The sequence below is a fragment of the Medicago truncatula genome, chromosome 3 (assembly GCF_003473485.1).
Source record: "Medicago truncatula cultivar Jemalong A17 chromosome 3, MtrunA17r5.0-ANR, whole genome shotgun sequence".
Taxonomy (NCBI): domain Eukaryota; kingdom Viridiplantae; phylum Streptophyta; class Magnoliopsida; order Fabales; family Fabaceae; genus Medicago; species Medicago truncatula.
Genome location: NC_053044.1, coordinates 51438 through 123526, shown reverse-complemented (window position 1 = coordinate 123526; position 72089 = coordinate 51438). Strand labels below are relative to the sequence as shown.

The 72089-nt window shown below is 33.8% G+C and overlaps 6 protein-coding genes across 9 annotated transcripts; all 6 read right to left on the bottom strand.

The window, feature by feature from the left end:
- Positions 1-1311: 1311 nt before the first annotated feature.
- Positions 1312-2454, bottom strand: LOC11419388 (uncharacterized). The gene has a single exon (XM_024777768.2). It carries the CDS (start codon positions 1885-1887, stop codon positions 1459-1461), a length of 429 nt encoding a protein of 142 aa, XP_024633536.1. The 5' UTR covers positions 1888-2454; the 3' UTR covers positions 1312-1458.
- Positions 2455-2823: 369 nt separating this feature from the next.
- LOC11414132 (phenylacetaldehyde reductase) lies at positions 2824-5666 on the bottom strand. Its single transcript, XM_003597959.3, has 5 exons — positions 5508-5666; positions 4951-5312; positions 4505-4667; positions 4062-4248; positions 2824-3226 (listed from the first exon to the last, which is right to left on the bottom strand). Exons 1-5 carry the CDS (start codon positions 5617-5619, stop codon positions 3082-3084), a joined length of 969 nt encoding a protein of 322 aa, XP_003598007.1. The 5' UTR covers positions 5620-5666; the 3' UTR covers positions 2824-3081.
- A 16017-nt stretch (positions 5667-21683) lies between these two features.
- LOC11427940 (phenylacetaldehyde reductase) lies at positions 21684-25079 on the bottom strand. Its single transcript, NM_001424900.1, has 5 exons — positions 24874-25079; positions 24311-24672; positions 23996-24158; positions 23164-23350; positions 21684-22019 (listed from the first exon to the last, which is right to left on the bottom strand). The coding sequence occupies exons 1-5, from the start codon at positions 24995-24997 to the stop codon at positions 21875-21877; spliced, it is 981 nt and encodes a 326-aa protein (NP_001411829.1). The 5' UTR covers positions 24998-25079; the 3' UTR covers positions 21684-21874.
- A 6056-nt stretch (positions 25080-31135) lies between these two features.
- LOC11416264 (UPF0301 protein MAB_4928c) lies at positions 31136-33809 on the bottom strand. Its single transcript, XM_003597951.4, is given in 5 exon segments — positions 31136-31527; positions 31530-32154; positions 32989-33116; positions 33281-33505; positions 33651-33809. Coding segments are annotated over 4 exon segments (1002 nt in total). The 5' UTR covers positions 33480-33505; positions 33651-33809; the 3' UTR covers positions 31136-31477.
- A 13635-nt stretch (positions 33810-47444) lies between these two features.
- LOC11406935 (protein TRIGALACTOSYLDIACYLGLYCEROL 1, chloroplastic) lies at positions 47445-51088 on the bottom strand. 3 transcript variants are annotated; one of them, XM_003597949.4, is made up of 4 exons: positions 50879-51087; positions 49508-49576; positions 48690-48760; positions 47445-48610 (listed from the first exon to the last, which is right to left on the bottom strand). In XM_003597949.4, the coding sequence occupies exons 3-4, from the start codon at positions 48734-48736 to the stop codon at positions 47590-47592; spliced, it is 1068 nt and encodes a 355-aa protein (XP_003597997.1). In that variant the 5' UTR covers positions 48737-48760; positions 49508-49576; positions 50879-51087; the 3' UTR covers positions 47445-47589. The 3 variants fall into 3 exon arrangements, with proteins under 3 accessions (XP_003597997.1, XP_024635888.1, XP_039688198.1); XM_024780120.2 differs by lacking the exon at positions 49508-49576 and having other exon boundaries at positions 50879-51088; XM_039832264.1 differs by lacking the exons at positions 49508-49576; positions 50879-51087 and adding an exon at positions 48938-49383.
- A 13402-nt stretch (positions 51089-64490) lies between these two features.
- LOC11427223 (DNA replication complex GINS protein PSF1) lies at positions 64491-69016 on the bottom strand. Of its 2 annotated transcripts, none has more exons than XM_003597948.4 (8): positions 68774-69016; positions 68353-68421; positions 66714-66832; positions 66241-66308; positions 65885-65998; positions 65642-65804; positions 64624-64776; positions 64491-64538 (listed from the first exon to the last, which is right to left on the bottom strand). In XM_003597948.4, the coding sequence occupies exons 3-8, from the start codon at positions 66786-66788 to the stop codon at positions 64512-64514; spliced, it is 600 nt and encodes a 199-aa protein (XP_003597996.1). In that variant the 5' UTR covers positions 66789-66832; positions 68353-68421; positions 68774-69016; the 3' UTR covers positions 64491-64511. The 2 variants fall into 2 exon arrangements, with proteins under 2 accessions (XP_003597996.1, XP_039687152.1); XM_039831218.1 differs by lacking the exon at positions 68774-69016 and adding an exon at positions 68508-68761 and having other exon boundaries at positions 68353-68399.
- Between the last annotated feature and the right edge of the window lie 3073 nt (positions 69017-72089).

The following is a 72089-nucleotide window of genomic DNA, read 5'->3' as shown; positions in this document are numbered from 1 at the left end:
CTTTTATTAGAATAATTTTTTGTGATGTTCCTGTTGTTTCAGTATTTCGGATTTGTTTTCGCCCTTTTTTTCTTCTTTTCATACTTCTGCCCAGAAATGTATAACATCGTTGATTAAGTTATTTATTTTATCCCCATATTGTTGTTTCCTTGTACCAAAAGGACTTCTCTAACTTTCTGATCGACAATATTCAATTAGATAGAAATGTTATTTAACATCTTAGCCATTATGCAGGGACTTGTGGACAAGTTTTGCATACTAAAGAAAAAAGGTATACAAGGTTGAACTTGAATGCACCTTCATGAAAGCACTAATGAGATGTTTGCTAAAGAAAAGAAGAAAACACATATGGAGACGGGCGGAGGAATCTGATTGGTAGCTATGGACATAATCACTCAACCTTTTCTAGTGCACTTTGACCCAACTGTTGTCCACCATTTTTTTTATCAAGCTGTCACTGTGTCATGTAAAGTGTTGTGTGCTTGACAATGAAACCATGTACTTTATTGTCTTGCCAACTATTTAGAATCACTTTGTAAATATAAAAGTGTACGTATACTTTTAAATTGTTTTTGGGTTGTGAAATTCAAAGTAATATACTTTTCAATTGTATTGATTGCATTCTGATGCATTTACCATTTGTTTTAATATCATAACCTTACCTGATATTTTTATAGATAACAAGACTTTTATTAATTTCTTTGAATCAACTAATTGTAGTAAAACAACACATTTCAAGTCCTTGAAAGGATAAAAAGGTTTGCAACCACAGTGAACAAAAACTCCATGATGCAACTCACCTCCCACCCCATAATGGAAAATCAATCTCTCACACTTTAGCTAACAAATTACTAAACAATCAAACCAAAATGAAGCAGGTACCAAAACAAAGAGGGAAAACAGACCACAAAAAACTGCAGACTTATAACAATTGCCACAGCCGCAGGTAGTGCCAAAACTAATTCCTCAATACAGTGATTAAACAAACAGCAACAAGCAAAATTCAAGAGGACAAGCAAAACTCACAAGGTGCTAGCAATTTAACAAAGATATTACATCAAATACGCACCACAAAGCAAGCTTATACACCTTTACGATATATGTTTATAAATAGTATCCCAGTTGATGATATATCAACATTATTTCTCGTGGCAACAATAATATTCACCAAACAGCCGCTCCTTATAATCTCCCAGATTTTACAAAAACACTTGCATCACCGAAGGAATTATAAGCATCATCACCACATAAAGACACAAAATAATCCACTGTCATAACTATTCAAGAATAACATAAAATTAAGATTTATATGAAACCAAATCCATTGATGGAAACAAATTTGAAAACCAGAACAAGTGTTTTAGAGTTACATATAAATCTTAAATAAGTACAAAGTATCATTAGATTGACTACAAATATTAAAATAAGCTAAAAAACAATAATAGGATATCCTATAATCTAAAGAAAAGCCAAGTAGCCAATGTGAGGTAACTTCCATTGCATCATGACTGTGATCTTGTTGAAAATCGCTATTATTCTCCGATAATTTCCTGCGCACAGTTGTAACAATCCCTCCTTTGAACAAACAATCTCTTGACCAATTACCATACCATTTGTTCTTGATTTACCCATGCGAAAGCTAAAACCTTTACTCTTGGCATATCTTACGTAGTAATTCTTTACATCTTCAATTGATGCAAAGTCCATTCCTTCAAAGGGCTCTGAGGGGATCTCTGATGATAGTCTATCATTGAGAGGATCTGCATCGAGAGCACTTTCAAGGATATCGTCGTCACAGCCAGGCATAGTGGTATTTTCATGCATATCTGTCATCTCTTGATCTGCTAGCAGCACACACAATCCTGTTATGTGAAAGTGTGATGACATCAGAATTGTTACCTACCAACATATCTATAATTAAAATAGCGGTTTCACTTGAAAAGAGAGAAAATAAAAACCACATAATATGCCATTATAAATGTGTATTATACTTGCACAGAATAACAATCACGCCACATGTTATAAACAAGAAAAATATTCTACTTAAATAACTGTATAACTAAGAAAAACCAGTAGAATAGAGTTGCAAAGAATTGATAAGACTTTGTACATAAACAATTCTAACTTGAATCGCTTCAAATATCTAAAAGCTTCCCGAAAAGGCGGAAACCCGTAGAATAAAGGTGCAGAGAATTGCCGAGCCTTTTGGAGTAAAGTCCTTAATGATCGTGAATAGATCAGAGACCGATAATACAAAGGTGAAGAAATTGCAGTTGCCAAATAAAGATCATAACCGTAACTGTAGAGGAAGGGCGTGTGGGATGATGTTAAGCAACAACCAGGGACGTGATAAAGATGATTTTTCAGGTTTTATTTTATTTTTTATTCAATTAATTTCATTAAACTGATGTGGCAGAATGCTGCAATACTATTGGATGAGTGTGTAAAGAGCCTTTACACTGTCGGTGCACCAAAATTAAACTCTTACATATTGTTACATGGTATCTGAGCATGTTCTGATTTTGTTACATTTTCTCCGTGCTTCACTGTTGTTGACTTGTTTCGACAACATTTTCCGCCGGCAGCACCACCTATTAGTAGTATTCGGTTCCTAAGGATCTTGTATATTTTTCAGTAGTTGTTTATCACTGTAGGTCCCTTTGTGCCACATTTTTAGGTGTTTTCTATCATTCATAGACAGATCCCACATATGATTATTAACGGTGCTTTCTCTTCCAATTTGAGGAGGGGTGTTAAGTTAAAAATCTTTAGATATTACTTTAATTGTACAACTTTCTAGATTGATTGTTATTACTTCTCGCGTATACAACTTTCTAAGCTAGTGCTTATTCCTTAAACATTTAATACATTTACAGTAATACCATTATAAATACAAGGGGTGTGATTTCATTATCGACACACAAATTTACATATTTTGCAGCATTTTCCACTTTCTTTTTCCCTTTTTTCATATCACACTCCAAGGTTATCTTTTGTAGAAGGGTTTTGAACATGATCGTCACATACTAAGTTTCTTCACAAGCATAGGCATCAAAAACCTAAACAAGGAGATATCACAAATTAAAAGTTGACGAACTTCTTTTCTTTCAAACTTTCAACAGTTTCCTTGATGCTCACTTCCAAAGGAGTATATTCAATTCCCAAACTCGTTGCCTTTTCTTTGGAAAACTGATATGTAGGCACATATGGCTTATCGTCCGCACACCTGGTAACATAGTTAACAAAGTGAAGACGATATTAGAAAAATGTAAATACAGAAATGGACAGAATGATGAATCATTTTATAGTAACCATTAACCTATGATTTCGGATATTAAACAACATTTGTAGGACTAGCCACATTTAAAGTTGCTGCTATACTTGGCCTTATTTTAGAAACACTTGATTCAGTAATGAGTTTCAATTTCAAACGAAAAATTCAGTACAAATTGGCAATTTTGCATAACAATTAATCTACAGAAGACATAAAAATAGAGGAAGGTGCAAAGTCATCATGCCATTCAAGTTACCCAGTAGCAAAACATCTCTGAAACCATGTTTTGCATATTGGGTCCAGAAGCCGAATATATGTTAAAAAGTGCAAAAGTAATAAAAGTTATACTGAAGTTAACCTCTAAATTGTTGAAATTTTTCTGCATTTTTCTCTTAATTACCTTTTTCTGTATGTATTAAATAAACAACCCTGAATCAAATATTAGTGATGACTGAATCCTTTCATTTTTAGCACTGAATTGAGTTTCAAACAGGTAAAGAAAGCTTTAAAGAATGACGCACACCAGATAAGAATCTGCATTCATTTAGGAACATAATTATATGCAATCTTTCAGTTATCGAAAGAGTAGTGATATTTGAACAACTATTTCATACAACTTTTGGTGACAACTTTTTTTTCTCTTTTTCATTGGATAAAAACAATGGAGAGAGAGAAAGGAAGAGAGAGAATAAGAGGATAATGTGAGTATGAGAGAGAAAGTTGTCAAAAAATTGTCACAAAGTGGTTGTACAAATATCATTTCTCTTATCGAAATTATTAATCTTACTTCTCTGGGAGTTGCAACGAAGGGTACAGTTCACGTAAAATCTTCACAATTTCTGAGTAGTGCGCTACACTCTCAACCAAACAATGTCTTCCACTAGCTGAAGCATTCTCGTACGCCAGAATATGGGCATTTGCAACATCTTTCACATACACCCATCCCAAAGTAGAATTTGGAAATGTTTGTGTACCTGTATGTATCAAGGAAGTGAGAGAGCTATTATCTGCAGAAGGACAAAATCTTGTCCTCTTGAACACAAACATATTTGAAGCACATAGAAACTGCTAATATTCATTGAAATAGCAACAGAATACAATTCAATAATCAACAATGGATGTTGGGGAAAAATCGATGTCATATCGAACGAAAATAACAGGAAATATACTCTCATCTAGCTCAACAATAACTGTTACCATTACAATAAAACAAAAATGGTAATTAATTACCATTAATCAGGTTTAGAATTGCAGCAGCACTTGTGTTTAGGACTGGTTGCAAGAGAGGCCCTATGACCATTGCTGGGTTAATAGTAACCATATCAATGTTGTTTTCTTTAACAAATTTCCATGCAGCTTCTTCAGCCAATGTTTTCGAAACCGCATACCACAGCTGAAACAGTCAATAGGATATAGAAAGAATTCAAAGAGCATGATAGCATAATTTATTACATGATTAATCATGGCATTGGCATGGCACACACTTTGCCGACATTGGAACAAAACCATTAGAATTTTATGGACTAGCGCATTGGCTGAAGAAGATACATTTAAGATTGAAACACCAACTTCAAAAACAATTTAGTCCTTGCTAATGAAGATGTTATGGACTAAATTGACAAATTTTTATGTACTTTATGATTAAATTGTGTGATTTTGTAAGTTTAGGGAGATACGTTTAATTTGGCACAGAAATCAGCATCAGTAAACCAAGTTTCATCAACAACAACATCAGGAGTTCGAGGCTTTTCATTGTACGCAACAGCAGCAGCAGAAGAGGTTAAGACAACACGTTTGAGTAATGGCGATTTGGCACATGATTTGAGAACATTGAGAGTCCCGTTGAGTGCAGGATCAATCAACTCAGCCTGAGGGTCTTTGACATGATGATAGAAGGGAGATGCAGTGTGAAACACACCATGACAGCCTTGAACAGCAGAATCAAAAGCTCCCTGTTCAAGTAGATTTGCCTTAAACAGTTGTAATCTCTCCTTAGCACCTTCAAGCTTAACCAAGTGGTTGATCTTCTTCGGATCACCTACAGGCAGCCATAATAATCAAATCAAACATAGGGTCAAAACGTATGAAGCACGAACATAGACACATACACATTAACTTTAAACAATGACTTAATTAATTAAGTGTAATTATACGTGTCTGTGTCTGACACTAGAAATATCTTTGATCACAAGTGTTTGTGTTATAAAGATCAAAAGAGAAGAGAATGAATTACTTGGGTCGCGAACGGTGGCTTTAACAGTGTAACCACGATGGAGAAGGTAACGAACGAGCCATGAAGCTATGTAACCTGAAGCTCCAGTTACACACACAACGTTGCTGTTCATGTCTGATCAGTTATTAGGGGGGAAAATTTCATAGTGCTTTTTGAGATGAAGGTCTCCAACAAAGTAGTACACTCTTTTCTGCGGGACCCACCATTATTTTTCCTTAAAATATCTCTTGTCACCTATCATGTGGGACCCACTTGCTATGACATGCATAGGCACATAAAATAGAAACTAATCAAACAAACGTTAATTTATCATTTCAAATAATTTGTAATTATTAGAACTTGGCAATATTAATTTTAATTATTTTTTTGAATTGTTAAAAAAGTCGTACAAATAATTTCGCGATTTATAATTTAATAATAAAATAGATAATTATGATTTAATCAATAATAAATTATCGTTGAAATGTAGTAATATATAATTATTGATGAGATCAATTTAAATTATTTTTTTTAAAGGTGGGAATCATTAAATGTTTATTAAGTACTATTATTAAAAAATTATTAATGAGTCATGTATACACATAAGATCATCTTAGGTATCAAAAAATGGATATCTTCATTGTGGATGCTTTAGAAGGAAGTGAACTCATACAATCCAACAAAAAATAACACATATTTGCAAAACGTTAAAGCAATAGAAAATCTACTATCTCTTTCTCTCTTTTTCTCCTTCTCAAACCCTAGCCGTAAGCTCTCTCTTCTTTTTGTCTACCGAAGAGGGGTGATTTAGGGTCAATTTCGATCCAAAATCACCCCCATCGGGTTGTTTTTCATTCTACCCTAATTAAATAAGTGATTTTCACATATTTTTAGTTTTCTTTCGTTTGTTTTTGTGATTTTGTCGTCTCTGCACGACTCTGTTTATTTTGATTTTCCGTCTTTGTGCGATGTGTTTTTTATTTCCCGTCTTAGTGTCGTGTTTATTTGATTCAGGTTGAAAGATTAGCTTTGAGCAAGTGCAAATCCGATCAATGACTTTTGTGTCGTCAACGTTGCAGATTCGGAGACATGAGTATTCCGGAAACTTCAATTATATAGTCATATTTGTAGGCATAGGTACTTTGTCGTTTTATGCTATTAACATGGATGATGTGAGTTTGTTCGGAGATTCATCCTTTTTGTTCTTAGTGACTTTGATTTGTATTGTATCAATGTACTCTATCAATTTGAATGAATGAATATTGTTTATTTTTGTCAAAAATAATAATAATAACACATGATACATATAAAGCGGAAAGATTTCTATAATTTGGGGAACGTTGAAATGTAGTAATATGTAATTATTGATGAGATCTATTTAATTTTTTTTAAAAGGTGGGAAACATTAAATGTTTATTAAGTACTATTATTTTATTTTTTTTGAAGGAAGTACTATTATTAAAAAATTATTTCCTCCGGTCACTTTTATAAGCAAAAGTTGACTTTTTAGGTTCATTCAATACATTATGTATGTGGTCTATATATGGTTCACATACATCATTTATTCAATGAATCTAAAAAGTGAATTTTTGTTTACAATAGTGACCGGATGGAGTATTAATGAGTCATGTATACACACGAGATCATCTTAAGTATCAAAAAATGAATATCACCATTGTGGATGCTTTAGAAGGATCCAATATAACTGAACTCATACAATCTAACAAACAATAACACATCTCTCTAATTTTGGGAACTAAAAGAAAAATTGTATTGGACGAGGAGTTTGAAGGGTTTTAGGTAAGTTTTTCAATCCAATCTATGTTGCTATAATACTTTCAAAGTTAAAAATGCATTAATCATAAGTATTTATTTATCATTCTCTACAAAACCACTCTCACCATTTTTGAAAGATTTATCTATTTTTTTTCTTTAATCTCATCCTCTAAAACCCTCTATTCCCCTCCAAACCCCCAAACAGAGCCTTGTGATTTGTTTGGTTCATGTTTTTTTTTTTTTTGTGGGGAGGGGAAGGGAGTGGAAGGAATATTTTTAATTTGACATGTTTGGTTCAATTTTTAGAAGGGGAGAGGAAGGAAGAGGAGGGGAGCAAAATTTCTCATAGACTCATTTATTGTTTCCCCTCAAATTGGAGTATTTTTTTTGGAGGAGAGGGAAGATGTGCAATTAATATCATTATTACATTGACAAAATTATCCTTAAATTTTAAGGGTAAAAAAGTAAAATAATTTTAAAATCTCTCCTCCTTATGAACCAAACATGTTTTTAATCAAAATACTTCATTTCCCTCCCATCCACTAAAATCCATCCACTCTCATCTGATCAATTGAAACAAACGGACCCTTAGGAAACGTGCCATATAAATTGAAGAAAGTCTTGTGTCAAAATATATATATATATATATATATATATAGGGCATTTCAAATGAGAGGGTGAGAGGAGTAAATAACAGCTCTTAGATCAAATTAATGAATCAGATTAAATTAATTTTAAAATGTGTTGCCATATCTCATCATCTCTCTTCTTTATTCCGCATTGTTTCTCTCTTCTCTCACTCTTTTTCTTCGTTCCTCTTTTCTTCTTGTTTGTATCAATTCAGTGATTATGCCTTGAATTACCATGTGCCTCTCTCAATCTTGTCATCCAAACACCCTCCCATTTTATTATCATCACTGGATAAATTCATACATATGAGAAAAACGTAATTAAAAATAAAATTATATGTATAAAATGCTAAAATGGAGATAAAATTTTAAAAATTGATTCTTTATATGCTTCACGTACTTTGATTCTACTCTAACTAATTGTGGGTGGCTTGGTCATATTGAATCATATATTTGTTGTGATCGTGAATTTCAGTGTGTTGCAGATAATTAAAACAATTGCCCCAAATGTAAAGGTATAGTTTGTAATGGGTCACAACACAACCTTGAAGGAATATTGATAGCCCTTGAAAGCAACATATCTCCAGAAAGGGTAGAAATCGGCTTAAATGATGTGGGTTGGGTTGGATCTGTGATGGTTCTGTCAAAACTCAAAATGGAAGAGAAGACAACTCTGAGAAACCAAAGGTCATACGGCGGAAAGAGAGATGATTGAGATATGGCAGCACACTTTAAAATTAATTTAATCTGATCCATTAATTTGATCTAAGGACTGTTATTTACTCCTCCCACCCTCTTATTTTAAAAGTCCTCTCATTTGAAATGCCATATATATATATATATATATATATATATATATATATATATATATATATATATATATATATATATATTAATTATTATACATGTGGACCGTCATAATATTCCTAAGGACTTAAAGACCTCCAAAAGGGCTTCTTAGACCTCTCAAGAAAGCCTTAGCACCCTTGAAAAGAGCCATGAGGCCCAAGGCGCGCTCTACCCATAGCACCGCCATAATGATCTCTAGAAACCGCCCTAAATACATAAATACCCCTATTACTTGGAGACTAAGCAACCAAAACCCAAGCCCATGGAAGGCTATAAATACCATCCTTGAGAACACTCTCAAGTATCTAATAATCAGTCTAAAAACCCTAATATACGATTCTTAACCCTAGAATCCTTATTGTACTTTTATGCAAGTACAGTTGGCGCCGTCTGTAGGAAGAGGTAAAACTAACCTTGACCACGATTCTTTGGATCGAAAGCTCGATACAGAGAAACACTGAGTCGTAGTCCTCTCTGCGATTCGGAACCCTAACCCTTACTCAAACCTAAATCGCACCTCACGTACGATTTAGAGAAAGACTGATATGGCAACACCAGAAGAAGGAGAAACGATGAAGAGTCAGATCGCCCAGTTGCTGGAACAGAACGAAGCCCTGCTCGCTTCAGTGGAAACCATTCAGCAACAGCAGCAACAAGAGAAGGCAGACTCTCATCACGGCGAGATGGATGAACCGGAACCCCAGCCGTTCTCAACTGAAATATGGAACGCTCTTGTTCCGGATAACTTCAAACCGCCACACTTGCCCACTTTCGACAGGAGAGGAGATCCATCTGAACATGTAACTGTTTTCAACACCAGAATGTCCGTGTACGGAGTTGCTGACTCCCTTAAGTGCAAATTGTTGGCGGGCACTTTTGCTGATGCAGCTTTACGCTGGTACATGAGCCTTCCTCGCTTTTCTGTTGTTGGTTATCAGGATATGATAAAGAAGTTCACCCAACAATTCTCTGGAAGTCGCCATCGTAAAGTATTGTCAACTAGCTTGTTCAACGTTCGACAGGGCCAGAACGAATCGCTGAGAGAGTATCTTGCCCGTTTCAACGATTCAACAATCAAGGTTTCTAATCCCAATCAGGAAGTTTTCGTTGGAGCTTTTCAGAATGGTTTACGCGCCGGGCAATTTAATGAGTCGCTAGCGCAGAAACCCGCTGATTCAATGGAAGAAATAATTGCTCGGGCCGAATGCTATGTGAAAGGAGAGGAGTCTAATGCAGAGAAAAGAGCTAGGGATGCCAAAGAAAAAGGAAACTCAGGAGCAGAGCGGAGGAATCCTTATTTTCCACCTAACAGGGATAGGGGGACCTTCAAAAAGCCTCACGATAGGGGTCCTCATCGATATTCGCATGATCACTTCATCCCCCTGAACACCCGCCCTGAGAAAATTCTCAGGGAGGTTCTCGAGTCAAGAATAATCCCGCCAGCTGCGGAACCCCGCGTCAAGTACATGGGTCTCAACAAAGATGCTTGGTGTAAGTATCATCAGGTACTAGGCCACGACACGGATGAGTGCATTCACTTGAAGAGGGAAATTGAGAAGCTTATTCAGAGCGGGAAATTAAGAGGATATACCAAAAACAACGAAGATAGGCGTCGGCCGGAGGCAACCCTTGATAAACCCGCTGCAGAGCCCAAACATACGCTTCATACCATCTCAGGTGGTTTCGTCGGAGGCGGGGAGTCTGGTAAGTCACGAAAGAAGTATGCTCGCCAAGTGATGCTTCAGAAAAAATCTCAACTATTTCTTTTTCTCAGGAGGATTTCAGACAGGTAATCCCTCATGATGATGATCCTTTGGTTGTTTCTTTCCAACTTCTTAACTGGGAAATCAAAAGGGTGCTTGTGGATACCGGTAGTTCTGCAAATGTTCTTTATTATGACGCTTTCAGCAAGATGGGTTTAAGCGAAGAACAGCTTCAACCTTTCAAGGGAACCCTGTCAGGTTTCACAGGAGATAGGGTACACGTTCGTGGTTATGTCACTCTAAAAACCACTTTCGGCACAAGAGATCAACAAAAATCCATCAAGATCAGATATTTAGTGTTCAACGCGCCTAGCTCATACAACGCTATCATTGGGCGTCCTTCCATCAATCTCTTAGACGCCTTCGTCTCCACTAAACACTTGATGATGAAATATCCCCTGGACAATGGGCGAGTTGGGATAGTAAGGGGCGATTAGAAGATTGCACGAGAATATTATCACGCCAGCCTCAAACTCAACGTGAAAAGCAGTGAAATACTCGGTGTAAATCTCATTGACCTTGATCCACGGGAAGATTACCAGCAGGAGCGGATAGAACCTGTCGAAGATTTGAAAGATATCATGATTGGGACAGGTCCTAACCAGACCATTAAGATCGGAACCTCACTCGAAAGAGCTGAAGAGAAAAACTTGATTCAACTTTTACAAGAAAATGCCGACCTTTTTGCGTGGTCTCCTTCTGATATGCCCGGAATTGATATTAAAGTAGCTTGTCATCATCTGGCAATTAACCCTTCAGTGAAACCGGTAGTACAGAAGAAGCGGAAGATGGGCGAGGAAAAGCGAAAGGCAGTAGATGAGGAAGTAAGAAAGTTAAAGGAAGCACGTTTCATCAGCGAGATCAAATATCCTACGTGGCTCGCAAATACTGTTCTAGTGAAAAAGTCTTCAGGAAAGTGGAGAATGTGCGTGGATTACACAGATTTGAATATGGCGTGTCCTAAAGATCCCTACCCCTTACCAAATATTGATCACCTGATAGATAACGCCGCCGGGTACAAAACCCTGAGTTTTATGGACGCCTATTCCGACTACAACCAAATGAAAATGGATCTTTTGGACGCCCCTAAAATTGTGTTCATGACAAATCAGAAAAATTATCACTATGAGGTAATGTCATTTGGTTTGCGAAATGCTGGAGCAACTTTTCAACGCTCCATGGATACTATTTTTAGCGCTCAGATTGGAAGGAACCTGGAGGTATATGTGGACGATCTCGTGGTAAAGACATCGGCCGAAGGTCAACACTCAGAAGACTTAAAAGAAATTTTTCAGCAAGTGCGAAAGGCAAACATGCGCCTTAACCCCGCTAAATGCACGTTTGGAGTACATGCGGAAAATTTCTGGGTTTTTTGTTAACCAGTGAGGGTATTGAAGCTAACCCGGATAAATGTCAAGCCATCATCAACATGAGAAGTCCATGCAACGTTAAAGAAGTTCAACAGTTAACGGGAAGATTGACAGCACTATCCAGATTCCTTTCTTGCACAGGGGACAAAGCTTTCTCTTTCTTTGCCACAATAAAGAAAAAGGAAAAATTTGAATGGACTCCGGAATGTGACGAAGCTTTTCAGAAAATCAAGATTTTTCTCACCACGCCACCTATTCTTCATCGCCCAACACGGGGGGCGGTCTTGTCTCTATACCTTTCAGTTTCAGAGAACGCTCTGAGCTCCGTCCTCGTCGAGAACTCAGAAGAGAAGGAGAAACCAGTATATTTCGTCAGCAGAGTCTTCAAAGGAGCGGAATTGCGGTACCAGAAGATTGAAAAGCTAGCGTTGGCAGTGGTAGCAACCGCCAGGAAGTTACGCCTTTATTTTCAAAGCCACAGAGTAATCGTCAGAACCAATTACCCAATAAAACAGATTCTCAGCAAGCCGGATTTGGCGGGAAGAATGGTATCCTGGGCAGTTGAGCTTTCAGAGTATGACATCCTATTCGCTCCCCGAAACAGCATCAAATCTCAGGTACTAGCTGATTTTATGGTTGAATTTGCTTCCCCCATCCAGACTACCACCCCTTTCGTTTGGACATTATCAGTGGATGGATCGTCAAACTTGAAGGGAAGCGGGGCGGGTATCATCCTAGAAGGACCTGGCGATCTACTCATCGAACAATCGTTAAGGTTTGAATTCAAGGCCAGTAACAATCAAGCAGAATATGAGGCTTTAATAGCTGGAATGACTCTAGCTCGAGAGATGGGTGTAGAAAACCTCAGATCGGAGTGATTCTCAGTTGATGACCAATCAAATCTCCGGAGAATATCAAACTAAGGATTCGCAGCTTTCTAAATATCTCTCAAGCGTGCGGAATTTAGCTGCGTTTTTTAACTTCTTCGAGGTCATCTATGTACCTAGAGAACAAAATGTGCGAGCAGATTTGCTGGCAAAACTAGCCAGCACTAAGCGACCAGGCAATAATCGAACAGTGATTCAAGAAGTGGTATCTGCGCCAAATTGTGAAGCAAAGGAAGTTCTCTCCACGACTCAAGAGACAGAAGGGTGGATGGCGCCAATCTTGAAATATCTGACGGGCTCTTTTGATCCCGTGAGCGAGGAAGAAAAGCAGTTAGTTAGAAAGAGAGCCGCTAAGTTTACCATTGTGGCGGGGAAACTCTACAAACGAGGGACAGTCACGCCTTTATTGAGATGTCTGGGAGAAGAAGAGACAAAGCTGGTTCTTTTAGAGGTACACGAAGGAGTATGTGGAAGTCATATCAGCGGGCGATCTCTTGTAGCTAAGCTTTTGCGAGCAGGTTATTATTGGCCTAGGATGACCCAAGATTGTTGCGAATTTGTTAAAAAATGTGACAAATGCCAACGATTTTCTGATAAGAAAACCGCCCCGGCTAATGAATTGACTTCTGTATTTTCTCCTTGGCCGTTTCACAAGTCAGGGGTTGACATTGTGGGACCTTTTCCCCCAGCCCCATGACAGTTGAAATTCCTCATCGTCGAGTAGATTACTTCACAAAATGGGTTGAAGCAGAAGCGGTATCTAAAATAACAGCAGAACGAGTAATAAAATTCTACTGGAAGAAAATCATTTGTCGTTTCGGACTTCCTCGGAACATCGTAACAGATAATGGGACTCAGTTCGCCAGTTCAAGAGTCGTCGACTTCTGCAAACAATTGGGAATTGAAACAAAGTTCGTATCAGTAACTCACCCTCAAGCAAATGGACAGCCAGAAGCCGCCAACAAAGTAATTCTGAATGGTATAAAAAAGAAGCTTGAGGCAGCCAAAGGACTCTGGGCAGAGCAGCTTTATGAGGTAAAACTTAGGTGTTTTTTGTTTCAAACAAATATCTTTACCAAAAAAAAAAAAAAAGTTTTCAATTTCTTATTCTCGACTAATGAATGGACCAAAGATAAAGGTTTTCTGTTTGAAAAATTCATAAGTACAGGTTTTATGGTCATATCACACAACACCACATTCTACTACCGGAGAAACACCATTTACTATGGTTTACGGAGCTGATGCAATGCTTCCGGTGGAGATTGATACCCCAACATGGCGACGAGAAAATTTCAATGAGGAAGCCAACGAGGTAGGAATTCAGTGTACAATGGATATGATTGACGAAATACGAGAATCTGCACACATCTGAGAGTTTGCTGCCAAACAAAGGGCCGCCCGGCGATATAATTCAAAAGTCATTCCTCGAAGTATGAAAGAAGGCGACCTTGTTTTGAAGCAAGGTGTCGCCCCAACCAGAATTGGGAAGCTGTTGCCGAGTTGGGAGGGACCATACCGAGTTAAGGAAAAACTTCAGCATGGTGCTTACAAATTGGAAGAATTGAATGGAACTACGGTACCAAGAACTTGGAATGCAGTCAACTTGCGTCATTATTATAGTTGAACGCTAAGTTTTATTTTTTCTTTTCTTTTAGCATATGTAGACTACTTTATGTTTTTTCCTTCAATAAAATGAATGAAAGGATTGGGGGAGCACTCTTTTTCCCTGCAAGGGCAGGGTTTTTAACGAGGCACCCCAACTTCTTAAAAAATGTGTGATCTTTGTTTAGAGCGCCATCAACCTTATTAAAGACTCTGCACTAGGTGACCCGGTAAAAAAATCCGAGAGAGCGCCATCAACCTTATTAAAGGCTCTTCGGGAAATTATTAGCATTGATCAGTTACGAAAACTAAAAAGAACGTTTTCAAGCATCATTATTAATAACAAGGAATTATTAAGCATTGATTAAATGCGAAAAACCGATGATTATAAGCAATATTTATATTCTGAACAAGTTGCTCGTGAAATTTAAGATTCACTAACTCATTGATATTCCTCTGATGATGGATTCTATAAAGAAAGGATTGTTTCCAAGAAACTATTATAAATTAAAAGCATAAGTTAATTCATCAGAATAGATAAGTTTTCGCCTACGGAAACAGGCATTACAAAGCGCCCAAAAATAAACAAAAAACGCCAAAACAAATAGGCGATCCAAAAAATTTAAACACCGCCAAAAACATTCAAGGCTCTTCTATTAGCTCGCCATCCTGAACAAACTTCAGTGAGTCAAGACCTGACAAATCCAGGTCTGGATAGAAATGAGCAACTTGTGATTTTGCTCTTTGGAAACCGTCTTCAAAAAATCCGGCCAGAGCCATCTTACCATCTTCAACCTCAGCCTAAGATTTGTTCAGGTCGCCTTTCAGTTTGGCATTTTGAGTTTCAAGGTTACTCTTCTCCGCTTGCCAGTCAGTTTTTTCTTTTTCCGCATCAGCGGCCGCCTTTTCAAGCGCGGCTTTATCCTTCAAGAGTCCTTCCACCCTCTCTTCGAAAGCTGAAGCTTTATGTTTAAACTTCTCCACATCCTTTACGGAATCTTGATACTCCTTTTCCAGAGCTTCATGCTTCTTTTCCATGGATTGAATATACAGCAGGGTTCGAAGAGCGCTGGTCCCCGCGTCTTGCACCAATTCGTCAAATTTACCATGGAAAGCAGCATCTTTATCTACTGCTGAAAAAGGAACGTGATTTTCCATATAATGGCGGTAATTGAAGTCTCGATGCCAGAATGAGACTTCAAAAGCAGCATCCGCCTCTACCATCAGCGTCTTCCCGCCTGCTTTCTTCCCTATTTTGGTTTTCTTCGGAGGGGGCGAGTGAGTCAGATCATTCACCTCGCCTACTGTTATCTCGCCTTCAATGACTTTCTCCTGGGCGCTTTCCACATCGCCTCCGGCAGATTCAGCATTAGCAACAAGCTCTCGTTTCTTCGTCCCCTTGCGGAGGATCACGCCAGTAGGATCGCTTGCAATGTGTTCTCTGGATGCGTGTTTTTCTTTAAGGGCTTCGAGGTACTTCCTCCTTTCTTTCTCAGATAAAGGCAGCATTGGCACTGTACAGCAGGAAAGATAAATCATGTCAGTTAGAGAAATGTAAAAACATAAAATAAGGGAAAGAAGTGTAAATCGTCAAAACTCACGAAGGTATAATTCAAGGTCCTCCGAATCCCCTTCTTTGTTTAAAAGTTTTCGGATGTCCGTGTGAAGCATCCGATCTAAAAAGCCAACTACACCTTGTTCATAAGGAGTCTTTTTTTTTTATAGTTATAGCCTGAGACAGCCAAAGGATTAGCGGTCCATCCTAAGGGAAACCTAACCTCGCCCGCAACACTAGCAACACTCACTGAGGAATCTTTTGATCCTTGGACTCTCAAAATCTCTTTGTCCAATCCCTTTTAAAATTAGAAGCAAAGGGAGGAAAGAGCTGTTTCCCAGGATGTGCACTAATGGGTACCCAGGAACCTTTATCCACTCCTTTCGTTCCGTAAAAGTGGAAAAAGACTCCGGCAAAGGGAATCATATCTAAAGCGTCGCAAAGAATCTCGAAACCACGAATGAACGCCCAGCTGTTAGGATGAATCTGAGTAGGGGCAACATTAAGCAAGCGTAGAATGTCCATTTCGAACAGGGTAAAAGGGATTTTTACCCCGAACTCCTCCAATACGGCGCCATACATATGAAAAATCTCCTTTACTCCCTTGGGGCGCATAGTGCACACTTTCTCGCCGGCAGGGCAAGGCGCCAAGACAATATCTTCCTCTCTTTTAGTGGACGAAACTGAGAGCTTACTCCTAAAAAAGTTTACCTTCGCCTGATCGTTATACGCGGACTCATACCGTTGCACGTCATCTGAAAAACATTCGGTGTCGGATTCCTGACATGCAAGCTGGACACTCTTTCCACGAACCATATTCAAAGAGGAGATATCGACGATTTCTTTTCCAAAATTATCTCCTGAGGTTGAATATAATAAAACACAATCACTATCATCAGATTCGCTACAGTCACTCTCGCTAGATATATCGGAGAAATTCATATGACTAAAATAAGTAGAATCATACACTTTCCAATCGATTAAACCATTTTTTCGAGTGGCATGCTTCAAACATTGTAATCTCAGTTTTTGCCTATCTAAAGGATCTGAAGGAGGTAGTTCTCTCCCCCTCTCATCACACTCCCTAACTACTACCATGGGTATACAAAAAATATAAAAGAGGAAAGGAACGAGCAAATTACCTGAGTTTTTGCAAACGAACAATCAAAGGCGGAAAAAAGAGTTTTTTCTTCGCGAGGAAACGGAAACGACGAAATGAAATGGGAAGGGAAGGGGTTTCCGTCTCTTTTAAAGGGAAAGAAACTTTGATTTCTCGGAAAAAGCGCAGATACAGCAGATCGTAGACACGTGTGAGGAATCGAGCGAGATAATGACACGCCATCAGAACAACAAAGGTCGCGATATGTGAACCGTTAGATGAAAAAGGCATCATAATTAGAAAACTTCTCGCCCTCATAATTAGAAAACGTCTCGCCGAAAGGCAAAAATTCATAAGAACTCTTCAGCTTTAAAAGCACCACGCCTTGTACCAAGACTTGTGCTTGGGGGCTGTGGACCGTCATTATATTCTTCAAAGCTTAGAGACCCTCGGGAAGGTCCTAAACGCCTTACGAAGGGACTTAAAGGTTCTCCAAAAAGGATTGTTGGGTTTAGGCGCGTTCTCCTTAAGGGCGTCGCCTTCCTGGATCCTCAGAACTTGCCTGAATCTATTATTAAGAACTCTTCAGCTTTAAAAGCACCACGCCTTGTACCAAGATTTGTGCTTGGGGGCTGTGGACCGTCATAATATTCCTAAGGACTTAAAGACCTCCAAAAGGGCTTCTTAGACCTCTCAAGAAGGCCTTAGCACCCTTGAAAAGAGCCATGAGGCCCAAGGCGCGCTCTACCCATAGCGCCGCCATAATGATCTCTAGAATCTTCTAGAAACCGCCCTAAATACATAAATACCCCTATTACTTGGAGACTAAGCAACCAAAACCCAAGCCCATGGAAGACTATAAATACCATCCTTGAGAACACTCTCAAGTATCTAATAATCAGTCTAAAAACCCTAATATACGATTCTTAACCCTAGAATCCTTATTGTACTTTTATGCAAGTACAACATGTGACATAGCACCAAAGATGGGATGTCATTTAGTAAAAAGGGAATGCTACAATACATTCAAACCAAAATTAAAATAAAGAGATAAAAATTTCAATTGAGTCTTCTATCCACTATTCCACTTTTAAACTCAAAAAAAAAAAATTTAGATATTTTTATAGCACCCGTTAACATTCTCCTATTTATTGAAAATGTTATGTGTGCATTGCAACAAAGCTCAATGAAATGATAAAAAAGAAGTTCGTGTAATATAGCCTGAGCGGTTTACTTTGATTTAAGCGGTACCCGATGTGGGCTGTATTTGAAAGGCAGAAAACAAATGAAGCGATTGTAGTAAACTGCAAAAAAACAGGTTAACCCTCTTCTCTAACTCTTAAACCCTTCATTACAGTTAAAGTTTAATTTAGTTTAGCGAGTTGAACACAAAAGAGAGAGATTAGAAAACTAACAAAGGTAGGTATGTATGTCCATATCTTCATTTCTTCAAATGCACCTGATTACTTTTTCCTTATATCATTTGGACATGGACAACCAACTCCTGCATCTCATCCAATAACACGTTTCTACTTTTCTATTTCTCAATAGCGTAAAAGAACATCATTTCTTAATGTGAAACAAGCCTTCTTTGCCGGGGCGAAGCCAGAGATTTAAAGTAGTAGGGGCAATATTTACATATAAATTTCTAAAATAAAAATGGAATAAAATAAGTGTTACAAAAATATATTGACAAGAACATTTTCTTTTAGAAAGAAAGAAGTATTATAATTGTTATTATTATTTCAAATAATAAATAAATCATATATAGGTATATAATATTGGGGACTGCTAATTTACACCCACCTAAATACACTAATATGTAAATTACACAATTTCTTAACTATCTTAAGTAAGATCCTTAAAAAAAGAAACAAAAAAACAATGACATACTTAAGGTATAAAACATGTAATAGAGACAAACTTTTAAGGAAACAATATTTAGAATGAGATGAAAGTGATCAGTGTAAATTAGTAAGATGGTTGTAAATAATTTGATAAAATTTATAAAAATGAGTGTAGATAATCAAGTGGGTGTAGGTTGCTAACTTACACCTTAGTATTTTTAGGTGGGTGTAGCTTGCTAATTTACACCTTAGTGATTTAGGTGGGTGTAAATTAGTAGCACCTAGAAGTAATGTTACCGAAAAATGAAGCTAAAAAAAAGAAACAACATAGAGAAGAGGTGCATGTATTATTTATAATATGCAATCTAGTTATCATACTCTATCATCATATTTATAATACTATGTGTATCTATGATGTAGTATTATATAGGATGGATATGAAAATTTCAAAATTAGTGGGGGCACTTGCTTGCACAAGAGCCAACATGGCTCCGCCCCTGCTTCTTTGTGTCCTCAAGTGTCACAATTCTCCCATTTGGTATCCTCAGTCAGGTGGGGTTAAGTGAATGATCTAACTTCGTCAAATTTCAGTTTGAATGCCACATGACCAAATTGCTCCAGAATCTTGTAAGGTGGATGTTCATATGGGAGAGCCTAAAACTTTCCCACGATGGGAAAGTTTATATTGACCTTTAGATCAAATCAAGAACACACTTTTACAATACTCTCTCCACACTAAATTTTTTTACACACTTCCACACCAGTGTTCTTTCTCCTCCGTTCTTCATTTTATTCTTTCCTATATTTCTCCCCATCACATAATTTTGTAAACCTGCAACTCACCTACCACCACCTATTACTTTAACCTCATTCTCTTCAACTTAATATCTTCAACCTCCATGAAACTACAACAAGTACATTTCCATCTTCATCATTTGTTCTTAAAAAATCTTGAAAAATAAAAAGAAACAAAAAAATTAAAATTAAAGAACAATTCAAAAACAATCTCCATGTGTTGCAATTGAAAAACCATGGTGTTTATGGAACTCACAATTAAAAACAATATTCTAGCTTCAATCTAATTAAAGAACCTAATCCTCTGTTTAGGTTTGTTTTTGTAGCATGATAGTTTCTCCATTTATATGGGTTTCATAGATTCCTTCTGATTGTAGCTCACCAGTATTCTGTTATTTTGATTAATAGCACGTTTTTGTTGATAAAATGAAATTGGTTAGGCATACTAGATCTATTATTACCAAAATTAAGGTAATAGTTCCAGATCTCAAATTCTATATCAGAGTTTTAGATGAATGGGAGAGAAATGATGAAAGGGAGAATATGAAGTTGTTGGATAAACAATTTTACCCAAATTCATGAGTTGTGATTTTTGTGTTCTTTTATGAATTGAAAATGAAGACCAAGATGGAGAGATGAAGGAAAGGAATACGGTTGTGGTGGTGAGTGTAGGAGAGAGAATGGTAGTGGATGATATAGTGTGGACTTACCATAGTAAAAACTATGTTCATATTTAATCTAATGGCAAAGATAAACTTTCCTATGGTAGGAAGATTTTAGACTTTCCCATGTGAAATGCACCCATCTTGTAAAGACCATAAAATTGTTTAGAAAGCTTGTTGTAAGGAGCATCAACAAGAGTTGTCTATGTGGGAAAACACTTTACTTTGACAAAATCACCAATGTTGTAAGTGATTGGCCCGCGTTTTTCATTGTGATCATTTCACACAAATTAACAATTGTAGTTAATATTGTATGGGAAAAACAAATTTTACAAAAGGGAAGAAAAAAAAGGTAATAAATAGTTGATGGTGTAGTAAGAAAAATATCACTTAATTGGTATTGTAAAATGATAGCACATTAAATTTAAGGAGGCACCAAAGAGCAATTATCAAGCCAATGTGGTGTTGGGCCTTTTATCTTATCCTCTTGTATTTCTTGTTGGGTCAAAGCCCATTATCTGTATTAGGTCTAAAGACCCTGCCTATTTATAGAGGCATTGTTTCCCCTTGAGGAGATAGAAAATATTCTGCCGTTTTATTATTCTTCTTTATGTTATTTTGTTTTGTTTTCTTTTCCTTGGCATAACCTAGAATTCTGATAATCTCCATACGTGAATCTATCATAAAACGACTTATAATAATTTATGACATATTTTTTTCTCCAAAACAACTTATAATTTGGGAGTAAAAGAATGTTTATATAACGGTGCCTCGAGAACACAACAACCTGGTAAAATATATTTCGTCTTAGAGAAATTTGTGACCTGGATAAGCTTCATATTCAACTCCATACTTTCTTTTGTAGTCTTTAGCAATCAACCTTGCTTTAAATTTTCCTTGTTTGAAAAGATAAGTTATTTTGGGACATCAATTCCACAATTTAAACTATAAATAGTTAATGTTGCATTAAAAATTGAAAATATTCGTTATTTTGAGACATTTTTTCTTTTTGCAAATAGTTAGTTAATTAATTTAGGATGGAGAGGGTATGAATAGTTTTTGAGAGAACAGCCCATCTTCCAAGAGGTCACTAGAGTTTCTCTATTCAACCTCGAGGTACTGGACATTAAGGATAGTTTTCCAGAAATCCTTTTTTTTTTTTTTTTTTGAGTTTTTCCAAGTTATTAGGAACTAAAACAAAGTGGAAGCCTGTTCCACTTTCTTTTTCCCTTTCACAAGCGAAGCATATCTTGGAGAAGGGTTTTGAACATTATGACTCAACCTTGGTCACGTGGTGTTTCCTCGTTGTGCGCTCGCTAGAGAGCTCTTTCTAGCAATTCTGAAAAGGGGAACCCTAAAATAATAACCAAAACACAGATTACCTTAACTCATTCACTGTTCCATCACGAGTACAAACCAAACCATGAAGAATGACTTATTTCAGTGCTTAGTACCAATCTAGATCTAATTTAAACCTTATTTCACATACTGAGTTTTTTCACAAGCATAGGCATCAAAAGCCATGTCATCAACTAAACAAGGAGATACCACAAATTAAAGGTTGGCGAACTTCTTTTCTTTCAAACTTTCAACAGTCTCCTTGATGCTCACTTCCAAAGGAGTATATTCAAGTCCCAAGCTTTTCGCCTTTTCTTTGGAAACCTGATATATAGGCACATATGGCTTATCGTCCGCACACCTGGTAACATAGTTGACAAAGTGAAAACGATATTAGAAAAATCTAAACAGATTAAACTAGAAATATTTAAATTATTATATAAATGTAAATACAGAAACGGACAGAATGATGAATCATGTAGGGCTCATCTTATAGTAACCATTAACCTATGAATTTCGAGTATAAAACAAAATTTCTAGGACTTTGCATATTTAAAGTTGCTATACTTGGCCGTATTTTAAAAACACTTAATTCAGCAATGAATCCCAAAATGAAAAATTCAGTACAAATTAGCAATTTTGCATAACAATTAATCTACAGAAGACACAAAAATAGAGGAAGGTGCAAGTCATCATGACATTCAAGTTACCCAATATGATAGAAGGTGTTATATTATTGAAAAAGAAATTAGCAAAACCTCAGTGAAACCATGTGTTACGTACTGGGGTCCAGAGGCTGAATATGTGTTAAAAGGTACAGAAATAATAAAAGTTATACTGAAGTAAAGCTAATTAACATGAGCTATAAATCGAAAGGTGATCAAGTCTGAGGAGAAGGTCATCAGGTAACATAAAGCAACATCCCAATTCATCCACATCAATGTGCTCGGTCACAAGCAAGCACATAGAAAACAACTCAAATGAATCAATTCATCCACAAACACTTGGTACCCTTACTTTAACTATATGATAGTCTGATAGAGAACATATCAACTAGGGGACAAATAGATATGAAGTTGCATTCACCAAACCTCTATGGGGATGTCAGATTGATTATACAGACCAAGTTGGATGCATAGAATATATATGCTCCCACTAGAAGGTGATTACAGTCACAATTAGAATTCATCTCTTTGTTTATTACCATTAATATACTTTCCCTAATTTTTTACTTTCCCTTATTTTGAGATATTCTCTCTTGTATATAAACCTTTACAATCTTGTTATGTAAAGCAAGGCATTTATTCTAAATCATTCAAAGACCTCTAACTTGTTGAAATTTTTCGGCATTTAGCGATGACTGAATCCTTTCATTTTAGCATTGAATTGAGTTTCAAACAAGTAAATAAAGCTTTAATGAATGTGGCACATCAGATGAGAATTAACATTCATATAGGAACATAAATTATATGCTATCATTCAGTTATCGAAATTATTAATCTTACTTCTCTGGGAGTTGCAACGAAGGGTACAGTTCACGTAAAATCCTCACAACTTCGGAGTAGTGTGCTACTCTCTCAACTAAACAATGTCTTCCACTCGCTGAAGCATTCTCGTACGCCAGAATATGGGCATTTGCAACATCTTTCACATTGACCCATCCAAAACTAGCATTTGGAAATGTCTGTGCACCTGTATCAAGGAAGTGAAAGAGCTTCTATTATCTACAGAAGGACAAAATCTTGTCCTCTTGAACACAAACATATTTGAAGTACATAAAAACTGCTAATATTCATTAAAATAACAACAAAAGAGAACACAATAAGCAACGATGAAGCAATTGAGGGAAAAATCAATGTCATATATGAAATGAAAATAAATAAAAGATTAAACAACAATGAAGCTAGAAATAACAGGAAATAGACTCTCATCCAGCTCAACAATAACTGCTACGATTACAATTAAACAACTATCAACAAAAAGCCAGAAATAAAAGGAAATAGACTCATATCATCCAGATCAGCAATAGTTTTTACGATTATAATGCACATATCTTGTACTTATCTAACCCTACTTTTAGTAGCTTTCAAATTATTTTTATATCTTTCTTTCCATATTGCTAGATGCAGAAAAGGTGCCCTCATGAGCTTATCTCAGTTGGTAGGACAATACATAATATATGCAAAGTCCGGGGTTCAAACCTCGGTCACCACAAAAAAAAAAAAAAAAAAAAAAAAATAGATGCAGAAAGGTAGCTGACAAGAAAAATAATATGCAAGATGCCGACAGAGAAAGATAATAAGAGTATTTGCTGCATTTAGAATTGTAATTAATTACCATTAATCAGGTTTAGAATTGCAGCAGCACTTGTGTTTAGGACTGGTTGCAAGAGAGGCCCTATGACCATTGCTGGGTTAATAGTAACCATATCGATGTTGTTTTCTTTAACAAATTTCCAGGCAGCTTCTTCAGCCAATGTCTTTGAAACCACATACCACAGCTGAAACAATGAATAGGAAATAGGAAGAAGTCAAAGAACATGATAGCATAATTCATTACATGATTAATCATGACACACACTTTGCTGACATTGTAACAAAAAATAAAAAAGATAATTGATAATAAAATGTCATATTCCATCTACCCATATACATTTGATTTAGCACAGAAATCAGCATCTGTAAACCAAGTCTCATCAACAACAACATCAGGAGTTCGAGGCTTCCCATTATAAGCAACAGCAGCAATAGAAGAAGTTAAAACAACACGTTTGAGTGATGGGGATTTAGCACATGAGTTGAGAACATTGAGAGTCCCTTTGAGAGCAGGATCAATCAATTCAGCCTGAGGATCCTTGACATCATGATAAAAGGGAGATGCAGTGTGAAAGACACCATGACAGCCTTGAACAACAGAATCAAAGGCACCTTCTTCAAGTAGATTTGCCTTGAACAGTTGCAATCTCTCCTTAGCACCATCAAGCTTAACCAAGTGGTCAACCTTCTTGGGATCATCTACAGGAAGACAGAGAGAGGGTCAGAACATACGAATAATAATTTCAATAGAGGATATAATTATGTGTCCAGCCATGCCTTGAATCAGAAGTGTACGTGTAAATAAAGAGATCCGATCAACATCGGCACTTCGGACTGAAGGGTGTCTGACACATGTGAATTAAACAATTGAAATTCAGAAAAAAGAAAAAAGACAAATACTTGGATCGCGAACGGTGGCTTTAACAGTGTAGCCACGATGAAGAAGCAATCGGACGAGCCATGAAGCGATGTAACCTGAAGCGCCAGTCACACACACAACATTTCCCAAGTTGCTGCTGCTCATTTTCTCTTCTCAGTTCTCTCTCTCTTTTTGCTTACACGCGTCTGTTTATATATACTACTACAACAAGAAGACTAAACAATTTTGATCTTCTCTAATCTCTATGGCTGCGATGCCAAGAGAAAAACATACTCCTATTTGGTACTACCGTGGCACTGTTTAATCTATGTCAGTCCAATAACAACACTCCTCTTTTTTTTTGGGTTACACACCAACTCCTTTTTTTCCCGTAAACATTATACTATACTATATTCGTAGTATTTAATAATTAGTATGGTCCCCACTAATAATATTTGTCCCATTCTTAAAAATAAAAATAAATTGTCCCATCTTTTTTGAAATTAATAATAAGGTTTTGGGGACATTTTTATTCGTAAAGAACCATAGATAAAAGTGTTTTAACACTCTTTCAAACACTCTATCTAACACTATTTTTTTTTATTAGGTGAAAACTATATGAGAATCATACATTGAAAATGAATCTTACATAAAGTGGTGAGACTCACATGAGTTTGACTCGATAGGAAAGTGGGTGTTAGAGAGAATGCTATAAAGAAAATGTCCATAGTTTTTCTCTATAGAGATAAATTATAGGCTTAATAGGAGTTTTCGTCCCCTAACTTTCATGAAGTTGCGATTTTGGCCCCCTAAGAAAAAAAATATACAAAACCGCCTCCTAAGTTTTGCAACTGTAGCAGTTTTGGTCCCCCAAGGCCAAAAAAAATAACACGTGGCACCTCACTTAGGGTCCCATGTCAGCGTAGATCGAGTCAAAATTGGTCTTGGGGGCCAAAACTGCTACAAGTGCAAAACTTAGGGCGCAGTTTTATAGTTTTTTCTTAGTAGACCAAAATAGCAACTTTTAAAAAGTTAGGGGGCTAAAATTGCTATTAAACCTAAATTATAAATATTCTTACTCACCGGAAAGAAAGAACAAACAATACTTAATAAATGGATTGAGTCATCCGTTTAAATGAGGCAAGATTTGCAAGACAATATAAGATAGAAAATCACATGATAAACTTTTAAGGTATTTAACAACTTTTTATGTAGCACGATGTTTCTGGATGATATTATTTTAATATTTTAAACAATTTATACATGGGATAACAATTTTTTTCTAAGAACTTGGGATAACAAATTAAGATGTGGTTAAATAAGAGACAAGAATTTAAGTTGTTATCCCCTGCCCCAATTTAAAAGTACAATTAAGTTTTATCCTTAAAAAATTGTCACTCCTTAAACTAGAATCCTCGCTACGCCACTAACACAACATATATGTGTGGGGATATGCCATACCATCCATTAGAGACCTACAACTTAGTCTATTTAAAGTTTAATTGGCTCAACTTGTTTAATAAAAAGATCAAACTCAACTTTTTTATAAAAAATAAATTTGGAAGAGTATTACAAAATCTTAAGAGTTTGTGTGAGATTGTTGGATGAGTGTATTTTAACTAAAAAGTCTCACACAATCCATTACACAAATGAATCCAGTAAAATCCGTCTAATTTTCAATACCACGAGACATTTTATAAGTTCTTAAAAATCTTAATTGAATACCAACGGATTTTGATGTCTTGAAAAAAAAAATCTTAATTGTCTTGATTGAATATCACAAGATTTATTTAGATTCCATAAAAATCTTGATTCGATACATAAAGATATTCTTTTCATAAAAAAAAATCTATTAAAATCCTTTAAAATATCAATTCAATAGACCCCCTTATTCTCACCTCTAATCATAAAGCCTGAGCCTGACCCTGACCCATTTTCATCCTACCAACATACATAAATAAACACAAGAGAAAATGAGGTGATACATCCAACTTCATCCAAATTGATCTCCATTTGTTGTTGTTAATTCCTCCAATAACAGTCACATCGCCCCTTTCTTTAATGAACAACTGCCTCACTTAGTCCCTTACAAAATGACCTCACGATGAAAACATGATTATAAAAAGTCATACCCAATAAAAAATTGTTGAATATAATACCCCCTCACAAAAATAAAAAGAGTTTTTCTATTCACACCCCATGTTTTTCTGGTTACACCCAAATTTTCTTAAAAGTTTTTTATAATATCAAAATTGCCCTTTTATATAAATTTTCTTAAAACCCTAATTTTATTCATTGTGAGTTTCACCCCACAATCGATCAAACAATTTGATGTTCAATATCAATCTCCATGAAAATTAAAGAGTGAATCAAAATATTTTTCATCCATACTCAATTGGATATAAGTAAGTGAATTTATTCTTCTATTTGCTAGTTTCAATTTTTTTCCTTCAACTGCACTGATGCACTGTACGATTACGGTTTTAATTTACATCGGCAAGGTTAACTTAAATTGAGTTTACATGAACCTACTTAAACTAAGTTTACATGAACCTACTTAAACTGAGTTAACATGAACCTACTTAAACTGAGTTTACATGAACATACTTAAACTGAGTTTACATGAACCTACTTAAACTGAGTTTACATGACCTACTTAAATTTAAATTGAGTGTACATCACCTAACTTACATAAACTGAGTTTACATGAATCTACTTAAATTAAATTTACATGAACCTACTTAAACTGAGTTTACATGAACCTACTTAAACTGAGTTTACATGACCTACTTAAATTTAAATTGAGTGTACATCACCTAACTTACATAAACTGAGTTTACATGAACCTACTTAAATTAAGTTTACATGAACCTACTTAAACTGAGTTTACATGTGCATACTTAAACTGAGATGACGTATAATCATTGAATAAGATTGAACTTTTAGATGTACAATTAAACTAAGTTTGCATGATCTACTTAAACTAAGTTTACATGACCTACTTAAACTTAGTTTACATGAACCTACTTAAAGTGAGTTTAAGTTTGTACACTTGCTTAAATTTAGTTTACATGACCTACTTAAATTCAGTTTACATGAACCTACTTAAACTGAGATTAAGTATATACACTTAAACTTAGTTTATATGACCTACTTCAACTTAGTTTTAGATTAAATTTTATGAAAGGGTAATCTTGTCATTTTGGGGTGCAACCATGATTAACTAGGGTGCAAGTAGAAAAACTCAAATAAAAATTGACCTTGGCATTTCTCTTCGCAATAAATAACTTATGAAACTCGTACCACACACTATAAATAACATTATCGTACACTATTCAGTATTCATTGCAAAACTACATACATATTGCACATGTGAATGCATACATTGACACATTGTTCTCACATGCAAACAAACAAAGGCATACCTTTTGTCTAGAATATCATTTTTCTAAGGATATCAAAATATATATTTTTAATTTGTTTTGATTAATTGAATTAAAAATATATTTTTAGAGAATTTTGATTTAAATGAATTTTTTACGATAAAAAAGACATTCAAATGATTAAAAAAACATTGTTTAATTAATCTGGTGTGAATCACACTTTACTTTCAGTTATTGATGAGTGAGAGCAGGAATCACAACCACATATTGAACAAAATAGTACCACATCTTTGATGAGAAATCAAATTTTTTCTTTCTCCCAAAATCACTTTCAACATTTCTATTTCTATCATTTATATTTATAATTATATAACTAATCCCTTTCAATTGAAAAATTTGGAATGGTTTGGTTCATTTAAAAATTTCACCATTTGCTTGGAGATTATTACTTCATAACTGTTATGAATTTAATCTCTCCTAAATTATTCAAAAAAATGTTTAAAAAAAAAACGAACCGACATGCACCTTATGACGCAAGTAAAAGGTCCAGGATTAGAGAGATGATGGAAATAGAGGAAGAAATGTGACGTACTTAAGGAAGACAAATACAACCGTTAGTGCTATATTATATGCATGTGATTTTTTTCTTTTATTTCATCGAAAATATTTTTAATAATATGAAACAATTTACAACTTCCTTTTGATAATTTTTTTTTCTAACTTCCTTACTTATCAAGTGTCGTTTTAGCCAATTGCACACAAATTAAGGAATGAAATGAATTAATCATTAGACACAACACTTTTACTAAACTACCCTTACTTTATAAGAAAAAGACAAACTTAAAGTTGCATTGAAAATTGCGTGAGAGAAAAGTTAGAGTATTTAATGAGGGTAAAGTTGGAAGAAAAAATTAAAGTTGTATTGAAAATGTAAAATGACATTCATTTTGAAACAATTATTTTTAGCTAAAGTGACCCTCATTTGAACGGATGGAGTAGTTTCATAGGCTTTGTAATTTCAAGTAAGTCAAATTTTCCTCTTATTCTCCCATACTTCATATAATCACAATGTTCAATCATCCTTAAACTGATGTTTAAAGGCCATTGTAATTTTGTATTTCATTTTTTATTTTATTATTTTTGGCTTTTAAACAATAGATTTTTAGATTTAATTCATTGGATAAGATTTGTTTTGTACATATGCAAAACTATTTAGTACTAGTATATTAAGATTTTATTCATACGTAGTCTGGTTGATGCTATTTTATCCATTCCATTAATGTTGGAGGAACAAAATGATATGGTGATGTTGAATAAAGAGGCGCATGGTAGGTACACAACAAGGTCAGGGTACAAATATGCTATGCAAGAGTTGATGAGGAGAGGCGTTATGTGCAAGGGACTGGAATTGTTTATGAATAGCTCGCGTGCCTCCTAAAGTTCGTAATTGGATGTGGCGGATTTGTAGAAAAGGTGTTTACTGAAGAGAGAGATTACAGGAGCGTCATGTTCCATGTTCGAGCAATTGCGAGTGATGTGATGGGCTGGTATAGAGAATGATCGGCATGTATTTTTTCAATGCACGAACAGTATAGATTGTTCGAATAATGCAGGTTTGTCACAAATTATTCAGGCCCGTCTGCAACAGTTTGATTCGGTTGGAGAAGTTTTGCTAGATGTGTGTGGCCGTGAGCAGGATGAGATTGTTAGCCATGTGTTGATGTTGGTTTGGAGTATACGGAGGAACTGAATGATTGTACTTGGAATCAGAAACAAGTAAATCCAACTCAGATAATGAGCATGTTGCAAACCATGCTGACAGAATGGCAATCGGTGCAGAATTATGCAGGAAATAATATGGAAGGCTGTAGCAGATTTTCTGGCAGACATAGTAGAGTGCATGCTGAGTTTCATTGTGCGGTGGATGCTAATTTTTTCCGTAACGAGGGGTTGGTGGGTTACGGGTGCTTCCTTCTAAATAGAGCCAGTCAGTTTGTAAAGGTGCTCGCAGGTTGGAGCCGTCCCGAATTGCGAGTCCCTAAAGCTGAGGCTGCTGCATTGCAGAATGCTATGCCATAGGTGCAAGACATGGGAATTGGGAACTCATAGTATGACTTTCTTTACTGATTCTTGAATTTTATGTGATGCTATTTATGCAGTTAGTGAAGGGGTCTCTGAGTTTAGCATCTTTGTTGCTAATATTAGGCATATTCTAGCTTTAAATTGTAGTTCTGTGGTTAACTTTGTTAGGAAGCAAGCGAATATAGATGCTCATTTTCTAGTTAGAGTGACAAGTTCTTGTGCCAGTCGACAAGTTTATAATTATGCTTCTCTTTGTATTTGATTAAAGAAATGAGTTGAGTTTGATTGGTTAAAAACACTTGATTGAAATGACCTATTGTTTATCTTTCTTGTAATGGCATTTCTTTATCAATTTCATTTCCCTCGACTTCCATTTTTCCAATTATATCTATTGCATATTAATTTGGTGCCAAGAGCCAACTTAGCTTTCTGCTAATATGAACTTCTCTAGTTACTTTGGCCGACATGTCTGTCTCATAAAACTGTTTATGGATTCATCCAAATTATAGTTGGACAAAACTTCACGAGATTACCGTAACCTACAACTCTCAAAGTGGTGTCAAGTGTCAACCAACAATCTTCATTTACTTAAAGAAAAAAGAACTACAAACACAGGCACCACGAATAGGTGCTAGAAGCTTCATAAGTCTTATAATCAATAATAGATTACTTAAATTTAGTTACTTATGGATTGAAAGTTGTTAAGAAGATAAAATTGTCAAGATGAGACTTGTTCATAATCTTTGACCTCCACTAAAAAGTTCATTCATGAAATACGAGATTAAAGTATAATTTCAGAGAGAAGAGCTAAAATTTAACTTCGTCTGAAATTTCTTGATTGCCTTTGTGCATTTCTTGTCCCTAGGGATTTTTCCACGTTGTTCATAGGTTGAGAAAACATTGATTCATGAACGCTGCAAACTTTTGTTGTGTTTGTCACAAACAGTTTGTGCATTGGATATAACTATGACTAGCGCAAAACTAATCTCATACTTACATGCAACTACTGTCAATCATAATTACAAGAATTGTGATTCCTCTATTGATAGAAAACTAAAAGCAAGACGGAAGACTAAATTGCCTAATTATTTGACATTCGAGTAAACTTTCACTGCACATTGCTTCACAACACCAACATTTTACATGCATCAATTTGTCTCTAGATCTGAATTATTAGTACCTATGGGTCTTGCTGGTATTGCTTTGGCTTCCGGCTCAATCCTGCGTACCCATAAGTTGCAAAATCTCCTCCCACAAACCTTCAGAAGAATCTGTCAAAGCCTTATACAGCAAACTTGAGCTACATGCAGCCACATACCAATACTCTGACTCAATTTCATCTCGCAACTGATCCATTTGCCATCCAGCATAACCAACAAAGAAACTGAAATCATGAGGCTTGATAATCCCCTTCTTCACAAGCCCTGCTGCATCATCTAAACAGTTTCGAGCTCCATAATATAGACCAGGGACTACCTCTTCAAATCCTGGAAGCTTCAACTTCTCTCCTGATTTTAGCAAAAACATGCTTGCCTCAAGAGGTCCACCAAAATGCAGAGAACAATCAGAGAAGGTGGTTACTAAATCATGATTTTTAGGATTCATCTGTTTAATCTTCTTGTGAAGAGGACGATTGATGACAATTCCAAAAGGCCCTTCTTGTGGGTGTCTAGTTCCAGATCTTAGAAGGAGAATAACAGTTCTTTCAAAGGTGCGAATACCATCAAGCTTGTCGGTAGCCACAAGTACACAGCCAGTCTCAGGTACAGGAATAGGATGAGCCCATTTTGTTTCAAGAGGTTTGGAAATGTGTAATGCCCCGCCTTCTTTGTGTGTATCGGCATCTGCTATTTCTTTCTGTTAATTAAGTCAAGAAAAACTCAGTTAATGAAACCTAACAGCCAGTAAGTTACTACTGTATTGCTTCTTAGATATGATCAATCATAACCAATAGTAGCTTCTACATCAATAATTAAAAGTACATCAAGTATAGCTACATAGAATGCAAAAGGCGAAAAATGATATTTTAGTTTGACAATTGTTTCTTGTTTTCCTTTTCTATTTTCACTAATAATTATGAAAAAAAGTCACAGTTTCCTTTTTTCATATTTTCAAATATGTTTTCATTTCCTATTTTCACCATTTACTGGATAAATCCTTCCAAAAAAAAAAAAAAAAGTACAAACAAGGTAGTATTTGTAAATATTAGTGAAAATAAAACATATTTTCTTAAACCAAACGAGGCATAAATAAAATGATACAAATCAACCCTTGATTTTTCTATAACCTGGTCACCAATAAAAATCATTAGACAATAAACACCTTAATGGGACAGATACAGTCATGTTGTGAGCCTCAACCAAGGAGGCATCTTAGATTAAAGACAAGTTCATCAAAAGGAGATGAATCTCCAACTATCAAGTATGATTATACTGCTGAAACAAACAGATGTTTTATCCCACTAGGTGGAGTCTTCTAAATGAATCAAACAATGCATAATTATCTATCATGTATACCATTGACTTCCTATAGCTTTTTTTAGTCTGAATCTACCTCTAACTATGATAAGACTCTACCATCTTTTCTACAATGGAAGATATTCCAATTTTAAAACAGTATTGTTTCAAAATTTAGGAAGTTGACTCGATCCACTTAAACAGAGGTACATGTATTTAGCAATGAATTGATTACCAGCTCATCTCTATATAGTTTAGCTCTGAATTCACGCCAATCCAGATTAACATGAGCACGCTTGTCAGAGTTGTTATTTGATTTATCACCATCATTTTTGCCTTCTGGAATAGACTGGTCACCATTACCTGTAATGATAAATATTTTGAATTGTAGTGTAGTGTAGGCATTAAAATCGAAATTGTGATTGATTAAAGTGAAGAAAGCATAATAAAATAAATTATAGAGAATTACTACAAGTATAATAATGCAAATGCGGTGACAACAAGTAATGAAGAATATACATACATACCTCCTCCGCCGTGATTATTGTTCTTCTTCTTCTTGCCGCCGGCGTTAGCAGTGACAACAAGAAATGGGATGCGGCGGCGTTGAAAGTGTTTACAGTTAGTGATCTCGGCGTTGTAAAAAGATGATCTTGTTGTTCCATAAGAAAATGAATTGGTTGGGTACAAAAGATTGTTCTTCACATTAACACCACATAGATCCATATTCACTTTGATTGATTTTATCGTTTCTGAAATTAATAATAATAATTCAACACGATTGGTAAGTGAGTGAGTCACATACAACAATCAATAGATATATTTTAAAAATAAAAATAAAAATAGTTGATTGGATTGCAGAGATAGATGAAGAAAAAAGAAGACGAAGAAGATTACCAAGAAAGAAAGAAGACAAAGAATGAAAGTGACGTTTTCGAAAGGAAGAAAGAGAATATGCTTCTTTTCTTTTGTTACACTCTCTCTCATCTCATCTCACCTCACCTCACCGCGACTTAACTAACTAACCCAACCTCCATTCCGTTCATTGCTTTTTCTTATCCATCATTATATTTTCATTCACCGTAACATTATATTTTCATTCACCGGTAACATATCAATTAACTTTCACTCACCATGTCTTTTTATATTAGAAAATTGATGTTGACACATTTGATAAGGGTGAGATAAAATACGCTTTTGCCGAGGAAGATGTTTTAGGAGAGATAAAACTAAATTTTGTCGAAATTTTCGGAGATGTCAAACCGCCTAAGATTGAAGTCAAACCAAACATTGATGGAGCTTCCATCCATGTTGAAGCTTCTAAATATGTTGGCTGCGGTGTCCTCCCACTTCAAGCCCACGAAGTTGACACGGCTAGGTTTTTTTCCGGACGATGTTAAGTGGAAAGATAGAGAAGAATTGCTTGAGTGGGCACGTCATCAAACAAATAAGGCGGGATTTACAATTGTTACACAAAGATCAAGCTTGATCAATCCAATGTTGCGCCTAGTGCGTGAAAGGAGTGGTGCTCACAAAGTGCCGAAAAAAACCGAAGCATGCGACAACGGGCTCAAGAAAATGTGAGTGCTTGTTCATGATTAGTGGATATCAAAGTAAGCAAACAAAGGAATGGGGATTGAACATTCTTAATGGAGTTCACAACCATTTGATGGAGCCGGCTTTAGAAGGACACATTATTGCCGGTAGATTAAAGGAAGACGACAAGAAGATTGTACGTGACTTGACCAAGAGCAAGATGCTTCCAAGAAATATTTTGATACATTTGAAGAACAAAATACCACATTGCATGACAAATGTGAAGCAAGTGTACAATGAACGTCAACAAATATGAAAGGCAAATAGAGGTGACAAGAAGTCGTTGCAATATCTAATCTCGAAGTTGGAGGAGCACAACTATACTTATTACTCAAGAACACAAAGTGAAAGTACTACCATCGAAGATATCTTTTGGGCTCATCCAACATTTGTTAAGTTGTTTAACAATTTTTCAACGGTTTTGGTTATGGACTCCACCTACAAAACCAACATGTACAAGATGTCAATGTTTGAGGTAGTTGGGGTCACTTCGACCGATTTGACATATTCGGTTGGGTTTGGATTTTTGACACATGAGAAAGAGGAAAACTTTGTTTGGGTTTTAAAAATATTGCGTAAACTTCTTACGTCAAAGATGAATATGCCTAAGGTGATTGTTACCGACACGGATGAGTCTTTGATGAAAGCGGTTGGAATTGTTTTTCCAGAAAATTATGCAATGAATTGTTACTTTCATGTGCAAGCAAATGTTAAACAAAGGTGCATCTTAGATTGTAAATATCCTTTGGGAAAAAAGGATGGAAAAGAGGTGAGTAATCGTGATGGTGTCAAGAAGATCATGAGGGCATGGAAAGCTATGGTTGAATCTCCCACTCAAGAGTTATATGTAAATGCATTAGTGGAGTTCCAAGATGCTTGTAGTGATTTCCCACCTTTCCTAAAGTATGCCATGACCACCTTGAATGAAGTGAAGGAGAAAATAGTGAGGGCATGGACATACCGTGTGTTGCATCTTGGTTGCAGAACCACCAACAGGGTAGAATCGGCTCATGCTTTAGTAAAGAAATATTTGGACAATAGTGCGGGTGATTTGGGTACTTGTTGGGAGAAAATACATGACATGTTGGTGCTTCAGTTCACTGCAATACAAACAACCTTTGGTCATAGCGTTACCGTGTTGAAACATAAATTCAAAGATGTCACTTTGTACTCCGACTTAGGTGGTCATGTGTCTAGAGGGGCTTTGGACAACATTGTTTTGGAAGAGTCACATTGTAGGGAAACATTGTGCATGGACAAAGAAATTTGTGGTTGTGTTCAAAGGACTTCTTACGAGCTTCCATGTGCATGTGAAATTGCTTATAAAATCCTTGAAGACAAACCAATTTTATTGGATGAGATACACCGTCATTGGCATAGGTTACGTATGGGGAAGAAAGTAATGAGCATGGTTTTTCTATCGATGAAGAATGGAACGGTATTCAACGTCTCAAGAGACTCCCTTATGAAATGAAGCTTGAAGTCAAAGAGGTTTTGCGGCAATTGGCATTTCCTGAAACCACCATGATGTCTCCACCACCACGAAAAGTACCAACCAAGGGAGCCAAGAAAAAAGTGGACATTGCGAGGTCTAAAGGAAAAATTACATCGACTAGTCGAATCCCTTCTTCGTGGGAGGTTGTTGATTCCCAAAATCCGGATAGTCAACCGTCACCATCACCAACAACTTCATCATATAAAAGAAAAAAAGGTGCTCATCTTGGTAAAACATCACTCTCCCCACTTCCACCACCTTCTCAGTATACAAAGTCTAAGGCTATTCCGGTTAAGAGGCCTATTGATTATATGCCACGCTTCATGCTTCCATTTATTGAAAAAATGGTGGATGTTATAGGCGATGGACATTGTGGATTCCAGGCTAAGCCGAGATCATGAGATTGACCGAAGAAAATCATTTCATGATTCGTACACATCTTATTCAAGAGTTGAAAGATCATAGAGATGATTATGTTGAAGTATTTGCGGGTGAGGCTCGTTATAACTACATTTTAAATGGCTTACATCCTCCCGCAAATACGAAAAGTTGTGCACATCTTGTTGATAAGTGGTTGACTTTTCCGGACATGGGACACATTGTTGCTAACTATTACAAAAGGTGTGTGGTCGTGTTGACAAATCTTGAAGTTGGTAACTCGGAATCTTTATTCCCACTAAGAGGGCCACCACCGTCGGGTAAGCAAAAAACTCCCATCATGTGCCTTGGGGTAATTCCAAATCATTTCGTGCTTATTTACTTGAAGAATGGTTGTCCACTATGTCGCGTCATTTTTTGGAGATCAAGGCTATTTGATTAGCTTTTGACTCACTAATTTATTTCACGACTGAACATTTTATTTTTTAAGAAAAAGGTGAAAAAAGTTCAAAACACCCCATATTGAGAGATTTAGGGTTCGGGGGTTGGTTATATTTAGGGAAGGTATTAGCACCCTAAATATTCGTAGTACTCTACGAGAACCTCTTGATTTTATTTAATTAATGTGCTATAACTTGCTTATTATTTTTGAAAAGAAGGAATTAAAGTGAAAAAATAAAGACCTAATTATCTACATTTTTTATTGATTTGAAAGGACATGGTCCTCTGCCTACGTACCCGTGAGGGATCAAAACCTCGTAGTTCGGGGTAAAAATTGACGTTTGATTGGTTTGGTGTTTTTTATTTGTTTTGAAAAAGGTTTTAAAATGAAAAGCCAAGTGGCAAATGAGTATTTGTTTGTATTTTTTATATTAAAAGAAAATAACTCAAAATATGATTAAATTGGTTAAAGTTTGATTAAGAAAATAAAATAAAAGGCGGTCACTTGATTTAAGATCAAGGTTTGTTTATGAAAATATTTTTGTGATTTTTGATTATTTGCATATTTTTGTTGTTTTTGGAATATTAAATGAAAATTTAACTAACGGAGCAATAAAAATAAAAGCGCGTGGATTTTTGTAGTGACGTTGGATCACCACAAAATCCCTAATCTAATTTTTTTGCATTTTTTGATATATAAAGCGGTAAAGAAATAAAAGACACACACACGCACACTTTTCTCATTTATATTTACATTGGACCTAAATACATTCTAATTGCTGGAAAATAAATAACAATAATTAAAATGCTACATAGAAATAAAATAAAATGCTAAATGCTAAAAATAAATAAAATGCAAGAAAATAAAAGAAAGGTACCACCGAAGGGACAAAAATTACCGAAGGGACAAAATTCCGAAGGGACTTATTCCGAAGGGACAGAAAAAAGAGGGAGAAGAAAAGAATAGCTTGTCAACACAAGCTAAAAAGGGAGAAGAGAGAAAAGTTCTTTGACAACTCAAGAGAACTTTTGGTGTGTGAAATTGTGTGGAATGAGGGCTCTATTTATAGGTGAGGAGTTTGATGAAAAAAGGAAAATTGGTTTAATGGAAATGATGGACAATTATGTGAATTTTGAAAAAGGAATGTTTAAAGTTGACACTTTGATTTGAAATTTTTTTTTTAGACCTTGGACATTTTATTTTTGGACCTATTGACACTTTGTTTTTTGGACACTAATTAATTAAAAAGAAATAAAATAAAAATAAAATAAATCTAATACGAAATAAAAATAAAAACAAATTAACTAAATTATGTAAAGAAAAATAAAATTAAAGGATGGAAAATAAAAATTATTAAATATAAAAAAAAAGTAACTTATCTTAAAATTAAAATTAATAAAAGATGGAAAGAAAATAAAAAGAGAAAAGAGGGTCTGACTCGGAATCAAAAAATGAAGTATTTTAAAATACCTCCCTGCTGAATTTTTTACTGAATAATCAAAGATCGATCAGAGTCAAGTGACATGTGCCAGTGGGGCGTTAGGTCAAAAATTGGGGTATGACAGATGCCCCTATTTAAGTTTCTTCGTCCGGAGATTTGAAGATGAAATCTTTGATTTGACGAGTCGAAGAGACTTAAATACAAAGTACACAATTTTTGACCTAACATGCTATGGATGCATGTGATGCAATTTATGAATGCAGGATGATTTGACTCGAATGAGAAATAACAACGGGATACCCGAATTCGTTGAAGAAAAGGGGTCCGACTTCGCTAGGGGAATGTAGTTTCACTGGGGAAAATGATTGTCTACTATCGTATTGATAGCTTACAGAGACGATTGATATTTTTACCTAACTATCGATGAGATAGCTTAACAAAGGTAAGAATGAGAGAAAAACCATCGTCTAACTACCGTTGAAATGATAGCTTAACAAAGACAAATGATACTTTTACCTAACTATCGATGAGATAGCTTAACAAAGGTAACAATGAAAGAAAAACCATCGTCTAACTATCGTTGAAATGATAGCTTAACAAAGACAAATGATACTTTTACCTAACTATCGATGAGATAGCTTAACAAAGGTAAGAATGAAAGAAAAACCATCGTCTAACTATCGTTGAAATGATAGCTTAACAAAGACAAATGATACTTTTACCTAACTATCGATGAGATAGCTTAAAAAAGGTAAGAATGAGAGAAAAACCATTGTCTAACTATCGTTGAAATGATAGCTTAACAAAGACAAATGATACTTTTACCTAACTATCGATGAGATAGCTTAAAAAAAGGTAAGAATGAGAGAAAAACCATTGTCTAACTATCGTTGAAATGATAGCTTAACAAAGACAAATGATACTTTTACCTAACTATCGATGAGATAGCTTAACAAGGGTAAGAATGAAAGGACAATTTGGTCAGTCACACTAAGGATGACACTATTGAGAATTGAAATTGATTGGTGACACCACTTGCACAGCTACCGCTGGGGATGACACTTTTTGGAATTGAAATTGAAGTTTGATTAGTGTCATGACTAGCACAGCTTCACGCTGGGGATGACACTTTGAAAAAAGAAGGTAAATGGAAGAGGCTTATTTGTAGAAACTTGTGGCTTGACACAATGGTAAGTTAAGACTGAACCGAAGAGACATGACCGAATCGAGATTCTGGATGACTGATGCAATTATGTGTGAATTGATGTTGTGCATATGATGTGTACGTATAAACGTACGAATATGTGAAAATATTGATGAACGCATGATTATATGAATGTGAGAATGTATGGCTGTGTGAATGCATGACTACATGACTGTATATGACATGTGACTCGATGAAACGAGACAAGACAAGTAAGATGGGAGACGGACTGACATCACAGTACAAACACTCGGCAAACTTCCTTGGAGATGATACTATTGTGAACAAATCAATCCGTTGACAGTGTAAGATCCGGCACAGGGTAGCAACTGATGCCTCTTGGGGGTAAAGCCCATTGTTGATAAAAGGTATGGAAGAAGTCGCCACCTGTGAACCGGCACATAGTGTCCTTCCATTGGTATGCTTCAGCAGTCATGCTTTTTGTTTTATATTTTTTTTAAAAAAATCCCTAACTTTTGCCTGGACCGCCCTTTCGGGTTTTCAGTCCACCGGGAATATATTCCTTTTTTTTTTTTTGTGCCCCTAATTTTTGCCTGGACCGCCCTTTCGGGTTTTCAGTCCACCAGGACGCTCATTTTTTGCCTAAGCCGCCTTTTCAGGTTTTCAACTTAGCGAGCTTTGATTTTTTTGTATCTTTTTTTCGTATATATTTTTTTTTGACTGTGACAGCATTTTGCTCAAAGTAGAGGTCCTTTCCATAGTGCCTAGCCATGTTTCTTTTCCGGAATGTAACCGTTCTCGAGGCGAATGTTGATGTACGCTTCACCTACTCACGAGTTCAAAGAGAGTGTGTTTGTTGTGCACACTTTTCAAAAGATGTAAAACAAGTTTTGTATTTTTGAAAATTTTTGCTTTAAGTATTGCCATCAAAAATAGAAGAAATTATGCAAATAGAATAAATGAGAGTTCCAAATAAATGGGCACAGGCTAAAACTTTGATGAATTGAGTGGTGATCTGCCAAGGGCATGGATCCACGGATTTTTGAAATTTTTTGGAAAAATGGTAAATGTAATGGGAAGGGTACATTGAACACAATAACCGCTATTCTTCCTAACAACTTTGAATGCCCCTGTTCCGAATCTTTGATCTGCAGATGCTTCGAATCGGAGGTCTTTTGATAGCTGGATGCCCCAAGTGGACTGTGTCTGACCGGATGCAGTTACTTTGTCTTTTGATCCTTAACTTTTGCATAGATCGCCCTTTCAGGTGTTCAATCTATCAGGATAATCTTTTTGTTCATGTCTCTAATTTTTGCCTGGACCGCCCTTTCGGGTTTTCAGTCCACCGAGACGCTCATTTTTGCCTAAGCCGCCTTTTCAGGTTTGCGACTAAGCGAGCTTTTATTTTTTTGACAGAGTATTTCTTGACTGCATCGACATGAGTTTTTCACCATTTGTAGTCACCAGAGTCATTGCACATTGAGCTTTCATAGTTAGGCGTCCGCTTGCCCCTAGAGTCTGATTGGAAAGATAATACCTTTTTAGGCACCGAGTCTCCTTCTTTAAATTCACGAGGATGAACCTTCTTGTTGGAAGTTTATTTCAACCTCTTCTGACATGGTTGTACAAGGTCGTCATGCATAAACAAGCTTGGACTTCGGCAAAACTCCTATTGTCGGGACTTCGACCTCCACAGGAAGCACGACCTTCATGTTATATACTTGAGGGAAGGAGGGGTTGCCCCTGTTGAAGTGTGTACTACCGGACAATACTCATGAAGTGCAAGTGGTAGCATCTCGTGCCAGTCTTTGTAAATGAAAGCAAATTTTTGGACAATCTTCTTTGATATTTTGTTTGCAGCTTTGACGGCTAAGATGCCCCAATGGGCGAGAGATCTTGCTGGGAGTCTCTTTCTTCTCCTCTTCCTTATCTTCGGTCACAGAGAACTCAAAGTTGGGAGAGAGTACATAGTTATTATGTTCAACGGGTTTATTAATGCATGATTTGATTATTGATTTTGACAAGTAAGTACAAGCTATGATTATGCAGATATATGAGAATGATTATTATTATTTTTTTTTGGGTTTTTTGTATTACCATTTTTCAGAAAAGAGCATAAAATAAAATAAAGTCGGGATCAAAACGACCTTTTTATTAATGATGACCAATACTTAAAGCAAAAAGCCCTACACAAGATCACTTTCATCTCGGGCGGGACGAAAGGATTTTTTTGAAAAGCGAAAAGCAACAAACAAACATTAATTGAACAAAAAGTAGCGGAAGGAACGTCAATAGTGTTGTTACCTCTTCACGAATGCTCGTGGATTTCTTGTTCAAACTAATACGTTCTCTTTTTTGTTTGCACGAATGTTGTAGGTGCGAGTTAACTTTGGACGAGGACAGTTGGGACACCTTTGAGATGGATTGACCTTTAGTAGAAAAGACACAGAGTAAGACTCGGACTTGAAATTATGAATGCAAAATGATGCATGCTATGCTTATGCAAAAATAGACACATTTTTTGAAGGACTTGTCAAAGTCATTGTAAACTTGATAAGGAACATTGTTTTATTTGAAAATTGTGAAAATGTTGCAATTGGTTCCCTTTTCAAAAGTAAGAACGAAACCAAGGAAAAGTTCTTAACAAAAGCTAAAGCTTGGTTAAGATTTTTGAAGTTGTATTTCTTGGTGTTCCTTCTTATAAGGACCATATCTTTGATGTTTACAAGAACTTATCTAAGTCCTTCGATATTTGTGAGAAAAAAGTTTTTATGAATGAATGCATGTATGCATGTTTATGGAATGCATGGTGAGGTTAAGTCCACAATGTTGGAGCTTAAGGGTAACATCGCCATTTGGTAAGGACTATGGTTTCAAATTGCACTTGTAACAAGGGTTCTACTAAGTTCCCAAAGTCATTAACCACTTCTGAATATTTATCGGGTGACGGGAGTACTCCCATTCCAATTAACATCCGTCGGAAAGTCTCGTTTGGTTGTAGTATCGCGTATCAACTAATTCAAGAGTACTCTCGATTAGCCACCGCACTACGTCCTAAAAGGCCAAGATGGGTTAAAGGTGACTAAAGGTCCTCAACTTCAATGGTCCCTTGAAAATAGTATGCCAAACATGAGTACTCACGTTGACAACATATACTTCCAAGATCCCTCCGTTGAGTGGGGTTATCACATGTGCCAATACCGAAGAGTACTCTTGGCATGGAACTATGATTATACGACCGTCCTATCTTAAAACTCTCTCAAGCTCGGGTGTAGAGCTTATCTCACCACTCACGTTAGAAAGAAGAAAGAAGAAGGAGAACATATATACACGTACTTCCATCCTTTATTTTTTGTTTTTGTTTTAAGCAAGTTATAGCACAAAGAATTAAATAAACCCAAGTTAGGCTCAACCCTCTTAGGGGGTCCCCAGTGAAGTCGCCATTTCTGTCGCGTCATTTTTTGGAGATCAAGGCTATTTGATTAGCTTTTGACTCACTAATTTATTTCACGACTGAACATTTTATTTTTTAAGAAAAAGGTGAAAAAAGTTCAAAACACCCCATATTGAGAGATTTAGGGTTCGGGGGTTGGTTATATTTAGGGAAGGTATTAGCACCCTAAATATTCGTAGTACTCTACGAGAACCTCTTGATTTTATTTAATTAATGTGCTATAACTTGCTTATTATTTTTGAAAAGAAGGAATTAAAGTGAAAAAATAAAGACCTAATTATCTACATTTTTTATTGATTTGAAAGGACATGGTCCTCTGCCTACGTACCCGTGAGGGATCAAAACCTCGTAGTTCGGGGTAAAAATTGACGTTTGATTGGTTTGGTGTTTTTTATTTGTTTTGAAAAAGGTTTTAAAATGAAAAGCCAAGTGGCAAATGAGTATTTGTTTGTATTTTTTATATTAAAAGAAAATAACTCAAAATATGATTAAATTGGTTAAAGTTTGATTAAGAAAATAAAATAAAAGGCGGTCACTTGATTTAAGATCAAGGTTTGTTTATGAAAATATTTTTGTGATTTTTGATTATTTGCATATTTTTGTTGTTTTTGGAATATTAAATGAAAATTTAACTAACGGAGCAATAAAAATAAAAGCGCGTGGATTTTTGTAGTGACGTTGGATCACCACAAAATCCCTAATCTAATTTTTTTGCATTTTTTGATATATAAAGCGGTAAAGAAATAAAAGACACACACACGCACACTTTTCTCATTTATATTTACATTGGACCTAAATACATTCTAATTGCTGGAAAATAAATAACAATAATTAAAATGCTACATAGAAATAAAATAAAATGCTAAATGCTAAAAATAAATAAAATGCAAGAAAATAAAAGAAAGGTACCACCGAAGGGACAAAAATTACCGAAGGGACAAAATTCCGAAGGGACTTATTCCGAAGGGACAGAAAAAAGAGGGAGAAGAAAAGAATAGCTTGTCAACACAAGCTAAAAAGGGAGAAGAGAGAAAAGTTCTTTGACAACTCAAGAGAACTTTTGGTGTGTGAAATTGTGTGGAATGAGGGCTCTATTTATAGGTGAGGAGTTTGATGAAAAAAGGAAAATTGGTTTAATGGAAATGATGGACAATTATGTGAATTTTGAAAAAGGAATGTTTAAAGTTGACACTTTGATTTGAAATTTTTTTTTTAGACCTTGGACATTTTATTTTTGGACCTATTGACACTTTGTTTTTTGGACACTAATTAATTAAAAAGAAATAAAATAAAAATAAAATAAATCTAATACGAAATAAAAATAAAAACAAATTAACTAAATTATGTAAAGAAAAATAAAATTAAAGGATGGAAAATAAAAATTATTAAATATAAAAAAAAAGTAACTTATCTTAAAATTAAAATTAATAAAAGATGGAAAGAAGATAAAAAGAGAAAAGAGGGTCTGACTCGGAATCAAAAAATGAAGTATTTTAAAATACCTCCCTGCTGAATTTTTTACTGAATAATCAAAGATCGATCAGAGTCAAGTGACATGTGCCAGTGGGGCGTTAGGTCAAAAATTGGGGTATGACACACTACCTCCATCATCTACGGAGTGGCACAATCACAAGAAAGAAGATGCGGTGACTTGGGAAGATGAGTATTTGGATCAACATGAGTTGTTCCGAAAGCTCATAGCTATTGAAAGTGGAAACAAACCGCCGAAACCACAAAAGGAGTCAAACAAAGCGGCGTCTATTTTGTTGGACACTCCCGAAAAACCAAAGCAACAATTTGAAGTTATTGCGGTAGATGAGGAAGATTCTATGTCACTTGATCTTCTCCAATCACTTGCCCTTTAATGAGTGGTTTTTTTGTCGGTGTTAGTCCTTTTTTTTTTGGTAGAAATTACACCGACGTATATTTTGGGGTCGAAATTGTAACGCCAATTTTTTGTGGCCAATATATAAGTAACATTATGTAATTTATATTGATATATATATGATAATATGACTTTCATGTGGTGAAAATAGTGCAATAATTATTTATAGCTTATTAATGTTTACGCATTTGATTTATTCGTTATTACATTCCATTTAATTTTGTTCTAATGTATGATTCTTTTCTTAAAGCTTTTGTCAAGTGAAACATGTCTGAGGTTGCAAAAATTGAAGGGCGTGTTAGGTACTCTGCGTTTAAAAAGACGGTTAAGGTTATGATAACGCCGACGGACTCTCTTGATGATTTGAAGGCACAACTTAACACTTATTTTGAGCATCTTGGTGAAAATCAATATACACGTCACTTGTTTGGTCAAATGCCATGCATAGACCTAGGAGAAGATAGAGATGAATACGCATGAAAAACGGCAAGCTATATGTCTTGGCTTATTAAAGACAATAGCGACGTCGGATTTATGTTTCGGAATATGGTGGAAAATAATACATTATATATGTATGTTCGTTCCATATGTGATTGCGTTGAATGTAAGTAGGGATTTCATTTAATGATGTGTAATGAGTTGTAATGTGTTGTTTAATTATGGACACTATGTACCGTTTTGATGAATTTCAAACTTTTGTGTAGTTTGAACCAAATGTCGGTTTGATTTAATTATGGACAATTGTAAAAGATATTGTATTTTACTTGTTTATAAGTGAGTTTAAATGTTGTATGAATTATATTGCATTTGGGATTGCTCTGGTTTAATTACAGGTAAAAACTGACCGAAAAATGGCTTGGAAATGCTTAACAATTATGCAGAACCCACTGTCTGCATAATCAGTTTTCTCGGTAGTTAACTGCAGCCGGTTTTGAATACCTCGGCAGTTAACTGCCGAGGGGGCAAAAGCGTATTTTACTCGTGTGTCTCAGCCTTATCAAATGTGTCAACAACAGTTTTCTTTATATTATGCATTGTATTTGTCAACTGAGTTAAATTTACGACGGCTTTTCACTAACAATTTAACAAAATTAACTTAATTTCTTTATAAATTTTAATGTAAATTAAAATTAACTTTAAATATTTTATTATTAATTTTATGCTTTTGGAATATTAAATTTAATTTTACATGCCCATTTTTATTACCTTAAGAAATCTAATAATAGAATTTTAAACTATACACTAATGATATTTTTAATTAAAAATATGCATTAAAATTTTGTGGATCAGTAATGTTGTAACAAAAAAAAAAAATTGGATCAGTAATACCTTGTACAAAACTATTGATAAAAAGAAAAGAGTATAGATTTTAAAATAAGAGATGAGAGGGTAATGTAATTTAGATATCTTTTAGATGATGTAAAAGTAATTTAATCTTTATTACAGGTGTTAATAGCACCAATAAACAAGAACAAATTCTTTTTTGTTTTGACAAAAAAGATAGAGTATAAATTTAGTCAAAAAGAAGAGTTAAAATATTTGAAATTAAAAATATGTATTAACATTTGTCTATGAATTCTGATGTGTCATCATAATATCTTTGTTATATATATTATCGTTTGTACGGATATCGTCTGTCTATTATTTTTATTACGCTAATACGTATAAATTATGAATGGTAGTTTTTTTTTTTATGAAATTTTGATTAAAATTAATTTGATTTTCATTTAAATTATAGGTATAGAGAATAAATATTTTGTAGTGTAATCATATTGTTATAAACTATACTTATCTTTTTCAACAATATAATAAATATAATATCTTTTAAAAAATATAACAAATAAAATATGAATTTTTATCTTTTTGAATGACACCAACAAAATAATATTCTGATTGTCAAAAATTTGTTTAAGCGTGTGTGTATAATTGAAAGGAGAAAAAAAAAAGCTACCTCAAAATGATCTTACTTTCTTTATATATATAGTATAGATCATCTAAATTTTCCTTTTGATAATTTATGTTGTATCATTTTTTTTTAGGGAAATTTATGTTGTATCATTTTGGAATTTAATTTCTTTTACAAAAAATGTAATATTGTTAAAGGCAAACTTGTACAAAGAAGCATACGACCAAATTATTTAGTTATTTTTTAAATTCCTTTTATCTCGTGTTAAAGGGTCTATTTTTTATTTTATTTTTACCAGTGAGAGCAAATTCTCTCCAAAAAAACTGACTGTAAAGGTAAAATTTTTATTTTTCAATTAATAATGATTGCTTTTATTTAAAAAGACTTTGAAATTTAAAAGACTTTGAGAAACAAAATAGAAACGTGAACATTGGGTTCAAATGATTGCTTTTATTTTTTAATTAATAACGAAAACTGTTCAACAGTATTTTATTTTTTTTTACAAGAAAAATTAAGATTAAGGGATGGTGATGCAATCTAAGACATGAAACATCTAGGATTAAAAAATTAAATTTATTTCTCTCTAAAGGCATAAAATAAGCTTGATAGCACAGGATCTACCACAAATTTACATCAACCAGAACAAATTAAAAATAATTTATTTTCAATCGGTTTTCAAATTGGGGGAAGTATGTTGAATTCGACGACTTTGAGCCAATATAGATAGATATAGATTTATGATAAAATAGTCTTAGTGTTTTTAGGGATAAAATAGATTTTTTTTTTTCAAGGGTAGGGATAAAATAGATTGTATACCACGATCTTGACACATTAATAATATTTTTTTCATTATTGATTTTTTCTTTATTTAGAATTAGATTGTTTAATTCACAAAATCCTTGTGATAATTATTATTTATAGCACATATATACTGGATGTCAATTCTTGTTTTTTATTCAAGTGATCTTTCTATGGAAAAAACAGGGTTGTACAACAAATGCAAAGTTTGAAATATTAAATTGGCAAACTCTTTTTATACATATGACCAAAATTTGCATACACATAATCAGTTGCTTAAACGCAATTCTTCAGCTGATCCCCAGCTCCTTGGAAGAAACAACAAGAAAGAGCAAAATCGGCAATGAAGATCCCAACAAGAGAAATCACAACAGCTGAAGTTGTTGATTCTCCAACACCTTTAGCACCTCCCATTGTTGTAACTCCCCAAGCACAGCTCACAATAGATATTATAGCACCAAAAGCCCCTGACTTGATCATTGCACTAATAATGTCCCATGCTCTGAGAGATCGTTGGGCCGAATCCAATATAATGTTAATGCTAATTCCATAAACACCATCGGCGAGTAGGGCACTAGATGCCAACCCTAATGTAAAACACAATAGGGTCAAAAGAGGTAAGGCAATACAAGAAGCAATCACTCTTGGTGTCACCAGATAATCAACAGGGTCTGATCCAAGAACTCTTAATGTGTCAATTTGTTCAGAAACCTGCATAGTTCCTAGTTCTGCTGCAAAAGCACTTCCAATGCGGCCGGCGACAACTATTGCTGTAACCACAGGACTTAGTTCCCTAGAGAAAGCCAGAGCTAAAACACCGCCTACAGATCTATTCAATCCTAACCTAGTGAACTCCCTCACAAATTGTATCGTGAAGGCCATCCCAACAAAGGCTGAGGTTAAAAGACATACTCCAACCGACTTTGGACCAACTCTTTCAAGTTGTTGAAGAGTATTCCTCCAATGAACTTTTCCCTTTAAAATCTTCATAATTACCTGCCCTGCTAGGATTAAAACTGACAATCCCCTCCATAGGTACCTTGGCGGTGACCAATTGCTGAGAAACATGGGTGATATAACATTAGGAGCATGGTTTGTGTTCATTTCGTCATCCATGGTAGAAGCAGTTGGGTGGCCATCATCTGTGTTAGGGAGCACAAACAATCTGTTTGGTTTAATTGTGATGGGAGAGTTATAAATATGAGGCCTCCTATTGAATTCACATTTCGAATCCAATTGAGAGAGATAAGGTGCACGGATTTTCACCAAACCACTCTTCGGATTTATACTTAAGTTTCTGCAATACGGTTACAGTCAATTAAGTATTGCTAAAGAAAACCAACGTTATAAAACCGAGGAATTAAGGGAGAACAAACCTGCAAGAGAAGCAGAATACAGGATGGCTATAAAATGCTGTTTGCATGGTCTGATCCTTGACTTACAGACTCTGTTTGAATTTAAAAGGCAGTCCAATTTAGTACATCAATCAGAGAAATATACAAAGCATGATAGACTGAAAGTATCAAATCTCTACAATCCGTATGTCACAATTTCAAAATCTAGAACAAATAAGATACGATTAAATAAACATATTATAAAAGTATAAAGGAAGTAGTAAGATTACCCTATGGATCCCGTGTTTAGGTCTGTGGCTGTTTCATGGAATTTTTCACCTCTGACATACAAAGAGATTAGACAACCTTCCTACATTCTTGACTATTTCATTTCTCTGTTTTGGGAAATAACTAAACCTCCCTCCTTGTAGTACTCTTCACTAATAAATATTCTTTTTCTATTGAAAATGGGGAAAGGGAGGTAGGTAGTAAGACTAGCCTCTGTTTTGGTTCTACGTCTTGACCTCCTAAATCATGTTTGTGTCAGTCAAAGGTGGTTTGACTGCATATTTGTTACGTTCGCTTCCAACCTCATATTTGTTAATTTTACAGTTCAAAGGGTTAAGCAATAACTAATCAGTAATCACAAAAGTAAACCACTAATTAATTAATAGGAAAAAAATGTAGTCTATGTCATCCACATTATATATAAATAGCTATTACAGTATTTCAAAGCCGAATAACACAAATACAATTAAAACAAAACCCATTTCCATCAAAACACCCAAACACAAACAGAATTCAAAACAAACAAATAAGTTTTAATTTAGAATGCAAAATTTTGTCGGTTTTCTACCAACCTGTGTGGGAAGTTAAATTTTTGATCTTGTGACAACACAATTCTTTCTTTCCCCACCTTCCTCCAAAAGCTATAAGAAGAACGAATAAATGATATCACAGGTTAGTTAGATAAGAGACTGGGTTGAGAAAATGTTATATAAAATAATATGCAATGCCACATTTTGCCACACTAAGATTCACACGACACTGTACCGAAACCTATTTTTACAAAAGCAAAAGGTAACAATATAGTTACTCATCAACTAATGGTATCACATTATAGAGTATCCTAGCAGCACTGTCACAAGGAGCTATGACAATTCATTCAGAACTGAAAACTGTAGGTAACAGAAGCAAGCAATCATGGATACAAAATAGTATGGTGTGGCCATTTTGTGGCTAGAAAAGGCATTATCCCATTCAAGCACAGACCCCGACAAACCGATTACACTGCTAAGGAAAAAAGGGTAGTAGAATACTTGCAAGCCAAAAGGAATGTGACTCGTGTCATAACCATTTACTTCTCTTGTAAGATTTGTGTTACTGTCATTATATTCGTAAAGCAATATTCTGTTGAATAATAAAAACAAACAAAAAACAGGTTGCCAGAATTCAAAGAAGCGCTTGAATAAAAAAGAATGACAAAATCACTTAAATATTAACTTTGTTTTTTAAATGCAAATAATATCACTATCAAATAATATTCGATAAAAAAGAATTACAAAGAGTCGATTCAAGGCAAAAACGCCATAGAACACCAGCCAAATGTATCCATGGTGATTTGGAAGATTCAAGTGTAAATTTCAAGTGATGTTGAAATTAACAAGTGTCAATGTTGAATTGTAGCTATACAATTTTCATCTTTGTTCAAAACTTTTCTTTTGAAAAATGCATCAATTTTCTTATGTTTGACCATTGTATCACTCTACAAAATGCACAATTCACACATCAACTACTAATAAAGCACGGAACTTCAAACCAATCAAATTAAACTAGGAAAATTCACACATCAATTGTAATTTCTAACTCTAACAGGAATTATTAATAACATCAATTACTAATAACCACCCCGTACAATACTTAGACAAGCAAAAACCAATAAAACATACACCACTAGGGCTTCCTTCCACTGATACAAAAATGAAGAAGCCACGTCAACTCCAAAACCCGTCGAATACAAGCAAAACCAAACCAACGATAGCAGCATAAAACTACACACCCAATTACCAAGTGCAAAATCTATCAATTACCAATTTTCCCCCAATTTTTTATTTCTAGGGTTCAAGCTTCCCCAAATTTTAAGAAAGCAACATGTTCCCCCAATTTATAATTTTGAAGCAAGCAACGTAGAATAATTATATTCGGTCATTTAAGCAAACAAACAAACAAACCTGAAGAGAATCAAGGGATGATGGAACTAGAAGAACTAAGGATGCGAATGAGAGAGTGAGAAGGGAGGGCTCCGGTGACTGAGAGGTGCCGACGACACTGAGACTGAGATAGGTCGACGGAGAACGAGATACGCGCCGGTGATGGATGAATCGGTGAAGAAGCAGTTAAAAGTGTGAGTGAGAGAACAGAACATACAAGGAGGGAAGGGGTATTCTAGTAGTTTCCTATATATAGATTTTTAATTTTAAACATAATAACACGTTGTGATCCTTAACTTAATCTTTATTATATATATTTGTGCTATTTTTTTTTCAAAAGTACACGTGTCATCCTCTAATTCTAAGGCGCATTAATTGTTTCACCATGTCATAAAAATGTACACGACAATCCTTATTTATTTCTTTAATTTCTTTAGTTGTTGTTTCCGGATTTGGGTTGTGTAGCAAGGCCAGACAATTGTTATTAATCATGTCTTTGATGATAATCATGTGTGATGTTGCAAGTGAATAATGTCCATATAGACATGATTAATAACAATAAAAAAAACTATACGTTATGACACGTTTATATTTTCAATTTAGTATAACTATTCTTTCTTTTCTCAATAATTTTACAAATTATATTAACCAATTTGATTTTATTACATTGCCACCTTTTATTATTTAAACCAATTATAATATCACATGTGTCGTCTCTATCTTTATCTTTATATAATACAAATGTCTTCTTTAAAATTTAAAGTACACATAACATGTTTATTTACTAAACAACGTTAATTGCTTTTAAGGAAATTACATACTAATATAAGATTTTTTTTTTGTGATATAAGAAAATGTTTGATTGTGCATAAAAAACATTGATAAGAAAAACCTTTTGTTTATATATACATTAGGAATTGTTTAATTGGACATAAAAGTCAGTGTTCTTTTTTTTTCTTCATTTTACGCATATGTAATAAATCAGTGCCACAAATTTTGGATCTATACGTAGTAGTGAGGCGATTAATTTTTTTCCTATAAATAACTATTCTACTTTCACCATTTCTCACATCATTTTGATATTCAATCAAACAATTCTAATTCTATCCAAAATTTTAGTTTTTCAGCTAATTTCTTTGTTTTCATATTTTTTTCCAGGTCAAGAAATTGTTCGCATTTGATTTTTTTCATGATGTATTAAATTGCAAGCTTTCATTCTCACTAGACATGGTGATGATGGATGCATCTTTACGTGTGTATTTTGTAATAATTTTTTATATTCTGATTTTTATTATTTTATTTATTTTTTAATTATCAATTATATATATAATTTTTAATTGATATATTTTAGATCGGTAAGTATGCATAAATTTTCAAACATTATGTTTAATTTGTATATTTTGACATTATGGGTTGATTAATCATTGATTTCATTTCATTTTCATATATTAATGATTGAAATTTATAGATATTTTTTTATATAATTTGATAGGTTTTTTTAAAGGGTATAATTTGTTAGGTTTGTAAAATGATAAATTATAATTTCAAGTTTATTATATTGTTATCTATGCATGTATGTAGCAAATGAGACATTTATGAAAATTGGAAAAACAACTCTAATATAAAATGGTGAATAATGAAAATTGAAAAAGACAACTCTAAATGCCAAGTTATTTTGCTTATTATATATCATATCTTTATAACAAAAGCCCCCAACACCAAGCTAATATTTTGACCGTAAATCTATTTTCTCTTTATATCCATTCCTTCTCATCTCTACCTTTTTAAGGCTTCTTATTTTGAATATGTTCTTCAAATTTTCTTATACCCATTTCTTTTATGTATAACCATCATATAATTAAAGAATATATCAATGTTAAAAATAGTATTTTTTTTCCATCATTGGAAGATTAGGAGGTGTTTCCACCTTAAATGCCACCATATTTTGATAGCATATAAATATTATTCATAAAGTTTGTGGTTTGATGAACCCTCAACCATCAAGATTAAATTATGAAAAAAAAGGTGCAAGTGAGATGGACTTTGTCATGTGTCATCATATTATTTATAAAAAAAGGTGCAAGTGAGATGAATCCTCAAATACATCAAATTCTTTTTTGTTTTAGAATTTGAGATGGACTTTGTCATGTGTCATCATATTATTTATAACTTTCAAGTGAAACTTCAATTCTCAGATGTGGGGAGATAACCTTCTTGCAAATATATAAAAATAAAAAATAAAAAATTGAAGAGTTCAAGATAAACTTTGCTTCCAATTTGGAAGTATGGTTAGTGAATAGGCATGCCTATGCTGAAGAATTTAGGTTTTGTAAAACTAGAAAAGAGAAGGACGGTGTGATCACATGCTTCACTTTACTCTCTTTTTTATCATATGAAATATATTATGGGCCATTTTATACGTTAGATTTCACTGTTAGGATTTGGCTTAAGCCTTATGACTTATACCTGGTTCCAACAGATCATGACTCATAAATAATTATTTTTCTTTGCAGTGATAATACATAAATGAGAAATAAGTTGTTTTCTAATATGTCTTACTTTGATAATTAATAATTTTTTGGTATTAACTCTTTGGTTCTATGAGGAAAGTATAGTCTGACCAACAATTGTTTTACTCATTGATTTAACTTTATATTTGAGCAACGACGGTTGATTTAGCCCAAAAAAAAAAAATACATTGTAGTTTATTATAATGTAATTTACTGTATTCAAATTTATAGTACAATTGTCTTATCATATCTATATTATATAAATTTGAGACCTTTTTTTCAAGTCCCTATATGGAAATGATTTTCTATTCTTTTGGTGTTGACATGTATCCCTTTATTTTTACAAGGAAAATGATATTTGTTACGGGAGATTTGCATACGAAAATTCACGGATGTTTAAAAACATGCAATTTCAACGTGCTGCAATTTACATTATGTTCTTGGATGTACTATGGATTTAATTTACAATGATACTAGTTAATATGGTTAACCTTAAAAAATGTTTATGATAATACATAAAATTTGGATCTTTGAATTTAACGTGTATATGGTTTGGGTCATGATAATAGATGTCCTAGGGCACTAGTTAAGGAAAAAAAATTAAAAGAAATATTTTTTAGACTTTTAATGAATTGAGTGTACAAGTTTTAATATAACATTATTATATTTGCTTTCTTAACCAGTACTCTGGAGACCCCGGTTAACATATCATATGTTTTATATATTATTGTCACAAATAAAGTGGATGTTATATTATAGATTATAATTATCAATTTTTGGTTTGGTGTGGCCTGATCATTAAAATTTTCGTTGGAATTCTAATGTTATTTTGTACCTGTACTGTTTGAGCGCATGGAGAGTAAGCATTAATAGGCTTCCGTGAAATTTCGTATAAAAAACACCCGTACTATATAGCAATCATCTTTTTACAAATACTATCACAATATTCACCCTCACAAAATGCTCTGACTACAATCATCCTCGTAAATTTGTATTTAATGTTCATGTTTATGTATAAGAAGAAGTTTTTCAAATTCAATTCTAATTCCAATATTTCAAATCAAATTTAAAATGCTTCTACTATTATTTTTGAAGAATTTAAATAGCTTTTAGTATTAGTTAATTGGACAAGATAATTCAAATAATATTATGGTTAATTGGAGAAGATATTACTTATGATGTATGTCTTTTTTATTTGACCCAAAAAAACAAGTTTTTGGAATTTAATAGGATTGAATGTATATTGCCGAAAAAAACGTTAGACCACTTGATTTTTTTTATCGGCCACAAAGCTATTTGTATCATTTACCAAAACAAAACAAAAAAATACTATTATATTTTGCTTAATAGCTAAGACATGAGGTAGAATTTGATTGTTTTACATAATTGTCCTAAAAAATTCATTATAAATTAGATCCATTGGCCAACACTTTATTCACACCACAACTTTATTTCGTTTCTTTTTCTTTGCGTCAATTTCGTGTCTCTCTATTAAATCAAAATGGCCCCAAAGATTGACTTGATCTCTGGTATATCCCCTTTCAAAGAAAGCTGAAATATCAGGGTTCGACGTTCGCCTTCATATATGTTGACTATAAATTTCTTTCTAATTTTAATCATAATTTTTTTTTGAAAATTATTGTATCATTTTATTTTCAATTACAACATCCATAAATTAAAGGAATAATTTTTTTGATTGCTTGATACATGTTGACTATAATTATTGTGTTTGAGACTCACAATTATCACAATATTTTGAGTGTAACTAACAAATTTTACATCTTTTTGCTATAAATTGTGCTTTTTAGTTTCAAGATTTTCATATAATTTCGAGATTCATGATAAAATTTTGAAAAACTTCCCAGTATTACTCTTTCATTTTATTCATTTTTTCTTCTAATTCTCATTTTTTTTTCATAGATCTAATTCTTAAAAATGGTTCGATTTTTGATATTTTTTTTAATTTAAAAAGCAGTTAAACGAACTTCTCTCTATTTTTCCTACGTTCAATTTATCTTGATCTTTATTCACCTGATCTTTAATTGTTTTAGAAGTGGATCTCAAACGACGAATCTGATGAAAGAATCAACATACAGTGTGAACTCAGAAGAAATTGGATTAAACACTTTGATTAGAATGAATGAGTTTTATTAGTTTTAAAGTGATGATTATTCTTTTGCACAACTATTCATGTAATTAGTTTTAGATATACAATTTGTGTTGTAAATGATATTTCACATTCCAAAATAGTGGTGTTTCTATAGATTAATGATTATGTTGTACTTTCAACTTTGATGTGCATCTACAAAAACATGTTGTAAGAATTGTCATATAAGATTCTAATATTGATAAGATCTTATTGAATATTATAGAAATTGGTTATGAGTGTGAATGAAAAATTTGAGTTGGACATCCATTATTATTGATTTATTTCTTCTATGATCAATGTATTTTATCTTTGTGTTTTTTTCTTCCTATTGTCTTCATTCTTTCTAACACATTGATGTTGCTTTTTTCTTTGCATAAATCCAATATACAAAACGAATATTGGTCTATACAAATAGTTGTTTGATGTGATATTAACAAACTTAATTATTCAATATTCACACAAAACCCTTATTAATTTTAAAAGGTAATGTGAATCACACTGTTTTGATTAAATTAATTTAAAATCATTATAGATTATCTTATACATTTATTGGAGAAAGGAAGGAGAATCACATGATTTTAATGCATTAATGATTAATAAAGCAATCAAGTAAGACAATTGGATTTAATACGTAAATGATAACTCTTAATCTAATGACAAATTAACATGTGTCATTTTTATGTTGTTGAGCCAATTATAATGCCTCATTTTAGTTTTATTACGTCATTTTTTTATTTTTAATTTGCTTCAAATAATATTTTACTTATACTATTAACTATGTACCACATGTTTCTTCAATAATTTCATTTGCATATTTCTCTTTCATGGAGTGTTGTAATAACATCTATGAAATCAATCCGTTGAAGGAATCATAGAGCATATTCGTTCAAATTGTTCGTAATTCGTTCGTGATGTCAATCGTGACACACCTGTTTACTTGAAAAATATTCAAATGAATACTGCTCCCAAAACAAAACAAAACAAAAATATACATATTATGAAATATGTTACCCTTTTGGATATCCCTACTACATGGGCTCTCATATCCTTAATCAACAGTAAATAGCATGCATTCCATCTCTGTGAGCATGCCTCATTTAATATGACAATGCAATGTAATGTGCAAGGGTTGGAGTCTGAATTCTAATTTGAATGATCTTATGAAATTCAAATTTCTTCTATCTATTTATTATAACACAAAAAAAAATCCTTATGTCTAATTAGAATGATTTCCTCATATCCAAATGACTTTGACTTTCATTTGTATTCATTGCTGCTAAATTATATAAGGCTGTAAACTACTATTAATTGGACTCTTATAACATTGTGGATCATCATTCAGATTTTAGATGTAGTCACATTTACTATTTATATACACCTCAAATATGGTAAACTCCGGTTGAGAAAACATATTTGAAACTAAAAAACAATGCATAAAATGCATGTTAAAAAATAAGGTCAAACATAGACATATCATGTTCAAAAAGGTTGGTTGGTGGTGGTTTCATATTGATCGATTTATGTTCGTTTATTTTTTAAGAAGAAAGAAAGAAAATTAAAAGGAAGAAATATGGTGAATTCTAGGATGAGGGTTCAATTAAGTCCCTCACCGATAGACCACTTTAAAGAGTAATTAAGAGCCAATAGATCAATCTATCTCACACATCTTACTATGCACTTTATGCACCACATCACAACATTCCTTTTTATTTTTATTTTTCCTCTCTTCTCTTCTGTCTTCCCGATCTCTACTTCAAACATCACATAGTCATTAATATAATAGACCAAAGTAAGACATACACAAACAGTGTAATCAAAACTCCAAGAGTGTCCTTCGAAAGAACATCATATGTTGAGGATAGAATTTCTTTCTAAATCAACAAAGTGAACATGAATCTTGGTGAAAATTTAGAGACTACTCTCATTTTTTTTTTTTAATGATAGCCAATGTGTTCCATTTTTTTCCAATAAATCTGATCCCTTTTGATGTCTCTGACCCGTTGGGTGAATCTTGAATTTTGTAAAAACAATAACAATTAAGAAAAATAATAATAATTGCAATTTCTTCTATCTAGGTTTGTGAAAACATGCAATAGGTTATTAGTTTTAATTTTTTGGTAGAAATTCTCAAAATAAATGTTGAAATAACACTATTAACATTTTTACGGTAAAGGTCTCAGAAGTTTGATTTTAGGAAATCTATTGATTTGAATCTAACAGTTTTACATGTAATTGGCGTTTTAACGAGATTTGAATCAAATCATATTAAAATAACTATGAAATTATCATGAAAGATGCACTTTTACAGCCTGTTTGGTTTGAGAGAGAGAAAGGGGAGGAGAGAAATAGTTAAGAAAGTGTCAATTTCGTTCGTTTAGAACACGAGAGAAACAGGTGCGAGAGACTAAACCAGCATGGGTCCCACACCTTTTTTCTTCTTCTCTAACTTGCGAAGAAAACAGAGAGAAAACTTCCTTAATTCATTTTTCCATTAATGCCCAGAATCATCTTGCCTTGGAATTTTCCTTTTTAGTGGCAAAAAAAAATTACATAATAAATCATCTTGCCTTTTTTTTTTAATCAATAAATCATCCTACGTTGTATCTGTGAAAGAAGTCCATAGAAGACAGAGGTTAAAAACAAACTGGATTTAATAATAACAATCTTTGATCGATTTATCAAAAACCTATATTAAGTTAAAACTGAAAATTTGTGTTTAGAGAAGGAGAAGTTAATACTAACAAAAAAATGATTGTGGCTGAGACGAAAGGAAATAACGTGTCTGTATAGCATGATGATCTTTGGGGTAACTATGGATGGATATTTATAAGTTGATTTAGTCAATTAAATTTAAAACTAAAAGTTATAATAAAAATATTTATCAATTCAAATTTATAATTTCTAAAATTACAAAAATAATCTAATATGTTACTTTTGATTAAAAAAAATAATCTAATAGGTTAAATTACTAGAAAATTTATTTAAGTTATTTAAAAAATTAAATAGATAGCTCTAAAAACGTTAAATTAATTTTTATATTAGGTTTTTCAATTAAGGGTATTTTAGTACATTTCAAAATAACCAACACTTCTTTCTTCTCTATCTTTTCTATCTGTCTCTTATACCAAACAACCTATCAAATCAACTCTATTTCTCACTTATTTCTCTCTTTTCAAACTCTCTCTTACCTATTTCCCTCTTCACGATTTTCTTCTAAGCCAAACACACCCTAGGCTCAACCGAGAGAAGGTTTGGGAGCAGAGAAGGCCTGAGAGGAAGAGGAGGAAGAAGATAGTTGTGATGTGGTGCATACAGTCTTTAAAGTGGAGATAGATGTGGTGCATAGTAAAATGTGTGAGATAGATGGATCTAACGGTTAGTAGTTACTCTTTAAAGTGGTCCACTGGTGAGGGACTTGATTGAACTCTCACCATAGAATCCACCAAGAAACGAATATGAAAAAGAAATTCGAACATGAGAGAAGATGAGGAAACAAGGTATTATGTGTTTTGTTCGCAAGAGTATATGGAATAATGGAAGTTGTTGGTAATATTATGAGTTTGTTGAAGAAGTTGGATAGTTCTGGGTAATTATTTTGCCAAAAAATTAGATTCAATTAAAAAAAATACCACAAAATTTTAAATGTCTAATGAACATATATTTTGTCAACTCAGTTTTCCATTATCACTTGCCACCAAAGACCGAAAGTAAATGAATTTAAAATAACAATGGTTGAATGAAAAGATTCACGTGGAAGAGAATGATATCCAAAAACTATATTTTAAGCAAACAAATTAAACAAATGACATCTAAAAATTAAAGAAAAAACAGTTCATCGTAAGTTTGTGACTTTTGAGAGATCCTACATCAAGTTTGATCATCATATTAGACTAAGAGAATAAACACAAGTGATTTTGACACCATATTTTCACCCTAAAAATTAAGGCATTAGATATATGGATGATGGAAACGAACAAAGAAAAACTGGTATGAAAGTGAACAACATGACCATTTCAAATGGTATGGAAGCGAATGACTTCCAGTGACCAAAATTCAAGATAAAAAATCAAACAAATTACATCCGAAATTTAACAAAATAGTTTGTCATATTTTTGGGACTTCCATGGGAACCTAAATTAGGTTGGATAGTCATATTAGACCAATAGCAACCCCACAAGTGCGATTGATATTAAATATTCACGCAAAGCCTGTAGGCACTAGGTATATGAGATATCACACTTATTTGTTGTTATTCGAAATATACTCTTGCATCCACTATGTAGAAAGTTAACTCATACTTGACACATTAAAATCATTTAATTAAGTATGCAACTATCTGCATTTCTAATTATGTGACATAATCATATAAAGTCAAACAGAGATGCAACAACATGTTCAAAAAGGTGAGTTGATGGTGATTTCATAAAGGGAGGTTTATGTACCTTTATTTCATGAGAATAGAGAACACAAATTAGAAGAAACACAGTGAATACGAAAAAGAAATTTGAACATGAGAGAAATAATAAAGAAAAAAAATGTAGTGTGTACTTTTTCTATGAGTATAGGAAATAAAGTTAGTTGTCGGTAATTTTATGAGTTTGTTGAAGGAGTAAGAGATTTCTTGGTAACTATTTTATCAAAAAATTATACTTAATTAAAAAAAATATCACATCATTTTAAAATGTTTACTAATTAGTAAACATTTCAAAATAATTACCCAGAAAAAAATGTTGATGTGTTATACTAAGTTGAAAAAATACATATTATAATATGTATTTTTTCAACTTAGTATAACACATCAACATTTTTTTCATTGTCACATGCCACCAAAGACCAAAATTGAAGGAATTTAAAATAATGGAGGTTGAATAAAAAATAGCATTAAAGAGACATCCAAAAACTAAATTTTTAGATAAAAAAAACCAAACAAATGACGTCCAAACATTACTAAAATAGTTCATCATAATGTTAAGACTTAGACTACAAAGGGAGGCTACATATGAAGCAGACACCGGATTGGATCATCATATCATATTAGGTTAAAGGCAATCACACATGTAAGATTGACACCACATCTTAACTTAAAATGTCAAATAAGCATAAACCATCTGCAGTTTTCTATTTTCAAATCCCGCCAAAGATCAAAATTGAATTTTTTTGAAATAATAGAGGTTGAATAAAAAAAATAGCACATCCAAGAAATAAAATTTAAGATATAAATTGACACCACTCTAATTCACCAATTTTTTTTAAGGCATTATGTATATGAGTCTTCTCACTTATATTTTTCCGACCATCTAATCTTGCATCCAATATAGAATATAAACTCACATGTGACACATTAGCATATCTCTCTGAAGTGTGGGACTCTCCGCATTTGTGATTTGTTGACATAGACAAGTAATATCATATTAGATCATTACATGGTAAAACATTTGGGTTGATGGTGGTTTCATGGATGAAGGTTTATGTTTCTTTCTCACAAGAAAGGAGAGAAAACAAATTATAAATAGATAGAAGATGAAAAAAGAATTTTAAGAAGAAAGAAATGATAAGGAAAAAAAAGGACGGTGAGCTCTATCTATGAAAATATAAAAAATAGAGTGAGTTGCTGATAATGTTACAATTTTGTTGATGGAGTTAGAGATTTTGAGGTAATTATTTTACCAAAAAAATTAGACTCAATAAAAGCACGTTGCATCTTTGAAATTTTTAACAAGCATGCATTCTGTCAACTCAACATAACACATCTACATTATATGGGTCATCTTATATGGTGTTAAAAATCCACTTTTCCATCCTATATAGAACTTTAAGTCACACTTGACAGATTAACATCTTTTAATCAAGTGTGTGACTCTCCATCCATGTCTGTAATTATGTGCGAAGCACATGTTCAAAAAGGTTAGTTGGTGTGGTTTCACGGAGGGAGATTTATGTTCCTTTCTTGCATGAGAAGAGATAAAGAAATTTAGAAGAAAAAAAAAGTATGAAAAAGTAATATTAACATTAGAGAAGATAAAGGAAAAAATAATTATTATGTGTTATATCCGTGGGAGTAGATAGAATAGTGCGAATTATCGGTATTTTTATGAGTTTGATGCATGAGTTAGAAATTTTTGAGTGATTATTTTACAAAAAAAATTATACTCATTTAAAAAAACATTACATAATCTTAAATGTCTAACAAGCATGTATTTTGTCAACTAAGCATAACATTTATGCAATTTTTCATTGTCACATGCACTAAACACAAAAAATAAAGGAATTTGAAATAATAAAGGTTGAATGAAAAAATTCGCAAAAAAGAGAATAACATTCAAAAATTAAATTTTAAGACAAAAATCAAACAAATGATATCCAAAAACTAAAAAAACAGTTCATCATAATGTTGTGACTTCTGGTGGATTCTACATTGAATTTGATCATCACATTAGACTAACAGATACCACAAAAGTGAGATTGACACCACATCTCCATCCCAAACCTTAAGACATTAGGTATATGAGTCATATCACTTATTTGTTGTTCAACGGTTACTCTTGCAGCCAATGCGAGACTTAACTCACATTTGACACATTAATATTTATTCCTTATGTACCAGACCCTCCGCATCTGTGGTACCTACCATCATGAACCAATGCCATTTCCCCCATAAAGTTGAATCGGGTTATGATATCATCGTCAGACCTTCTAGGGAATCAACATTAGTGTGGGTCGACTCATTGGACAAAGAGCAACCAAAAAAGTGTAAGAATTTGTTCAACTTCCATTGTTCTATTTAATGTTAGACCATAACCGACACTTGATAAATCACAAATATTCTCGCCCAAGTATGGATAAATTCTAGCCCGTGCTTGGCACGGGTCCACATACTAGTTTGATTCATTTGCATATGAATTTTTAAAGTTTAAATAAAAAATTCATATGCAAACATATGTAAATGACCATAAATTCGAAGATTGAAACACTAAGAAAATAAAGTTATAGATTTAAATTTGAATATCGAAAGGCTATAAGAAAATAAGGCTGTGGATTTTTTAAAAAAAAAAAAGATAAATGGAAAGCTTGAAAATTCATGTTTAAATGAATAAAAAAGACAAGAATACAATAAAAATAAGAGATGGAAAAGAAAATAAACACAAAATTTACGTGGAAACACTCAACAAATAAGAGGGAAAAAAACACATGACAAAACAAAATAATTTTCACCATTGAAAAAATTGGAAGAATTAGTAATTTCAGGGACGAAATTTCAAATAGCTTATATTTGCAGGGACAAAATACCTATTTAAGCCTTATTTTTTTAAAGAAACTAAAATAGATTAAAATACCGAAAAACTTAGTCTCTTAAACACAAAGAGTGCCAGAAGAGAACTAAGAAGATGAAGTATATGTTACACCAATTTTCCAAAACAAAGAAAGTTAGCACCAAAGCCACAACAAGCTTGTCAAAGAACACCAAAAAATTAAAACAAAAAGAAGCTAATTAGCCATTTCGCGCACAAAAGAGGATTAAGTCACCATGTGTGGTAATTAAAAGCAAAATAAACACTAGCAACATTGTATTTTGAAGAGGCATGAAATTGCCAAGTCCACATGTCATTAACATTATCTTGCAAAACAATTGTTAGTAAAAGCGCACAACATTCACTCCCCAGTTCCACGCCTCCCGCCCTCCTCCCAGCCTAGAGAAAACATGTTCGCCACAGTTGCCTATTTGTTATCTGAAAGATAAAAAAGATGACTAAATCTATCCTTCAAAATCTCTCCTTTTAACCAAGGATCCCACCAAAATAAAGTTCATACGCCATCCCCCACCTCAAGCCGTAAGTGATCGGTAAACCAACTTCCATCCCCCTCTCCAGTGCTCCTTTGAATGCTAAGCAAATTAGTCTATCACACCGACGTTGATCTCCCTCCATTGCCTATAGTTCCTCCTTCTTCACCATACCTCGCATCTAAGACTATATACCACAAACAATATTTTTCCTCCCTTAACCTCCAACACCATTTTCCAAGTAACGACATATTGAATTCCCTAATCCTCTTGACCCCCAAACCTCCCTCATCCTTTGAGACAAATGGTGTCCCAGTTTATCCAAGATATTTTCCTAGATTCCTCCCTTCCAAAAAAGAAAACAATTAAAAATAGATTCAAGGGAAGTAGTGATACCTACAAGAGTCTTGAAGAAGGAAAGAAAGTAGATCGAAAGAGAACACAAAACGGACTTCCGAAGAACTAAATGGCCACCCATAAATAAATTACGACTTTTTCATCCAAACAATCTAAAGATGAGATTTAGAGATGCGTCTACCTTTTAAATATGCAAAATGGTTAGATGGTTGAAGATTCTGTATTATTTTGACTAATTCTATTTGTTCGGTATTATTTTGTGTAGTATTTTTTTTTTGTTTTATTTTGTTCGGTATTTGTCGTTTTTTTTTTCAACAGAAAGAACTCTTTGCAAAACTTGTCTCCCATATTTTTTTTTATGATGATTTGTCTCCCATTCAAATTCTTTTATTGATTTTTTTTTTTCTAAGGAAAATTCTTTTATTGATAAAATGCTACTCTCTTTATAACCAATTATAAGATACACAAACATAAAAAAATAGACTTGTAGCTTTTTAAATGTTTTTAAAATGTATGTTCAGAGATTGTGATATATTAAATACACATACATTAAAAAGATAGATTTTTTGCTTGTTTGTAGAAGTGGTAAACCACTTGAAACTCATACAACTACGAGATCCGAATCCAAACTCAAATGAAGACATTCACGAGTACCAATGTCATTTCAACGATAAATTCACTTTTAAATGTTGAATCTTTTTCTTATAAATGAGACACAAACATCTACGAGTTTTTCTTTGACAATAACATCTATAAAAGTTCTATTATAATTAGGACTAGAGAAAATATTAAATACAACATATCAAGTTCAAAATTAGTCTTTTCATCTACATTTTCCCCAAGTAAAGGACTAACAGGTCAACCAGTGAGCTCCTCCATTAAGCCCTGCAGGGAGAAAATAAAATAGTTAAGTGGCATCTTTGACTATTTTGGAATACAAGTTATAAGTTATAAGCTACGAGATAATCACCCGTGAGATATATTTCTCAGCATCAGTTCGTTTCAGAAAATGCATGGAATGGCGGGCAAAATTGGGATTCTTATCATCACTAAGTACAATGCCTTCTCTTATGTCTTCAAGGACCCTTACTTGAATGTATGGATCTTTTGGCGGTACCATATCCTATCAAAAGCATATTTTGGGAATAAAAATTCATTAGTTTATTGTTAACTTGCAACAACTTCATTCCGCAACAAGGAACTGTGAAATAATAGTGAGCTCGAAGCAGCGTGAAAAATCATGGTCAGTACTATGTTTTGTTCCATAGTTAACTATGCCTTCGCGTGTTAAGCAACTAATTATTGCACTATTGTAAGGAGTTGGGTGCTCACAAATTGACATGTCTCCTCAATGAATGAATTGCTTCTAGGAAATTGACATGTGCCCTCGGCAAAATTGGTCTTATAACTAAATATATAGATATAGATAGTATATAGATGATGCAGAACACTGTTCCCCACCCTCAGATTTCTTACCAGTTATTCAATAACTGAAACCTAAAAGAAACACACATCCAGGACCTCAAACAACCAAGTCTAGTAGTTTTAAAATGATAAGATACATGCTTCTCAATCTGCAAGACTGTTGTTAATGGATCTCTCTACTAATTGATGTGAATTAAACTGTCCAGTAACAACTGAAGTTGCACCAAAATAAAAATCAACATGATGGTCCCATTTGTATAACTAGAATCATAAAAGTTTCTGACAAAAATGCTTAACATTCCTAAGTTGAATCAACATCAATCAAATTAATCAACTACGTAGAACACAAGGTTGAGATGCAACCACGTGGTTCCTTCAAAAATTATAAGCAGCCAAAGCTAAATTTACCAAGCAATGTTTGAATTGATTGCAGATTAAAGATCATGAAGACATAAATTGATACACGCATTTGTAACATAAGGCAATACCTTTCTCTTATGTGAAGGTACACATGTGCATGTGTGTGAGAGAGAAGGAAATGAGATGAGGGAGGGAGAGGTTACCACAGTCAGATCAACAAACACTTTTGACATATACGATTTCAATGCTGAAGAATGCTTCTTGAAATACTCTTCCTCTCTATGATCAAGCTTCTCTTCAATTTCTTTAGGAATCACAGGCCCTATCTTCCATAACAAGTTCCGTATAGTTTCTGCTCGATTATACCTATATGGATATATGTTCATAGTCAAAGAACAAAAACACAGGAACTACGCAGTAAGGTGGCATTTGAAAGTGATACTTACACATAGGCCGTTAGACAACGTTTATTTCGGACTATAGAAAATAGGTGGATGAGGGCTCCGTAGTGGTCAGCATTTCTAGCAGTTTGGACATCCAAACCTTCTTCCTGCATCTTCCTGTTTACACAACACGAAACTCATGCCTATATGGAAAAACATATAACAATGGAAAGGGATTTCTGAGTAAAATATGCAAAACACTGCAATGCCTTTAATTTAACTTTGCAATATGGCTTGACCAACACAGGTGCACATTCAACAAAACTCATGCCCATGTGAGATATCATATTCCAACAGAAAAAGGAAAAATAAGTGACACGCCAGGAAAAAGAGAATAAGGACATTATCTATACCATTACCTTATCAAGGACTGAAGGTCAAGGTGATGTTGGCTGCACTCTCCAACTACTTGCTCAAACAAGTCTTTCTACAAGATCATTGAAAAAAGTAGCAAGTAAAAGCAAGCACATATTCACAACAACATAAAGACTGGTTAATGAGTTTCTACGAGAGAGAGTATGGGAAAAAGGTCCGTGGTAGATAAATATCAAAAGTGACACGAGATAACACGTAGCAATATCATAAATAATTAACGATACCAAGATACCAATGGTATAGTGTGGGAACATCTTAAATTGGTTTTACACAAAAGTACCAAGTTTTCCTAAAACATAAAGAAAATTAAAATCACCAAAAATTAAACGTAAACATAAGGTTTACAATCAAATCAATCATGCAAATCATTTTCCTCAACACAAGCAAGTTCTAACATAAACCAACAATCAAAATATAATAATGAGCGTCTAACTGAAAAACGAAGATCTGGACTTACATTAAATGGTGTGAGCTGACCCTTTTCTCCACTTGCAAATTCTTTCACAAGTTGGCAAGCTTTTCTCCCAAACATGCTGAGTATCTTAATTGGACTATACACTCGATTACAAAGTTCCCCTAAGATTATGAAGATGAGATGAGAACTACACGGAGCAGATAGCGCTAAAAACTAGTACAACGGAAAAATGGATGTGCAAGCCGTAATTGCAAAAAATGAGGCCAAATGCAAGAAAGGCCTATAAACTAACAAAGGGAGGTTTCAAATTGGCAGGCTATTTCTCAGAAATTCAAATCAAACATCAAAATGGAATTCAATAAGCATTTAGGCTTTAGAAGCTGCAATAGTGAGACTGAATTAAACTCCTCAACAAAGTGTTGGCTTTATACATTTAGAGTCGCCAGTATGGTCAAGACCAACCTACTTGACCCAGCCCATATGGGTTAAGGCCAGAAGTTAAATCTAAAATCCAATAAAAGTTGAAAACCAGCAACACATAATGAATCATCACCGTAATGTTATTTTATCAAAAACGATCATTAAAAGATCTAGGAAAATTCAAAACAGAGGACTTTTATAACAATGTTCAGCACGAACATCATACAATGTTCACCACTTTTGGCACTCAAACCTTCATGAAAATATCAATAAAAAATAGAGACAGATTCCTAACACATCATACATCAAATCCGTGCTTTTACTTTGAATTAGTTGCGCACAGAATAGTGTATAAAATTGTAGACAAAAAGAGTTCTCACAGAAATTCCAAAAAAGAGCATGCAACTTTAGTATCTCATTTGAAGGCTCAAAACTCATCTAATCGGTATCAAATTTCATATACCATTTCCTGAACATGTTAGTAATTATATAGACTGCTCATAACAATTGTCCAGAGGCTGTTGACCTTCTACATAGAGTTCAAAAGGTCATGCATAGCAATGTCATGTTTCCTAGGTCCATGAATGTTGTTGTGTTCACAAGGATTTGTTTTGCCATCCAAAAAGGTCTAGCGGCGCAGTTTGTTGCCCGCTTGCCTTCTATTCAAGTGTAAATAATGGTTTATCAAAAAAAAAATTGTGAAGACCAACACAATTAGAGACACTAACAGAACGCAAACACAAACACGTCGACACAAGTAAAATTTGAGAAAATTGTATAATTGAATGTAACCACACATGTAGGTATCATGTCAACGTGGGACATGAAACACATCTTCAATCTAAAGTGTCGGTGCTAAACTTAAAAGAAGACATGTGGAACACATTCAAAGAGAACAATGAAAAACATTTACAACAGACAACACAATAGTCTTACAGCATCTCAAACATCTAGAACAAGCAAGTAACCAACATTATCTTTGTGTATTTTCATTTAGGTAGGAACAACTATGAAGAACATTTCTCAAACAGTTTACAAGAAATCTCTATTACAACTAGTAAATTAATACGAAAAAAGTGTATTATATGTCATCTATGTTAATATCTATCTAAACAACTATTACAGCGTTTCAAAGCCCAATAACTCAATACTATTAAAACAAAACCCATATACATCAAAACACACAAACAAATACAGAATTCAAAAGATGCAAATAAAGTTAATTTATTGGAATGCAAAATATTATCTGTTTTCTAACAACCTGTGTGAGAAGTTGAAGCTTTGATCTTGTAACAACAAAATTCTTTCCTTCCCCACCTTGTTCCAAAAGCTATAAAGGAATGAATAAATGGTAATGCAGGTTAGTCAGATAAGAGACTGGATTGAGAAAATGTTATATAAAATAACATACAATGCCACAAATGCTATGCTCTTTTGCCACACTAAGATTCACATGAAATTGCAGATAAACTTATTTTTGCAATAAAAATAAAAATAAAATTATTGAGTTACTCATCAGGTAATGGCATCATATTATAGAGCATCCTAGCAGCAAAAAGGAGACTATGACAATTTATTCAGAAATGAAAATTGTATGTAACAGCGCATGCAACAGTTTAAGAACAGTACATGTTTGAGAAAATTTGTCAAACAGTTAACATGCAATCTCTAAAAAGAGTAACCTGAGAGTGACGAAAGAGATGGAGAAAGTGAAATCAACTCCTCACGATCTCTTGTTTTGAAATTTCTTCTTCTATTTCCTTTCAATCTCTCTCTCTCTCTCTCTCTCTCTCTCGCGAGACATCCAAGATCTATGGATGTGAATGGAAAGAGAATAATACTAAGGGAGGGAAACCCCAAATTTTGGAAGAGGAGGGAAAATCAAAGGATGGATCAAATTCTCCCGCTTCACTACACCTCCTCTTTTCTTTTTTCTTAACCCATAAAATATCATAACAAAATCCATTTTATTAATTTAGGAATAAAGGACCACAAATGCATGTAAGTTTTTTTTAATTATTTTTTTCTTCTAATTTTCCACCTTTTCAATTTAAGGATCATTTTTACTAATGTGATTTATTCGTTTCAATTTTATATAAGCTAAAAATAAAATGTATTTGATTCAAATTTAGATTAAATATATTTGACTTTTTAATTATAAGAACGGAAGAAATCTATATAATATAAATTTAGGATCCATTTCATAGACTTTTATGGAAATGAATTACTATTGTTTTGGTGTTGCCAGATGTCCCTTTCTTTTTTACAAATGCTCTAACCTTATTGATTCTCACAAAATACTCTCACCACAATCATCCTCACATATTTGTATTTAATGTTCATGTATAAAAGGAAGTTTTACAATATTAAATTCTATTACTTGAATTTATATTAGAAATCAAACATTTCGAATTCAAAAAGTACAAATTTGAATCTGTAACGCCCCAATTTTATTTAATTATTATTGGTTGATTTAAAGTCTTTTTTATATATATGATTTTATATAATTATGTTGATTATGCGGTGTGTTATATTTTATTAAATGAGTTATTTTACTATTTAATAGAATAAGTGGGAATTTAGAATAATGTGAGAAATAGAATTAATTGGAGTCTTGGGGGTTTTATTTTAATTAATATAAATTAAGTGGGAGGTTATGTTTTACTGAATTATTAGAAAATGGAAACTGTCAGTCAGAGAAACAGTTTTTCACGTACAACAGAGTTTTGGGAGAAAAACCAAGAGAAGAGCAGTGGGGAGAATCAGATTCTGTAGAGCTTTGTTCATCGATCTAAGGTAAGGGTGAGACTAACATTCAGTAATCATAGTGTATAAATTCTGAATTTGTGATTTAACATTTTGTTGTTCTTAGGTTGGATAATTGGGATTAGGTTTTGATTATTGATTTTTGAATTGAAAAGTGTAGAAACCATCGAAATTGTGTTAAGAATTGATGTTCAGGTTGTAGAATAATCATAGGTTAAGTTTCCTATCAAATTTGGGGTTTGGGTGGATGAAAAATTGGGTTTTTGGCTGGAAACTGGTCTGTTCCCGTAGAGTTGTCTGTCGAAACTCGCCACAGCGAGTAAACTTACTCGCCTCGCGAGCTGCACTTTGACAGCATCCCCTATTTCGTGTTCTTGCGTCTTTTTCACACGTTTCTGTTTTGAATTGGCCTTTGGTGTAAACATGAAAGTTGTAGATAATTTTGTTAGCTTTCCAATGACTCTGGTTTGGCATGAAAATAATTTTTAGTTTAAGAGTTATGATGAAAATACTCCAAGGAGGTCTTAGTGAAATTTTATGAAAATTCAGCAAAACCGTTTCTAAGTTAATCCAAAACTTAGGGAATAATTCCAAACCTCAAAACTAGAAGTACTAGGGGTTCAATTAAGGTGTTTAAGAGTATTTAACCTAAGTTGTGAGTTGGTCCTTGGGGTAGAAACGAAGTTGTTTATAATATTAATGTTCTTCAGAGAGTCTGAAATTAAGATGATTAATGTTGTTGGTTATGTGAAATAACTATATGCCTTATGTGGAAAATGTATGATGTTTAAGTAGTATTGATTATCATTTGGTATTGTCATATTTTGGGATGTCTATATGCTACTAGTGTTGTTGTTGGATCTTAATTAAGATGTGAATGTTGGTTTAAATTGTAAGCGTGTTGGGTTGTACGTTGCCGAATGAGTCATAAGTAAATTATGCAAATTGTCGATGTTGTTATCATCGTTGGTGTTGTTGTTAAAGTCGTAGTTGTATCCGTTGTTGGTGATTGATCAGGTTAGATGTTTTTATAAGAGGTGGTGTACTCTTACGTGTCGTCTTTATAAGAGGTGGTGTACTCTTACTTGTCGTCTTTATAAGAGGTGGTGTACTCTTACTCGTTGTCTTTATAAGAGGTGGTGTACTCTTACTTGTTGTTGTTATAAGAGGTGGTGTACTTTTACTTTATTGTCTTTCTAAGAGGTGGTGTACTCTTACTTGTCGTTGTTATAAGAGGTGGTGTACTCTTACTTTATTGTTTTTCTAAGAGATGGTGTACTCTTACTTTGATTGTCTGTTATAAGAGGTGGTGTACTCTTACGTTGTTTATGTTGATGAGTATGACGAGGTTATGATGATCTTTTATGATGTTGAATGTGGGGTTGTTATGATATTACATGAGGTTACCTATGAGTTGTTAAATGTACTTGATGAGGGTTATGTTAAGTTGATAAGTTGTCTTTTATTCATGAATTGCTAATGGAATGTTTGAGGAATAATTATTATTATGAAATGATGATGTTACGTATAGTTGCTAAGTTGTCCTCTATTCATGAGTTGTTAATGAGGTGCTTGGTGGAGAATGTTAATACGAATTAATGATGCTGTTATGATGTTGTTTATGATATCGAGTTATGACTGTTGATATGATGGAGTTTAAGTTGTTAGATGCATTTGATGAATTATATGCTTATTATTATTGTTTGTGAAATCTCACCCCTTATGCTTGAAAATGTTTCCCTTCGTATGGGTAACTTGCAGGTAATAAAGATTAGTAGGAGTGATGGCTCAAGTGTCTTAGGGCTCTGATACGTACGGGATGGGATTTTCTTATTGTTTTTCATTCCTATATATCAATTTTTGAATATTGCTGACGTAGCCCTATGGTTGTTGAATTTATGTTGATAAGGTTTTTATGCCAAGATTTAATTATGGAGATTTAAACAGTTGCTGTTGTTGTTTTGATGCAAATTTTCCGCTGTAAAATTAATGATGACTTTGAAGGATGTTTATTAAATAGATTTTATATTCTATTTAAGAAATCTTGAAAATGTAGTGTGACATGCCCGTTTGGGAATTACTCTGATGCATGTTTTATTAATTAATTGATTTTTGGGAAACGGTGTGTTACAGAATCAAATAATTTTTTTTAATAATCAAATAGTTTAAATTAAAATTATTTCAAAAAAGATAGTTTGAATTAAAATATTTGAATTCATAGATTAAAATAAA

Coding starts and splice junctions, on each gene's coding strand:
- LOC11419388 (XM_024777768.2), bottom strand. CDS start 1,887: ATGTCATCACACTTTCACATAACAGGATTGTGTGTGCTGCTAGCAGAT.
- LOC11414132 (XM_003597959.3), bottom strand. CDS start 5,619: ATGAACAGCAACGTTGTGTGTGTAACTGGAGCTTCAGGTTACATAGCT. Junction 4,668..4,950: donor ATTTCTGTGCCAAATTAAAC/GTATCTCCCTAA, acceptor TGACTGTTTCAG/CTGTGGTATGCGGTTTCGAA. Junction 4,249..4,504: donor AATTCTAAACCTGATTAATG/GTAATTAATTAC, acceptor TGATACATACAG/GTACACAAACATTTCCAAAT.
- LOC11427940 (NM_001424900.1), bottom strand. CDS start 24,997: ATGAGCAGCAGCAACTTGGGAAATGTTGTGTGTGTGACTGGCGCTTCA. Junction 24,673..24,873: donor AGCCACCGTTCGCGATCCAA/GTATTTGTCTTT, acceptor GTCTTCCTGTAG/ATGATCCCAAGAAGGTTGAC. Junction 24,159..24,310: donor ATTTCTGTGCTAAATCAAAT/GTATATGGGTAG, acceptor TCATTGTTTCAG/CTGTGGTATGTGGTTTCAAA.
- LOC11406935 (XM_024780120.2), bottom strand. CDS start 48,736: ATGCAAACAGCATTTTATAGCCATCCTGTATTCTGCTTCTCTTGCAG. Junction 48,611..48,689: donor GTATTCTGCTTCTCTTGCAG/GTTTGTTCTCCC, acceptor ACCGTATTGCAG/AAACTTAAGTATAAATCCGA.
- LOC11427223 (XM_003597948.4), bottom strand. CDS start 66,788: ATGTTTGGGAGAAAAGCTTGCCAACTTGTGAAAGAATTTGCAAGTGGA. Junction 65,805..65,884: donor CGTTGTCTAACGGCCTATGT/GTAAGTATCACT, acceptor ATATCCATATAG/GTATAATCGAGCAGAAACTA. Junction 64,539..64,623: donor CTGAGAAATATATCTCACGG/GTGATTATCTCG, acceptor TTCTCCCTGCAG/GGCTTAATGGAGGAGCTCAC.